This window comes from Mobula hypostoma, chromosome 13, assembly GCF_963921235.1.
Source record: "Mobula hypostoma chromosome 13, sMobHyp1.1, whole genome shotgun sequence".
Lineage (NCBI taxonomy): Eukaryota > Metazoa > Chordata > Chondrichthyes > Myliobatiformes > Myliobatidae > Mobula > Mobula hypostoma.
In genome coordinates this window covers 8,888,625-8,960,713 of record NC_086109.1, presented here as the reverse complement: position 1 = coordinate 8,960,713, position 72,089 = coordinate 8,888,625, and the positions used below count along the sequence as shown (strand labels likewise).

The window sequence follows — 72,089 nt, the reverse complement described above, 5'->3', positions numbered from 1 at the left end:
CAAAGACAGATAAAGCTGAAAAATCGCATTATGGCATTTTTTTTTAATTTTATGCCTCCAAAATCTTCAATACACTGTTTCATGTAGATGAACTTTGATCAAAGGATTCAAAGCAAACACTTACAGGTGCAGTAACAGCCATTCTAAAAAAAATACAGTTCCTGTGTAAAGCCACTTATGACATTCGGCACACAATGCAGCTGGGAGATAGGTCTGAATACTGATCAACGGCAGAGCTTGCATAGCAGATGGATTACCTACTAAATCCCTACGCTAATCAAAATTAAGAGGCAGTATTTTATCAGGCTAGACCGACCTCATGTTGGAATATCACAGCAGAAATGCAAGCATAGCCAGCTAGTTAAAAACATAAATATAATTCTTTTCATAGCTGGGGTTGAGTACATACTCTAAAATATTTATACCGCTCGGTATATAACACCTCAATATCACAACCTATGCCGGCTGGTGGTGTAGTGGCATCAGCACCGGACTCTGAGGTAAGTGGTCCTGGGTTCGAATCCAGCTGGCCCCCTTGCATGTTTCCCATCCACGCTGGGTTGAGCATTGAGTTAACAACACAGCCTCATTAAAAAAATAGACAAATGCTAAGGAAACGGCAAAACAGGCAGCCAACGCGCCACAAGGCACGAAAAGAAACAGTGATAATAACTGTTGCTCTGTCCGCCAGAGAAAGCAGGATCTCCCAGTGGCCACACATTTTAATTCCACATCCCATTCCCATTGACATGTCTATCCACGGCCTCCTCTACTGTAAAGATGAAGCCACACTCAGGTTGGAGGAACAACACCTTATATTCTGTCTGGGTAGCCTCCAACCTGATGGCATGAACATCGACTTCTCTAACTTCCGCTAGGCCCCACTTCCCCCTCGTACCCCATCTGTTACTTATTTTTATGCACACATTCTTTCTCTCACTCTCCTTTTTCTCCCTCTGTCCCTCTGAATATACCTCTTGCCCATCCTCTGGGTCCCCCCCCCCCGTCTCTCTTCCTGGACCTCCTGTCCCATGATCCTCTCGTATCCCCTTTTGCCTATCACCTGTCCAGCTCTTGGCTCTATCCCTCCCCCTCCTGTCTTCTCCTATCATTTTGGATCTCCCCCTCCCCCTCCAATTTTCAAATCCCTTACTCACTCTTCCTTCAGTTAGTCCTGACGAAGGGTCTCGGCCTGAAACGTCGACTGCACCTCTTCCTACAGATGCTGCCTGGCCTGCTGCGTTCACCAGCAACTTTGATGTGTGTTGCTTGAATTTCCAGCATCTGCAGAATTCCTGTTGTTTGAGTGATAATAACAACCAAGGACCATTGAACAAAGGTCTGAAATTCACAATTACACAATGGGCACTTTATAAGGTACACCGATATACCTGCTCATTAATGCAAATATCCATGATGTGGCAGCAACTCAGTGCATAAACGCATTCAGACATGGTCAACAGGTTCAGTTGTTGTTCAAACAAAATATCAGAATGGGGAAGAAATGTGATCTAAGTGACTTTGAGCACAGAACGATTGTTGGTGCCAGACGGGGTGGTTGGAGTATCTCAGAGACTGTTGTTCTCCTCTGATTTTATCACAAACACAAGAAAATCTACTGATGCTGGAAATCTAAAGCAACACACGGAAAATGCTGGAGAAACTCAGCAGGTCAGACAGCATCTATGGAAAAGAGTAAACTGTTGATGCTTCGGACCTGAAGAATGATTTCGGCCTGAAACATCGACTGTTTACTCTTTTCCATAGTTGTTGTCGGGCCTGCTGTGTTTCCCCAGCATTTTGTGTGTGCTTCTGGGATTTTTACGAAAGCAGTCTCTAAACCAGGGGTTCCCAACCTTTTTAATGCCATGGACTACTACCCTTAACCAAGGAGTCTGTGGGCCCCAGTTTGGGAACCCCTGCTCTAGAGTTTACAGAAAATGGTGTGAAAAACAAAAAAAAAAATCCAGCAAACAGCAGTTCTGTTAGTGAAAACGATGTGTTAACAAGAGGTCAGAGGACAATGGCCAGACTGGTTCATGCTGACAGGAAGGCGACAGTAACTCAAATAGCTACGCGTTACAACAGTGGTGTGCAGAAGAGCATCTCTGAATGAACAACATGTCAAACCTTGAAGTGGATGGGTTCAGCAGAAGACCGCCTTCCACCTTTGTAACTAATAAAGTGGCCACTGCGTACGCGTTCTAATTCTAGCTGAGGTTGAGTTTATATATATTACAACTCAATGCAATCTAAAGACCATTGAACAAAATAAAAGATGAATTCCCAATTATAGTTAACAAGGATTTACAACAGGGCAACCTTTGTCGATCCGCCATTGCACATAAAACCGCAAAACTAGATAGACACTGCACAGTTTGTTCCTTCATAGTAATCTACTATACTCTGAGTAGGGTCAAAAGCAGGTCATGAGTTTCCTAATGGTCATGCAACTAAAAATATAGAGGTGAGGGAACCAAATCACACACAGTGGCCAAGTGGCACAGTGGCAGACATCTCTTTGAGTTTTCTTTTGGAAACATGATATTGGGCTACACATTTCATAAAGAGTTGAGTCCAGGCAAATGCACAATCTCGTTGGTGAGATGTTTTAGAAGCACGACAGAAAGACTGAATTTCAGTACCAGTGGGTAATGTGCTGCTGAAGGTGGTGGTAGAGGGGGATACGTTAGGAACATTTAAGAATCTGACAGATAGGCATGCAGATAATAGAAAAGTGGAGAGCTGCATGGGAGGGAAGGGTTACATTGAACTTGGAGCAGATTAAAAAGTTAGCACAACATCATGGGCTGAATGGCCTTTATTATGCTGTACTGTTCTTGGATTATTTATTTATTATTGAGGTGCAGCGCAGAATACGTAGTCCCTTCCAGCCCTTTGAGCCACACCACCCAGCACACCCCCAATTTAATTCTAGCCTAATCATGGGGCAATTTACTGTACAGTGACCAGTTAACCTACTAACCGGTAAGTCTTTGGATTGGGGTGTGGGCAGAAACCAAAGAACCCGGAGGAAACCCACACAGTCACGGGGAGAATGTACAAACTCCTCAAAGGCAGCAGCGAGGTGAACCCAGGTCGCTGGTACTGTAAAGTGTTGTGCTAACCACTACGCTTCCATGCCGCCCTGATCAAGAAATGCAACAGGTTAGCAGGTCCTTTCGAACCAACAAGCATGTGCCGCTCAATTACAACCATGTGAGACTAACCTACTAACCCATACATCTTTGGAATATGGGAGGAAACTGGAGCAGCTGGAGGAAACCCATACATTCCCAGTGAGAACATACAAACATTTTATAAACAGCAGTGGGAACTGAACCCGGTTTCCCGGTGCTGTAACTGCATTACGCTACCATGCCGCCCCAGTGTCCTGTGTTCTGAAACCAGCTCATGGCACTACCTTCATCCAGGGAAAACACTGATCAAGGTTTTACCCAGGGGCTAACGATTAGAGGACTTTAGTACAGTAGTTTTGGGTTACAGCCCTCATAGGAGTGAGGTATTTCCCAGAAGCGTCACGCTTGAATAGTGCACGTGCTGCCCACGTACTAACTCTAGTCCATCAGTACTGGAACACACAAGAGGAATAGATGCTTGTTAAGAATACAGAGCGCTGTAAGTATACATGAAGCATACCACAAATGACTTGTGCCTTTAAAATAACAAGGAAGGAGAAATACATTCTTCCTGCTTTGGGTTTTAGTTAGCTAAATGCCAAATTTTCTTACACTCTGCCTGAACCCATAATACAATTTATATTATATTGCTGTCAAACAGAAAGGAGATGTTGTCAAGAATAAAAACAAAAAAAATGCAGATGCTAGAGATATACAATAGAAACAGAAAATTTTGCAAAATCAGCAGGTTCCGGTTAATTAGGTCGTTGGTTAATCGGGGCAGCCATTGTCTGGGACAACTCTTAAAGAACAAAAGCCAACCGAGAAATAGCCGGGATTCCCTTTGTTTATTTGGGACACAATGCTGCTCAATTGCCAAACAGTTTCTAACTAGCGCCAGTCGTATGCACGTCGTGTGGCTGTTAGACACTGCACCATTCTTAGAGTGAACAGTTTTTAAATAGCACCACTTGCGTGTGTCTGTGTTCAAAAGGCATTGACTTTGTCACTGATAGTTGTTGAGAAATAAGCAGTAAGACGCTTCAGATCGGAACTGTTTATGCTCAATGTTTTTGTTCAAGCATTCAGGCTTGGAGATGCAAGAAACAGCCGAGAGTAAAAACGAAACGATTTCACTACTTCAACAAGTTATGAACTACAAGGAATTTGAAGCTATTGACAAACATCTTGAATGTTACAATGAAAATTAAGATTTGGAGGATGCAATGGTTGAAAGCATTGTACAAAGGCAGTCCACTATCTGCACTAGGTGCGCTGATTTTGTTCATTTACAGTCAGTCAAATGCATACACTGGATTAATTCCTCAGTTGATAACTATTAGGAACTAATACACAGTGGGCATGTGGCCAAGTGGTTAAAGCATTGGACTAGCTACCTGAAGGTCATGAGTTCGAGACCCAGCTGAGGCAACGTGTTGTGTCCTTGAGCAAGGCACTTAATCACACATTGCTCTGCGACGACACTGGTGCCAAGCTGTATGGGTCCTAACGCCCCTCCCTTGGACAACATCAGTGGCGTGGAGAGGGGAGACTTGCAGCATGGGCAACTGCTGGTCTTCCATACAACCTTGCCCAGGCCTGCGCCCTGGAGAGTGAAGACTTTCCAGGCGCAGATCCATGGTCTCGCAAGACACAGTGTTATAATACTGAGGTGGTATTGTTCTGTATTTCATTTAAATACATAACTTGTTACTCAATTAAATAGTGTTTGTATTTTTTAAATACTTTTTAAACTATTTTCATGAAACTTTGGCTAATTGGGGCAGCAGCTTAATTGGGCCAAAAGATACTAACCTCAAAGTGTCCCAATTAACCAGAATCTACTGTATTAAGAACAGGCAGCCCCTAGGAAAGGGACATGGCTAATGTTTCTAGTAGAAGGCAATTGATATGAAATTTTGTTTCCCTCTCCCCAGATGCTATCTCAACTACTGAGTACTTCAAACAGGAATATGTTGTTCTTGAACATTTGCAAATATATTCCCTTCAACCATCAGTACTTGAACCAGCTAGCGCAACCTGAAAACTACAGTCTAGCAACACTATGATGTCGATCGCTTTGCACTAAAATGGACTTTGTTTTGTTCTAATTGTGTCGTTGGTTTAAAGGTTCTGTTTATGTTTTCCTTGTGAATTTTATGTCTCTTATGCTGCACTTGTGCAAGTGATAGTAAGACCACAAGACATTGGAGCAGAATTAGGCCATTCAGCCCAACTAGTATGACTTTCCCTTTTAAATAGATACGTCCTAAATTCACTGCAATCTACCAATTGTAATAATTACTGGTATGAAGCTTTCCAAACTAATGAAGATTCCTTGCATCACATATAATAAGTGAAAGATAGAATGACAAACCTTATGCATTTCCATAAGACATGGGAGTAGAATCAGGCTACTCTGCCATTTGATCATGGCTGATTTATTACTTCTCTTAACCCCATTCTCTTGCCTTCTCCTTGTAACCTTTAACACCCTTACTAATCAAGGACCTCTGCTTTAAATATACCCAATGACCTGGCCTCCACAACCGTCAGTGGTAATGAATTCCACAGATTCTTCACCCACTGGTCAAAGAAATTCCTCCTCATCTCCTTTCTAAATGGACGTCACTGTATTCTTATATTCTTCTATACAATTCTGTGCCATTTATTCCTGGACTCTCCCACTATAGGAAACATCCTCTCCATGTCCACTCTAACTAGGCCTTGCAATATTCAAAAGGTTTCAATGACAGCTTCATATAAAAAAGATACAGTCTATTTTCTCCTCTTCCCCAGATGGGGATTAACTTGAGGCAGGAATATTTCTACTGTATACAGTGACAAGGCTGTTACTTAACAGAGCAACACACAAGATACTGGAGGAACTCAGTGGGTCAGGCAGTACCTGAGGAGGGAAACGGGCAATCGATGTTTCAGGTCGAGATCCTTCACCTGGATGCAAACTGTCTTTTTCCAAACACAAGCAATATATTAAAGATAAGTATTAGCAAGTGGTCAGAGACAAGGCTGGGAATTCTTTGGGACTAACCTGTAGATATTGAGGGAGCATTTCCTCTGCAAGGTCATGTCGGGGCTGGAGTGCAACCAGAACAAGGCCACTCGTACTAATTTGAGAATTACATAAATATTTTCGATGAAAGATATGTAAATAATCTTTTTCTTAAAAAAAGACTATCAGAGTGTCAGGAGGGTGGCTACCCTTTGCTTTTTCAAATGCTAAATGCCAGGCTCGCCAAGTGCACCCACGTCTGATGAATAAATTAAATTATTGTTTGGGAACAAATCTTATTGCAAGGAATTTACAGCGCTTACTTACTTGCTGTTCAAGTTCTCAAGGCCAAAGATTAAGTCACATTTATGACAGTCACGTGTGCCCCAAAGATCATATTTTAAAATTGCAATCACTTCCAAAATTGAATCGAAACCAGAATCAAGTTTAATATCGCTGGCTTCGGTCATGAAATCTGTTGTTTTGCAGCAGCAGTACATTGCAATACATAATAATAAAATGATAAATTATAAGTATATATTAAAAATTAAGTTAAATAAATAGTGGAAAATAATAGCAAAAAAAGTGATATATCGAGGGATTTAAGACCAAACGGGAAAGCGAACTGCGAAAGTTTAAAACCTTATTTCTTTTTTGCACATAGATTGACTGACTGCATCGCGGCCCGGTATGGAAACATCTATGCCCTTAAACGGAAAATCCTACAAAAAGTAGTGGATATGGCCCAGTCCATCATGGGTAAGGGCCTCCCTGCCACTGAGCATATCTACATGGGGCGCTGTCGCAAGAAAGAAGCATCCATCGTCAAGGATCCCCACCATTCAAGACATGCTCCCTTCTCGCTATTACCATCAGGAAGAAGGTACAGGAAGGAGCCTCCGGACTCACACCACCAGGTTCAGGAACAGCTATTACCCCTCAACCATCAGGCTCTTGAACCAGTGGGGATAACGTCACTAAACATCACTTGCCCCATCACTAAACCATGGATTCTTCATCTCATGTTCTTGATATTTATTGCATATTTATTTATAACTATTTCTTGTCTTTTATATTTGCAGTTTGTTGTCTTCTGCACTCTGGTTGTTTGTCCATCCTGTTGGGCGCAGTCTTTCATTGATTCTATTGTGTTTCTTAGATTTACTCTGATTGCCCACAAGGAAATGAATCTCAGGGTTGTATATGATGACATAATGAACTTTGATAATCAATTTACTTTGAACTTTCAAAATCTGTCAGTAAATTGCAGTGATCCAATTACCAAGAATCTGTACTTCATGTTTATAACATTTGCACAGCAAGTCTGAACTTTTCTGTTGAAGTTCAAGAACACGTATAAATTTGTTTTTTTTTTAAGAGCAATGTTTGTTCTGTGCCCCGTGGCGGGCACGGTATTATCGTAGCTGGCCCGGACTCATTAGGATTGTGACCTTTGTACTAGAGCTCATCAAGAAGCAATTTACAATTAAATGCCAAGAAATTCTGCAACAGTTAAACTGTCAAAAAGAATTTTAATATATAATTTTTGAAGAGTGGATTTTCTTTGCAACCATGTGCAAATGATTTGTACACAACTGCTGACAAAGAGGCTAGTGGAAGTTCTGCCAAAATTAATTTGTTAACCCTGCCTTCTCCCCACCCATAAACGAGAGATTCTGCAGATGCTGGAAATCTTCAACACACACAAACTGCGAGAAGAACTCGGCAGGTCAGGCAGCATCTATGGAGAGGAATAAAAAGCTGACACTTTGGGCTCAACCCTTCATTGGGAGTGGAAACAAAGGGGGCAGAAGCCAGAATAAGAAGGAGAGAGAAAGAAGTACAAGCTAGCAAATTATGTGAAGCCCGGTGAAGGGGGAAGGTGGATTGGTAAGGGAGGGGGGGGTGCTGAAATATGAAGTTGGGAGGGGATAGGTGGAAGAGTTAAAGGGCTGAAGAACTCAGCAGGTTAAGCAGCATCTATGGAGGTGAGTAAACAGTCAACAATTCAGGATAAGACCATAAGACATAGGAGCAGAATGAGGCCATTTGGCCCATCGAATCTGCTCCACCATTCCATCATGGCTGATCCATTTCCCTCTCAGCCCCAATTGCCCGCCTTCCCTTCTCCCCATATCCCTTCATGCCCTGACTAATCAAGAATCTATCAACCTCTGCCTTAAACATAACCAATGACTTGGCCTCCACAGCCACGTGTGGCAATGAATTCCACCTTTCAGAGCAAGACCTTTCAGGACCAAGTCTGGTGAAGCTGCGTAGATGCTGCCTGACCTTCTGAGTTCAGCCAGCCTGCTATGCCCTGCTCTGGATTTCCAGCATCTGCAGAATCTCTCTGAAGAAAGAGGAATCTGACAGGAGAGGACAGTGGACCATGGGTGAAATGGCTTCGTGTTTTTTTTTGTGTCACACAACTCAGAATAAGACTCCTTCAGACCATCCTGTTCATGTTGATCATTCAGAACCCAACTATACTCATCCCCTTTACTTGGTCCATAGCCTTTGAATAATGCAGTCTGTATAAAACAGGAATTTCAACCGTGCATGGTAAGACATTTCCTCATGTTCCATTCTCAGGGACTCCTCCAATGGTGGATACAGCCCAGTCCATCACAGGCCAAGCTCTCCCCACCACCATTGAGCACATTTACAATGAGAACTGCATGCTGCTGCCATCAGGAAGGAGGTATAGGAGGAGGCTTAGCTCCCACAGCACCAGCTTCAGAAACAATACAAAGTTGTAAATTCAAAATCTGTATACTATATACAACCTTGGGATTCGTCTCCTTACGGGCTGCCACAAGACAAAGAAAACCAACAGGAAAATAAACGTCAAACATCCAATGTGCAGTGAAAAAAACGAATTGTGCAACCAATAAAAGTAAGCAAACATGAAAGTGAGCTCTCGGACACAAAGCCAGTCATCACCGAGGCCTTTTCAGGAGCCTGGTGGTTACAGGCCACCGCCTCAGTTTACCACAGAGATGAGTAAACCTTAGGGAACAGCGAGCTGGAACCCACCGGCCCATCCCGCTCCTCCTGCCCCAACGCCCTGACCTGAGCAATTACTATCCCTCAACCATCAGGCTCCTGAACCAGCGGGACAACTTCGCCCACCACAACACTGAACACAACCTGTGGACTCATTTCAAAGACTCTGCAACTCATGTTCTCGGTGTTATTTTATTTATCTTTTTTTTTGTAATTGCTCAATCTGTCTTCTTTTGCATATTGGTTGTTTTGTCAGTCTCTGTGTGCAGTGTTTCATTGATTCTATTGTATTTTTTGTGAATGCCTGCAAGAAAACGAATCTCAGGGTAGGACTTTGATCTTTGAACGAACGATAAGGCAGCTATTTACACTCAGCATCAGGCTACATTCCATTAATATAGCAAGGTAGTTTCAACAAAACGAACATAGAAAGTGTGGTCAATAAACATAGCCAGCGCCAGACTTGAATATCCCCAGTGAGAGTTGAAACAGTTCTGGATAACTTGTCAATGTCACTTGCCTTGTGCATGCAATGCGACAAGTTTCACCGTGTTTTCTTGGTCAGCCTTCAAGCATCGCGCAGAATTAAATAGCTGCCAAGAGCTCCAAATGTCACTTTAACAGTTGCTTTTACATTCACTGCAATTCACAGGTTCACGGCTCACAAAATCTCGTCTCTGGGTCAGACAGCAAAGATAATGAGTCTATTGTGCGCTCAACGAAACACACACAAAAAAACGTGGATCTCATTTAAATCTTCTTTTCAAGTTGCATATAGGTGGAAAAATGTGAACCAAATCTAACGCAAAATAAGCCACATCAGTTTTTTTTAAAAAGCGTTTAGTTCTAACTAGTATGTTTCACGTCACGAACTACTAGCCTGGGAGGACCAATACCACAGAGAGTTCAGCTCATGTGCAGGATTTGCCTTCACTCATTCCTCAACCACTAAATCTCCTGATAAGAAAAAGCTGTTCTGGTTATACACAAGTGCGGTTGTTTTTTCTCTCTGCTGCCCAGCTGCAGCACATACCCCCCAGTGATCTGAAGTGACCTTGCACCCTTTGTCCGGTGGACTGCCCCATTAATCAGCCATTTAACGACGGATAGTCACACAACAAAGGCCTCAGAATGTGTTAATAGTCCATTCATGAAAGGTGAGAATAAGCTGACGTGCCATCTTATTTCAATAGCACATATGGTTATGGCCGCAGGATTTTCTTAATGTGTCATCTGTCAGCTACCCAAACAGTTCAAAAATAATAATTAGTGCATTGGATTTTACACGCTAGTCAATTTAAGGCAGCTCTTTCTTTTCTGAATGTCTGACTGCAACAATCCCTTAGGGGAACCCACCATTTGAAACTATTTCGAAAGGTAGGTTTAGCACGCCCTTAATCCTGTAAGTGTCTGCTGGCTCTTTTCAATCTCTGGAACGATATCAAGCTGATCGCAGCACTCACTCCACATCTGATTCTGTTCAAAATGACAACTCCACATCAATGACCTCAAACCCAGACATTTCAAGTGTCGATCAAGGATGAAGGGTCAGCTTTATTCACCATATATATTTACGTGGACCAGAAGTTTGTTATGGTATGTTGGTCAAGGTGCAACATGCAACAAAAACAATATACAACTTCAAAGTTCAAAGTACATTTATTATCGAAGTATGAATTATACAACCTTGAGTTTCATTTCCTTACAGGCAGCCACAAAACCCGACAGAATCCTTTTAAAAAAGACTAACAAACACCCAATGAGCAGAGAGAGAGAAAAAAAACACAAATTGTGCAAACAATAAGAGTAAGCAACAGCATTCAGAACAAAAGTGACACAAAGCCCAGAGCAGCTGGAGCACGCCCTTAGCCTCAGAATACAGAATTATATAAAACAACACTGAAGTTAAAGTACTGCCACAAGAAAGCAGCATCTACCATCAACGACCCCCACTATCCACACCATGCTCTCTTCTCATTGGGAAAGAGGTAACAGAGCCTCGGCTCCCACACCACCGGTTCAGGAACAGTTATTACCTTACAACCATCAGGCTCCTGAACCAGAGGGGATAACTTCACTCACCACAACTCTGAACTGGTCACTGAACGCAACTATCAAGGATTCTACAACTCATGTTCTCAATATTATGAAGTTATTCATTTATTTATTAATTGATTTTTGTGTTTGCACATTGGTTGCTTGTCAGTCTTTTTCACTGATTCTATATACTTAATCGAGATACTGTGCAGAATAGACCTCTCCGGCCCCCGTGCTGCCCCTGATTTAATCCTAGCCCAAACACTGGACAATTTACAACGACCAATTAACCTACCAACCAGTAAGTCTTTGGACTGTGGGAGGAAACCAGAGCACTCGGAGGAAAACCAAGCATTCCAAAGGGAGCACATACAGACTCTTCACAGATGAGATTGGAATTACACTACAAACTCCGATACCCTGAGCTGTAATAACGTCCATGCACCCAATTATTCTATTTCTATTTCTTTGTTTTACTGTGAACGCCTGCAAGAAAATTGAACCTCAGGGTAGCATTTGGTAACATATACTACCAAATGTTGGTGATTGACCATCGTGTCTGACAATGGTGTGAGCAGAATTATCTGCAGCTTAATGTGAAAAAGACTAAGGAGCTGGTGGTAGACCTGAGGAGACCTAAGGTACTGGTGACCCCTGTTTCCATCCAGGGGGTCAGTGTGGACATGGTGGAGGATTACAAATACCTGGGGATACGAATTGACAATAAACAGAACTGGTCAAAGAACACTGAGGCCATCTACAAGAAGGGTCAGAGCCGTCTCTATTTCCTGAGGAGACTGAGGTCCTTTAACATCAGCCGGACGATGCTGAGGATGTTCTATGAGTCTGTGGTGGCCAGTGCAATCATGTTTGCTGTTGTGTGCTGGGGCAGCAGGCTGAGGGTAGCAGACACCAACAGAATCAACAAACTCATTCGTAAGGCCAGTAATGTTGTGGGGATGGAACTGGACTCTCTGATGGTGGTGTCTGAAAAGAGAATGCTGTCCAAGTTGCATGCCATCTTGGACAATGTCTCCCATCCACTACATAATGTACTGGTTGGGCACAGGAGTACATTCAGCCAGAGACTCATTCCACCGAGATGCAACACAGAGCATCATAGGAAGTCATTCCTGCCTGTGGCCATCAAACTTTACAACTCCTCCCTTGGAGGGTCAGACACCCTGAGCCAATAGGCTGGTCCTGGACTTATTTCCTGGCATAATTTACATATTACTATTTAACTATTTATGGTTTTATTACTATTTAATTATTTATGGTGCAACTGTAATGAAAACCAATTTCCCCCGGGATCAATAAAGTATGACTATGACTGTGAAAGGAAACGTGTGTGACAGTGTACACAGCATTATAAAAAGTGATTTAAAGTGTTTATAGTGACGGGTTGTAGAAAGAGGACGACTATCTAAAAATGGTGATCAGGTTAGCTGCCTGGGAGAAGAAACTTTTAAAAAGGCGTGGTACAATCGCTTTATTCATGACTATTTACTTTTGATCAATAACAAAGCCTTATCAGTTCTTTCAAGTGAAGAAAGCGACCAGAAAACACTAATGGTTGTCAAACTTTTAGCTGAATAGTGGGGAAAAACTACCAAAGTTAAAGGGCGTTTCAAGTTTGCCAAAGTTGGTTTTCAAGAAAATGAAATATTTCATTCCGCATCAAAATCATGCAGCAAAGGAGACTGTCAGAATACGCAAAACTTCAACCCCAGCCACAAACACACACAGAGGCCCCACATTTCTCTTAACACAGGCTAGAAAAATATTAAGAACCATTTCTTATACACTGTCACGTTGATTTTGACGCTGAACAAGTGGAGTTAGATATGCAAACTTGAAAACAAATTTCAGAATAGAAGGACATGCTGGCTTCAAGGAAACAAAAGGGAGAACAGAAGACAAATATGGAACCCTCGTGTGGGAATCAGATGGGCCGTACCTCAGCATTCACCACTCTTCGCCTTACAAAACACAAGCACAGATACATTGAAGATGCACACATCAGAGGCATAATCAAGAGAACTAAGATCATTATCTTCAAAAGAATATTTCAGTGCATTGTTTTAACGAATAGGAGACACGGGCATCAACATTTTAAACAGCAAATGAACCACTTCAGGAAAAAAAACCCTAAATTCCCTCTGAAGTTATAATTGAGTTGATGTCTATGACTGCAGAGTAGCCCATATTTACATCAGGAATGCTGCCTAACCTGCTGTGAATCCAGCTTTTTCTGCTATTTATTTTACTTCGGAGATGATGTCCTGCTGTAGTTGTTCAGGATTCCAGCATAAATCCTTGCTTAAGCCAACCTCGGAGCGATCCCACTGAAGCTCGATTCTCCACCCTGAGTGGACAGGCAGCTGCATACACGTCTTCCCGATGCAAATCACCGCTTCCCTGATTTTCTTTCCATCCATGCACGCATGCTGCCATTTTCAGCGAACGTTACTGCTCCGGCTTTATTGCTGCGTCGATCAGTTTATTCTCTGCACCGCAGGTTCATTTAGAAACGCGGCTGCTGGCTGTGGGATGAACTGGGCCACACATAGAAAGAAATGCGCCAGTATTGAAGGCTGCTGTTATTTTGAAAAGAAAAGCCCATCGTTAGAAGAGCGAGTGGTCAACTTCAGCAACCATCAGCAATGGTTAAAAGAAAGAGGCCTAGGGGGAAATCAATAGCATAAAAGGCCGGGGGGGGGGAGGGAGGTATGGAGGGGAGAGAAGCTGACAGACAGAATAAATATTAATTTCAGATGGGACCCTTTCTTTAGTTTACATCTCAAAAGAAAACATTCCATTTTTTAAAAATTCAATTGTCAAAGAACAGTGTGATTAGCTTTTTGTTTTAAAGGAGAAACAAATGTTCAGTAGGTTTATCTGCAGGAATTTTCCTTAAAAAGAAAGCACACCCCCCCCCCCATCTCCACAAGTTATTCCCTTCATCTTTCAACCACTTTGTCCTGTTTCTTTACTAAAGCAGGAAACAGCAGGGGTGGAAGGAGGGGCGTGAGCAGTCAAAGCTAATCGAGTGAGGTCTTGCAGTTTAGTCATGTCTCAGAACCACAGCAGAGGCTGACTCTGTTGGAAGGGCAAGCAAGGTGCGTTTATAGTTTCAGTTCGCTTTCTTTTCACAAAAGGAAAAATACTTTGTGCCAGCCCACCATCCCTTCAAACCTGCTTGGAGAAGTCATATCAAATCGAAGTAAATTCATTAACAAAGTATGCACACAATCCTGAGATTCATTTTCTTGCGGGCATTCATAGTAGATACAAAGAAGCACTATAGAATCCATGAAAAAGTGCACGTGACAGAGATAGACAAATAACCAATGTGTAAAAGACAACAAATTGTGCAAACACAAACTAAACAATAAATAATCCAGTATCCAGGACACCTTCAAGGAGCAGTGCCTCAAAAAGGCTGCGTCCATCATAAAGGACCCCCACCACCCAGGACGTGCCTTCTTCTCATTGCTACCATCAGGAAAGAGTTGCAGGAGCCTGAAGGCACACACTCAGTGATTCAGGAACAGGTCCTTCTCTTCCGCCATCAGATTTCCGAATGGACATTGAACCCGTGAACACTACCTCAGAACTTCTTTATTTCTGCTTTTGCATGACTTATTTAATAATTTAACATATACACACACACACTTCTTACTGTAATTTACAGTTTGTTGCATTGTACTGCTGCCACATAACAACAAATTTCACAACATATACCAGTGATATTAAACCTGATTCTGAAATACTGTTGAGAACATGAGTAGTAGTGCCCTTGAAAACCGGAATCAGTTCAGTGTTGAAGTGAGTGAGTTTCCTATTTATAATCAGTGACAATCCCCCTAGTAAAAAACACCTTACAATTCTATTACAGAGTGTATCAACCAAGAAAGTAAACACTCTACTCATGCCAGAGAGAAGAAACGGGAAAGATTCCTTCTTCTCCATCCCTTTACCTATCACTTCCCAGCTTCTTACTTCACCCACCCAGCTTCACCTATCACCTACTAGCTTGTACTCCTTCCCCTCCCCCAGCTTCTTATTCTGGCATCTTCCTTCTTCCTTTCCAGTCCTGATGAAGGGTCTTGGCCCGAATCATCGACTGTTTATTCATTTGCATAGATGCTGCCCGGCCTGCTGACTTCCTCCAGCATTTTGTGTGTGGTGCTCTGGATTTCCAGCATCTGCAGAATCTCCTGTGTTTACATTAATTAAGTTGTTGCTGACTGCTTAAATTACCTGCAGAAAAAAAAGTCGTAACAAAGACTTCCCTTTCATTTTCAAAATTCTTCCCCTTCAGTGATATTAAATCTGATACTGATCCAGAGGCTTAACCAAGTTTACCAAATAAGTCCTATTGACTTTAGAGAGTCCAATTCCCCTGGAAGTCAGAGGCAATCTTTAGCCCCTCGTCACCCAAATGGAGGACCGTTAGCTCAATCCTTACACAGATTAGCAATTCAACACGGAAATCTTCCTGCTCAAATGGATATACATCTCCTAGTGTGGTTAAGATTGACCATCTAATTCATATCTCAACATTAAAGGGCTGAGAGGAAAATTGGATCAGCCATGATGAAATGGCAGAGCAGACTCGATGGGCCAAATGGCCTAATTCTGCTCCTATATCTTACAGTCTTAAATAAGCACCTTTAATGCTGAAGCCACAGTGTGAAAATGACTAAGGAGACACAAGAGACTGTAGATGCTGGAACCTGGAACAACAAAGAGCTAGAGGTACTCGCTGAATACCTCCAGTGCTCTATGATAGAAAATGACTCCCACCCCCCTCCCATCAAGCAGCAGCATTTCTGGACATCATTCTGGTTTATGAAGGCCCCACAAAAAGGCAAGATCTTCATTTTCTCTTGAAATAGTTCTTCAAACATGTCATATTTCATTCTATATCTTCTCTCTCATCACACAAAATGCTGGAGGAACTCAGCAGGTCAGGCAGCATAAACGGAGGGGAATAAACAGCAGACATTTCGGGCCAAGACTTTCATCCGCTCCTGAAGAAGGATCTCAGTCCAAAACGCGGACTGTTTATCCCTCTCCATAGACGCTGCCTGACTGGCTGAGTTCCACCATCATTCTGTGTGTGTTGCTCTAGACCTCCAGCATCCAGAGAATCTCTAGTGTTTTCTCTCCTCCTGCAGATGTTAGAATCTGGAGACAAAAACCAGCTTCCGGAGGAACTCAGTGGATCAGACAGCATCTGAGGAGGAAAATGTACAGTCGGCGACCCTTAAGTAGCATCCTATGCCCTTATAGTGGAGAATTATTGGACAAACTCTGATTGTTTTCTCTGGAACGGTGGAGACTGAGGGGAGACCCAAAAGAATTTTATAAAATATGAAAGCCACCGATATAGACTATCAGTCAAAACTGCTAAAACTATAGAGTATGCAGTGCCCTACGCTCTATAGTTTGTTCAAAATTCAGCACCTCTTATTATTCTCTGCTATTTTCAACAGATTCAATATCTTCTAGTATTCCAATGTTACCTTCCAGATCTCCTACTCCAATGTGTCCATCTCTGTCTATCTGCATCCTCTGTTACCCTTCTCTAAATGCCCATTCAATCTCCTCCAGTTTTTATTCCACAGTGTAGTTCTTGATGCCCTCCAGTGAACTGTCATTTTAATATTGCAGAGGTTTTCTCCGAAGAGTGGTGCAATTTATTGGTAATTCTAAGCCATCAAAACACTCCAGCTATTCACTCACTGCCGCACTAGAATTCGCCAGAGGCTGCAGAGTTCTAACATCAAAACAAAAAGCATAACATGCTGCAGAAAAGCCGGCCAGCACTCCTAACACGTCACAGAGATGTATTCGAGAACCAACATCTTGATGCAATTTCAAGATCAGAAAATGAGAGGCACCATCATTCAAACTAGAAACTTGAGATACACCACAACAATCCAAGGACTAACAAGGAATGAAATCATACAAAGGGCCTCAGATTCAAACCCTCTACCCTCAATCCCATCAATGCTCAGTAACCTGGTGTACACTGGGTGTTACCTATGGCTCTGACACGTGTGAAATAAAGCTAATCTTTAATAATCACTAAATCTTTAGAAAAAAAGTGAACTCAAGGAAGCAGAGTGAAGGAAGTGACGTGAAAAGGAAGGCCATCAGTACCCAGTCGAACTCAATCCCACCTAACTCCTACATGTAAGTAGTTGGAGTCGTTGCTCCAAAGGAGAAAGGAGCGACCAGCAGCCTTATCGCTGCAATGGTCACTAAATTCTCCGAACCCACCACCTTGGGATTTTCCTAGGTCACTGTGAACAACGGGGATGGCAAGGCAGCCTAGTGGCCAGCACAATACTTTACAGTACCAGTGACTCAGATTCAATTCCCACCACTGCCTGACAGTTCTCCCAGTGACCGCGTGGGTCTCCTCCCAATCCAAAGACGCACCCGTTAGTAGGTTAATTGGTTGTTGTAAATTGTCCCGTGATTAGGGTTGAATTAAATTGCGGGATTGCTGGTTACTGTGGCTCGAAGGGCCAGAAGGGCCTGTTTCATGTTGTATCTCCATAAATAAATAAATTACACAGGGCTAATTAAAATATTGCATGCATTTAACAGAAAGGAAGATGTGCTAGCGATGGAGTCAAAGTAAATTTATTATCAGAGCACATATATGTCACGATATACTACCCTGAGATTCACGTTCTTCAGGCATACTAAGTCCAATAATGGAATAATAACCATAACAGAATCAATGAAATTCGGTATAAAGTCCTTCAGAAGCTCTGGGGGTGCCTTTTCTATGAGCAATGTGACAGCATTTTCATACGCAGCAAGGTCCTACACACAATGGCACAGTGGTCCGAGAATTGTTTCTCAGTGATGCCGAGTGAGAATTAGGAACTGTGAGGAATTTGAGAATTCCTGCCACAATCTGTAAGGACAGTTCGTGCACTCTCTCTGTGACCATGTTCGTTCTCTCCAGGTGCTGCAGTTTCTTCCCACGTTCTAAATACGTAAGGGTTAGGATTAATAAATTGTGGGCATGCTACGTTGGTACTGGAAGCATGGCGACCCTTGCAGTCCATTTCCAGCACTTCCTCAGACTGTATTGGTCATTGACAAAAAACGTCACATTTCACTGTACATGACAAATTAATCTAATCTTTAATCTTTAGAATAATTCCCGATCATTTGCAAAAGAGATTCATCGGTTCTTTTGTCTATATTCAAGACAGTAGGTAAGCTTAACACCTCATCTGACAAGGTAGCATGTTCCAGGAACCGTGTGGGGGAAAGAAAACTTGCCTCAAATCTTCTTTAAACTCTCCCCTCTCACCTTAAACTTATGCCTTCTAGTATTTGGCGTCTCCACCCTGGGCAAAAGATGATCTACCTTATCCGAGTCTCCCACAGCTTTATACACTTCTGCCAGTTCCCCGTTCAGCCACGGACACTGCAGAGAAAACAACTTCATCCAATATCAGCTCATAGCTATTACTCTCCAATCTGAGCAGTAATCTGGTGAAAAGATTACAGATTCTCCTTATTTACCATCAAAACATACAGTGAAATGCATCACTTGTGCCAATGACCAACACAGTCCGAGGATGTCTGGTGCCAACATGGTATGCCCACGACTCACTAACACTAACCCATACATCTTTGGAATAAGGGAGGAAACCAGAGCACCCAGAGGGAACCTACATGGTCACGGGAAGAACGTACAAGCTCCTTACAGACAGTGGCGGGAATTGAACCCTAATCAGTTAGTGTTACGCTAACTGCTTGGCTACTGTGCCACCGTCAAATTCTAATACACTGAAGTCCCAAGCTGAAGTCTCTAAAGATGGATTTCAAACTGTTAACCTTCTGAGTGGAAGCCAGAGCTGAGCCACAACTCCGATTCTACTCTGTTAACGTAGAATCCCAGTGAAAACTGACTGCCATGTACTCGGTGGCCACTTTATTAAGTATCACCTGTACCTAATAAAGTGGCCACTGAGTGTATGCCCATGGTCTTCTGCTGCTGTAGCCCATCCACTTCCAGGTTCGACATGTGCATTCAGAGATGCTCTTTTGCACACCACAGTAGTAACACATGGCTATTTAAATTACTGTCACCCTCCTGTCAGCTTGAAACAGTCTGGCAACTTTCCTCTGACCAATCTCATTAACAAGGTGCTTTCGCCCACAGAAATGCCAGTCACTTGATTTTTTTCCCCCTTGCGCAATTCTCTGTAGCGTCTATAGCGACTGCTGTACATGAAAATCCCAGGAAATCCACAGTTTCTGAGATTCTCAAACCACCCCATCTGGCACCAATAACCATTCCACAGTCAGTCACTGAGCTCATATTTCTTCCCCATTCTGATGATTGGACTGAACAACAAATGAACCTCTTGATCATGTCTGCATGCTTTAATGCATGGGATTGCTGCATGATCGGCTGATTAGATATGTGTATTAACAAGCAGGTTTACCTAATAAGGTGGCTACTGCTGGAGCTCTGGCTTCCACTCAGAAGATTCATATGATGTTCTCACATATTAAACGGCAAAAACAAAAAAAATGGAATTCATCTGCAACTGAATAGAATTTTAAAAAGCCAGTTGTGTGGGTGTCAGTTATCAAAGTTGGTGCTGCTTTAAGAAGAGCAACTGAATGAAATGTGCAGGTGATGTTTTTTGTATTGTCTGCAAGGACTATAACAAATAAAAGAAACTATGTTATGTAATTGCATTGTGAGGAAAGAATTTTGAAATGAAAGGAACTATTTAGCAATAGTGAATCCGGTTAATTGGGTCACTGGTTAATCAGGGCAGCCACATATGGGACAACTCTTAAAAAACAAAAACTAATTGAGAATATAGCCGGGACTCCCTTCATTTGTTTGGGATATAATGTTGTTTATTTGGGGTAGGAGATTGCTGTCAGTTTCTAACTAGTGTCAGATGAGTCCACATCTGCACGTTAGACACTACACTGTGCTTCGAGCAAACAGTTTTTAAATAGTGTCAGCTGCATGTGCTTGTATTCAAAAAGAAGTGATTTTTGTCACTGGTAGTTGTCCAGAGATAAGCAGTATGACAATTCAGGACTATTTTGCTGACTGCGGTTTCCAGCATTCAGATTTGGAGATACCAGAAATGGCCAGGAGTGAAAATTAAACCATTTCACTACTTCAAAGAGTTAGAAACTACAAAGAATTTGAAGCTATTGACAATCATCTTGAAAGTTACAATGAAAATGCAGAGGATGCAATTGCCGATAGCATTGTACGAAGGCAGTCCATTACCTGTATTAGGTATTGTCCCTGATTTTATTCATTTCCAGTCAATCAACAGAACACAGCTGCATACACTGGATGAGTTGCTCTATCGATAACTATTAGGAGTAAAATACACAGTTTTATAGTACTGTAGTAATATTGATAGTATTCTAATTTGTTCTGTATTTAAATTAAATACATAATCTATTGCTCGGTTAAACAGTAGTTTATCTTTTTATACCTTTTTAACTATTTCCACGAAACTCTGGCTGATTGAGGAAACTGCTTAGTTGGACCAAAATGTCCTGCTCCCGATGTGTCCCAATTAACTGAAATTCACTGTGTATCACAGGCTTATTAGAATAATTTTGTATCTTTGTGCATTTAGACAGTAACAAGCTTGCTCATTTGTATAATGCGACAAAAGCACTCAGTGTGCTTCAGAATTCATGAAAGGAGGAATAAGGGTCCAGGTCCTCCCCACCTTCATTAAGTCAGGGCATTAGGTAGAAAAACCTGGAGAGGTACTGTGCTCAGTTTTGGTCTCTCTGCTAATAGGCAAGGCATTACTAACTGAAGGAAAGAATTGCAAGGATGTTGCCGGGACAAGAGGGACTGAGTTACCGAGAGCGGTTAGACAGGTGAGGACTTTACTGCTTACCGCGTAGGAGACTGAGAGATGATTTTATAGAGGTGTATAACATTATGAGCGGCGTAGACAGGGTGAATATATAATATTTTCCTCAAGATGGGATATCAACAACTAGATGGCACAGGTTTAAAGAAGAGGGGAAAGATTAAATAGGAACTTGAGGGGTAACTTTTTTTTTAAATACAAAGGGTGGTATCTATGTGGAATCAACTGCCAGAGGAAGTGGTTGAGTTGGGTACAATACCAACTTCTAAAAGACTGAGGCAGGTACACAAAAAGGAAAAGTTTAGAAGGTTATGGGCCAAACATGGGCAAAAGGGACAAGTTTGGATGGGACACCTTGGTCCACATAGATCGGCTGAACCAACAGGCCTGTTTGGGTGGCTATATAACTCTGACTTCCGAACAGCCCACACATATACCAGTGGGATGAATCTACCATGTAGGAACTTTGACTGGCTTGATTTCTGACAAGAACGGTTCAGGTTACGGGCAGTTAACTGGAACAGAACCCAGGAAAATCCTAGAGTGAACCTGTACTGTCAAAGAAGCATGCAAAAGACCTGAGCCTGAGGCCCTGTCAGCTGAAGATTCTGTATCTTTTAGAATTGATCTTAAAAGTTTCTTGCTTGTTTTTAAAGCTCTGAATGTTCAGAAACTGAAGTACATCACAGAATGGCTTTTGTTTCACAATCCTGCTCAAGTTCTCGGGAATTCTTCAGTCAATTTAAACTATCTCCCTCAAAAGATACTTGTCAGGGCAGCTTTTTTTGAACTACACTCCTAAACTGTGGAATTTCAATATCTAAAACTAGAAGGGTTGCAGACTCAGTTGACACTTTTAAACACCAGCTTAAAACCTACTTATTTAACCTTGCTTTTTGCCTTTTATTTTCAAGTTAATTATATTTTGTCTTTTATTTTCATTTTATTTATATCTTGACTTTTATTTTCATGTTTGCACTTTAGCCCATTGTAAAGCAATTTGAATGACAATGTCTGTAGGAAAAGTGATCTATCAATAAGTTATTATTATTAAGAGTGGCCAGTACGTTCAGGATTGATGACGGTGAAAGTTGGAGGACAGCGATGCTGGATCGGTATTCAGTAGGTAGAAAGAAGCTCAAGGTCCTGTAGAAAGGGTTGTAACATGGAGGCATTGATTACGAGGAGCCAGTGTGAACAGAGGGGTCAAAAGGCCTAATTCTGCTCCTAGACCTTACGGACTTATGGAAACTGAGTGTGGGAGGTGGCAGTCTGATGGGTTTTTGACGTGAAGTATAACTATTTCTCACTCACTGGTGTCTTTATTTAACCATAGAGCGCAGAGTTGGCCCTTCCAGTACGTCGAGTCACCCCGTCCCAGCAAATCCATGACCCCAATTAACCCTAATGTGACCATGGGACAACTTACAATGACCAATTAATCTACCTGGTACGCCTTTGGACTGTGGGAGGAAACCGGAGCACCCAGGGAAACCCCATGCTTTCCACGGGGAGGACGTACAGAGACTTCCTTACAGAACGGTACCAGAACTGAACTCTGAAACGCCCCGAGCTGTAACAGCATCGCACTAACTGCTACTAACAGGGCTTATTTTGGGATAAAAGGAGAAGAGAACGATGGAGGCCTTTTAGAACGGGATCAAAGGATCAAAAAAAGGCTAGAGCAGCAAAGAATATATAGTAGTTCCATTCAAATACAATCCAGGTAGTCCCACTTCCCTTTCAGATATTTACACAGCTCTCCTTTGAATGTTGCTAGTATATATAAGATGATAAGAGGCATTGATACAGTGGACAGCCAGTGACCTTTCCCCAGAGCGGAAATGGCTAATACAGAAAGGGTATCATTTTAAGATGACGGGATGAAACTATTGGGGGGGGGTCAGAGGTAGATTCTTATTACACAGAGTGGTGGGTGCGTGGAACACACCACTGGGGTGGTGTAGAGGCAAATACATTAGGGACATTTAAGAAACTCTTAGATAAGCATGTTACATTGGCGCCAGAACATGTGGCACTTGCAGACTGGCCACATCACATTGTTAGGGTGTGCTGGTCGTTAACACAAATAACACATTTCACTGCGTGTTTCGATGTACGTGTGATAAATAAATGAACCTGAGTCTCACTGAAAGAAAACGGAGGGATATGCAGGAGCGAAGCGTTAGATTGATCTTGGGGTGGATTAAGAAAATAATCGGCACCACATCATGGGCTGAAGGGCCTGTACTCTGCTCTACCACTCCACAGTATGTTCTTTGTTACAATTAAAATCTGCCTTCAGACAATCAACTCTCCACTGTCTTACATTTGGTTTCTTTGCCAATCACATTCAAGGTCCGCATGTTCTTGACACCAGCTCCCATGCCAAATGGAACAGTTTCCTTCAACCTTTGTGTATCGCCCCATAATTTTAACTACTTTAATCAAAGTTTCTCACAGTCTCATCCATCCCAAGTAATCAATGCAATATTTCCAGCAGATCTACATTCCTTAAAGTCACTTGCACAAGCCCTCTCCAAAGCTTTTACATCTCTCTTAAAACGTAGGGCTGAGAACTGGACTCTAAATTCCATTTGCGGCCAAATCAAGTGATTTTTTTTTTCTTTGAAGATTCATTGTAACTTGGTCACCTTGTTACAGGAGAGACAGGGTGCAAGAGATTCTGCACAGATGCTCAAAATCCAGAGCAACACACACAAGATTCTGGAAGAACTCAGCAGGTCAGGCAGCGTCTATGGAAGGGAATAAACAGTCGATGTTTCAGGCCAGGACCTGGGTCCTGATGGAGATGCTCAATCTGATTTGTATAACCATTACACAAGGCAAGTTTCTTCGCTGGTCCATGTGGCAAAACCAATACCTGCTTCTAAATAAAAAAACTGGAGGCAATCAGTGGGTCAGGCACCATCTCTGGAGGGAAATGGACAGTCAACATTTCCAGCCCCTCCTCCATCTGCCTGTCATTACCCCCTCCCCATCTGGATCCATCTATCTCGCCTGATCCTTTCTCCCCATATTTATCAACCCTATGTCTTTCAGTCTACCCAAATTGGCAACCGTCCATTTTTCTCCACAGATGCTGCCTGACACGCTGAGTTCCTATAGCATTTTCGCTTGTGGTTATATTTCTCATGTCTGCTCCCCAAAGACCAGAAAAACGCACCTTCATAATGCCTACCTGCTATCAAAGGACATATACTATACAGAAAGGTGCTGGAAAAGAGCCAGTTAAATATGATCCCACCCACCCTGCTCATGGACTGTGAGTCCCACTCCCAGCAGGGAGGAGGCTACGTAGTATCCACACCAGGACCACCAGACTCAAAAACAGTTGCTTTCCCCAAGCAGTAAGGAAAACACCTCCACCCACAAACCCACCCCACCACATCCCCAACCACCACTACTTTATCGTTTCCTGTCAGTCACCTTATGTACAGCCACTCCTGTGCCTAGCGTCACTTCATGGACATACAGTCAATGAATATAAGCTAGCTTATGTATTTAAATTATTGTATTCTTTATCTTATCGTGTTTCTTTTTGTGCTGTAACGATTATTTAGTTCTCCTATACACTTGTGTACTGGAAATGACATTAAATAATCTTGAATAATTTGCAAACAAAAAGCTCAGCGCATTCAAGAATTCCACAGCAAGGTGATCAGTATGCATAGTTTCTCCCTGACATTTTGCACTTTCAGAACTTGCACCTCTGATATAACCACGGACCTCGATGTGGAATATGTTGGCAAATTGCAAAAGAACACCATTCAATGCTAAAAAATAGAGAATGTACCCTCCAAGGTACATTTCACCCTCAAAGGTGGCGGGTTACAGCCACCTGCTTTTTTTTAAACCAGATCAGTGGGCGCAGCCATTCCACCAAGTCCACGAAAAGCAGAACGCAAAGGGAAAAAAATATCTACATCTGTCAACGATTACGGCAGAAAATTCAAAGGATGGTACACTGGCGTCATAAATCACAACTTCCATCGCCCAGAAACAATGCCGAAAAGGTAGCGTGGGACAGTTCACACGTTGTACACACATGGGGAACCCTTTTGTAGCGATGAAGCCACCAAGATCCCATACCTCGCCACCACACACACACACACACACACACACACACAAAGTTTACAAAAAAAAACATTCGCTTCTGACCTGTCCATCCTGGTTTTGCCCGCGGAGGATCCGACACGAGTAAAAGCAGCTACGATTTACACGCGCGTTGCGATTTAAACAAATTCACCGTTTGAAAAGCGGCAACAACAACAACAAAAAGACCATGCGACGCGAGCGCAGGAGCCATCATGAGAGCAACACGACAGACAGGCAACACTTCATCCAATCCGCCGAGATGGGATCGGCGCAACGACACCCGAGGGAGGGAGGGAGGGGGAAGAAAGGGAGCTTTGCCTTACGTTGCTTGCCCAGGGGGAGGGGGAGCACGTCGAGGCGCAAATCTGGATTTTCCACCGGACTGAAAGTTGAAGTCACTGAGATAAATCTGCACTCATTGAAGGCAGCGGGATTACTGCCGGACGGCGGCGGCATCATAATCGCCATGTCACACCCCGGGGCAGACGGAGGGAGGGAGTGGGGCTGAGGGGAGATCATAGCAGGGTGGGAGGGGGGGAGATCAAAGAGGGGCGGGGAAATCAGAGGTGGCGGTGAATCAGAGCGGGAGCAGAGAGGGGAAGAAATCAGAGGGAGGAATCAGAGAAGGGGAGAATCGGGGGGAAATCAGAGAGGGGCGGATCAGAGAGAGCGGAATCAGAGGGGGGGTTGAGAGAAGGGGGATCAGAGGGGGAATCAGAGAGAGGGGAATCAGAGGTGGGGGGGTTCAGAGAAGGAGGATCAGGGGAGATCAGAGGGGGGGAATCAGAGAGTGGTGAAATCACAATAGGAGAAATCAGAGTGGGAAATCTGGGGAGGGGATCAGAGTGGGAAATCTGGGGGGATCACAGCGGGAAATCTGGGGAGCGATCAGAGCGGGGAATCTGGGTAGGGAATCAGAGTGGGAAATCTGGGGGGGATCAGAGTGGGAGAATCTGATGTTTCAGAGTGGAGGAATCTGGGGGAGTTCCGAGTGGGGGAATCTGGGGATCTGAAGGAGAATTAGAGCGAGGAGGTGGAATCGGGAGGGATCAGTGATGGGAATCAGAGGGATCAGGGAGAGGGGAATCAAGGAGAGAGAATCAGTAGAGGAGGGTGACCAGGGAGAAAGGAGATGGAGACGGACGAAAGTGGACAGGGTGGAATGGGAGGAGGAGTGAGGATTTCAGAATGAGTGGGTGTTGAGTGTTGGGGATGGGGACTGAAGAGTGAAGGGGGTTGAGGGTTGGGTTTAAGGGATGAGTACCTTCCCCCGGGTCCCACAGGTCCCTGCCTCCCTCCTTTAATGAAGCACTGAGCGGCGCCCCGGCCCCACTAAGTCACTCACCCACCAGCCTGCCGCTGCCACAGCGGGCCGCCCTGCCGTCACTGACCGGCCTCGGGCACTCCAGGCCCGGCCGGGCCCCGCCGCCTCCATCCACCCCCAGAACAATGGGCCGCCGCAGGAAGTGGCGGGGCGGCGCCATTGCTGCCGTGACGTCAGCGGTCAGGGTTCAGCGGGCAGGCACGTGACAAGCGGATCGGTGTGGGTCGCCACTCGCTGTACGGACGTGCTCTCTGCTCACGGGGATACGAACACACGCACACGGTAGCTCTGCACAAGGAAATGTGCACACACTCACTGCACATGGGTGTGAGCGCACACGCCACTCTGTGCTGGTCACTGTCAACGACGTCCCCTCTGTTTCTTTTCCAGCCACACGCTCCAACCGTTGCTCTGAGCAGGAAATTTTCACACGGCCTGAAAACTGCACGGCACTTTAATAAAACATTATAAAAAAGAACATTCCAGCTGCGTGGCAACAAAGGCTATGTGCGCTGGAGCATTTCAGCTACTGCATGGCCACACATCTTAAAGGGAACACTGACTGGTACAGTAAACTCGAACTATAAAGAGAGCACTTGAGAAGTTTTCATCTAAACAGTTGGACACATCAAGTAGTTCCCTAAGGATATTTTTTTCCAAAATATGTCTTTCAATAGCAAACTTGATTCATATTCCATAGGCCAAATTATCCAAGTGGGAGATTTCTTTTTCACTATATATATATATATATACTCACAGACACAAACACGTGTGGGTATTACTGCAACATATAGTCATTTTATTAATTTAGTGAGATACAGTGCGGAACAGGCTCTCCCAGTCCTTTGAACCATGCCTCCCAGCAATCCCCCGATTTAACCTAATAATGGGACTATTTACAATGACCAAATAACCTACCATCTGGTAGGTTTTGGATTGTGGAAGGAAACCAAAGCACCAAAGAAACCCACATGGTCACGGGGAGAACGTGACGCTCCTTGCAGGCAGTGGCGGGAGTCAAACCCAAGTTATCTGTCCTGCAAAGCATTGTGCTTTCCGTGCCGTCCTACTGAGCTGTACTGCTGCTGCAAAACAACAAATTTCAAGACGCATATCAGTGATAATAAGCCTGATTCTGATTATTGTTTCAAAGTTCCAGGTTAACACATTTTTAACTTGTGGTACACAAAGTTGAGATGCAGTAAAATAAGAAACAGCCTCTCTGTACCATTCACCATCACTGGCAGGGCCTCACAACATTGAAGAGATAAGTGAACAGTCCATCTGATTGAAATTGGTTTATTATTGTCACATGTACTGAGATACAGTGAGTAGCTTGTCTTGCATACTGTCCATACAACTAAATCTTTACACGGTGCATTAAGCAAGAACAATGTAAAGCAATAACCTTGAAGAAATAAACAAAACCTCCGTCTGGTATGGGGAGGGGGTGTGGTTTGGCTACTGCACAGGATCGAGGTAAGCTACAGAGAGTTGTAAAATTAGCCTGCTCCATCATGAGCACTAGCCTTCAGAGTATCCAGGATATCTTCAAGGAGCGGTGGCTGAAAAAGGCAGCATCTATCATTAAGGACCCCACCACCCAGGACATGCCCTCTTCTCATTGTTACCATCAGGTAGGAGGTACAGAAGCCTGAAGGCACACACTCAATTATTCAGGAACAGCTTCTTCCCCTCTACCATCCAATTCCTGAATGGACATTGAAACTATGAACACTACCTCACTATTCTTTTCATTTCTATTTTTGCACTATTTAATTATTTAATTTAGAGTAATTCACATTTTTCTGTTATTATGTATTTCATTGTACTGCTGCTGCAAAGACAACAAATTTTACAACGTATCTTGGTGATATAAAACCTGATTTGACTCTGAATGAAGTGTAACAACTACAGAGGAAGTGCAGTGCAGGCAGACAATAAAGTGTAAGATCATAACGGGGTAGATGGTGAGATCAAGAGTCCAACTTACTAGGGATCTATTCAATAGTCATATAACAGCGGAGCAAAAGCTGTGAGTGTAGTGGTACATTTTTCAGGCTTTTGTACCTTCCACCCATTGGGAGAGGGGAGAAGAGAGAATGTCTCGGGTCGGTGGCATCTTTGATTACACTAAACAACAAATTCTTTTGGAAATGTTGCTTTCTAGGAATTTTTTTTTTTTGGTTTCTGATAGACCGCTTGAAGCTGAACACAAATATAATTTCAGACCACTTGTATCCCACAGGAATTGGGAGAAAGAGGAAACTAGGTGTTACTGAATATAATATGTTTAATTGCATAACAGTGCTGACGCTTTGCAATAGTTCAATTAAGCTAAAAATGTTTTGTTGATGATTTTCATTTGTACTCAGTGTCTGAGGCTTCTCGCTTAAGTGTCCAACACTAATCAGCCGGCATTGACGGATTCCAGTTGCCCTGATACTGTTTCTCCATGACCGCAATGTCCTGGTGAAACCTTTCACCATGCTCGTCACTGACAGCACCTAGATTTGCAGGGAAGAAGTCCAAATGGGAATGCAGAAAATGAACCTTTAGTGATATGTCGCATGAAACATGTTGTCAATCAGCTGCACATAGTTTAGTGCTTTGTAAAATTTTCAACAACATCCTTGCATGCCTTCCATGTGATTTCCTCCAGTCCCGCTAGAAGCTGCCTATCATTGATGACCTGTTTGATTTGTGGATCAACAGAAATGCCTTCCTTAATCTTGGCATCAGCTATTCTGACTTGAATTTGAATTGAAACAACAAATATACAAACGTTTGTAGTTTTTTTTAGATGGTGCATAATAGGAACATTTCTTAGTGATTTTCATGATCAGCAGCCCAAAATCAATAAGAGGCACCCAAAAGAATTCAGGAAGCAAAATCTTTGTTGTCCAGTGTCATGTTGACTGCTTTCACGAGGCAGCAATAGGTGTAGGCAGTGTCCATGGAGGGGAGGCCAGCTTGTGTAATGTGATGTACTGAGCTGTGTCCATGACTCTCTGCAATTTCTCACAGTTATATGCAGAGCAGTTGCCATAATGCATCCAGACAGAATGCTTCCTCTGTTACTGATGTTGACTAAGATATAATTCTTGTGGAGGACACAACTGATACTCTTTGCACAATCCCATGACATCCATCACTCCAGAACAGTGAGCAGATTGTCAATTTAATACCTGATCCCGAAGGAACAGCTCTGACACTTCAGGGCAGCACTAAAGCAACAACATGCCAGAGCCCGTCACATGGGGCCTCAACCCAGAAACCTGCAACAGAAATGAAAGCATTAGACAGCAGGAGCAAGAGCAAACACTGCCGACAGACAGTGTGGTGGTGGGAGAGAGGGGAGAGGCTGAGTAGGGAGACAGAGAGAGAGCGAGGGGTGTGAGAGATAGCAAGGGGAGAAAAGGAGGGGAAGGTTATGAAATGGGATGGTTGAGAGGGAGGAGTGTGAGGGGGTGTGAGAGGGGGGGAGGAAGGGAGAGAGAGGGGGAAGGAAGAGAGGGGGAAAGGAGAGAGGGGGAAGGGAGAGAGGGGGACAGGGGAGAGAGGGGGACAGGGGAGAGAGGGGGGAGAGAGAGGGGAAGGGAGAGAGAGGGGAAGGGAGAGAGAGGGGAAGGGATAGAGAGGGGGAAGGGGAGAGATTGGGAGAGAGAGGTGGAGGGTGTGAGAGAGGGGTGGAGGGTGTGATGAGGGTTGGGAGAGGAGAGACAGTGGTGGAGAGGGGAAGGGAGAGAGAGGGGAAGGGGAGAAAGAGGGGGAGTGGGACAGAGGCAGAAGAGGAGAGAGAGGTGGAGGGGAGAGAGAGTGGGGTAGGGGAGAGAGCGATAGGGGAGAGAGAGGATTGGGGAGAGAGAGAGGATAGGGGAGAGAGAGAGGATGGGGAGAGAGAGAGAGGATGGGGAGAGAGAGAGGGGGAGGAGAAAGAGAGGGGGAGGGGAGAATGAGGTAGAGGGGAGGGGCAGAGAGAGGGGAAGGGAGATGGGGAGGGAGAAAGAGGGAGGGAGAGAGAAGGGAGAGGAGGGGGAAGGGGAGTGAGAGGGGTGGGGGGAGAAGGGACAGGGGAGAAAGCGGTAGAGGAAGTGTGTGGGAGGGGTGGGAGAGAGAGAAAGAGAAAGATATAGGAGGGAAAAGAGCATATAGTCTGGAAATGGGAGGTTAAAAGACTGAATTTGTTACTTCTCTGAAGTGGTTAACCTAAATGTCACTGAGCCCTTTAGCAGTTCTTCCGTCATTCACTGGAGTCAGAAGTATTTAAGGTCTAACTTCAGAATTATGGTAACATTTTGTGAACCAGACCTGTTCCTTTAACAACCATTGTATAATACCTACTTTGGGTCACCGGCCCACATCGGCACATTGAGTCATGTTAGTTTCTGAGACAAGATTTCCTCATTATTTACAATTTTTTAATTCTGGATTACAAGAACAGATTAAAACATGATTTTTTTCATTAAAGACTAATAATTCCTATTTTAAGCGATCTATACTCTTGTAATTGTTACAGGATTTAAAATTAATCCTACTTTAAAGTCCCGTTCACCTTGAAACAAAACTCTTCGATAGATAGACATTAAATGTGTTTGATAATTGTGTTTCAAATTGAGTGATTTAGCCGGCTTGCCGGACATCAGTCAAAAATTACAGTGGATTCCGGTTAATTGGGCCATCGGTTAATCGGGACAGCTGGTTATTTGGGCTAACTCTTAAAGAACAAAAACTAATCGATAGAATAGCTGGGGTTCCCTTCCTTTATTTGGGACACTTTCGCTTAATTAGGGCAGGTGACTTGCCGGACAGCTTCAAACGAGAGCCAGTCGCCTGCGCTTTTGCGTCCTTAGAGCGAAGAGTTTTTAAAATAGCATCAGTTGCGAGTGTTTGTGTTCAAAAAGCAGTGATTTTTTGCGAGAAATGAGCAGTAGGACAATTCAGAACTCTTGTTCACTGCGGTTTCAGGCATTCAGTCTCGGAAATGTCAGGAACGGGGTTTATCTGTTTGCAATGGGACGGCGGCCACACACTGGCACATCGCTTCGACAGGCAGTTAAACCAGGTGAGAGTAGCCGGCGGCCTCATACCCCGGTTACCTAGGGACGTATGCGGAATCAGCTCCGCGGATGAGAGTAACAGTGAGATCCCACGGCCAGGAAGGAGGATCTGCAACGCTCGGTGGAGAGCCAAGGGCGTGGCGTGAGAGAGAGGTCTCGGTCATCTGCTGCATCCCAGGAAGACACCAGTTGTGATGTCTACTCGTCCCACTGAACCGAACTTTCCACTCTCCTGCACAGGTTTCCTGTCAACGTCGGATGCGATGGACAACCGCCAGTAGGATTGGTAGTGTTCGAATTTGTTCTATATTTCATTTAAATACATAATTTGTTACTCCTGACGAAGGGTCTCGGCCTGAAACGTCGACCGTACCTCTTCCTAGAGATGCTGCCTGGCCTGCTGCGTTCACCAGCAACTTTGAAGTATGTTGCTATAATTTGTTACTAAGTTGTATTATTAATATTTTGTAACTATTTCCATGAAACTTCGGCTAATTGGGACAGCCGCTTATTTGGGCCATAATCTACATGTCCTGGTGTTTCCCAAATAGCCAAAATCCACTGTACTTTCTCTCCACCACCACTTTCTTTAAAGTTCTCTCACACTAGGGTGCTGATATAAAACTCCTACCACTGATAGTGTTCAGTTCTCGTGTGTCTTGAGTGACTTTCAGGCTAATTTATTGAACACAGATTGTCCAAGCCGCAGACCCACCATCCTTAAGTCAGGCATTAGTTTAGCATCAGAAGACGGAGTGAAATGTATCGTTTGTGCTATCGACCAACACAGTCCGAGGATGCGCTGGGGCTGGGGGGGGGGGGGCAGCCTGCGAGCGCCGCCATGCCTCTGGCACCAACATAACGTGCGTCTTTGGAATGTGGGAGGAAATTCGCCACAGTCACAGGGGAATGTATACACTTCTCATAGACAGCAGCGGGAATCGAATGGGCGATCACTGGAGCTGTAAAACATTCCGCTAGCCACTATGCTACCATGCCGAAAGACCGTGCTAATTGACTCCACTCTTCTTTCCTTGTGGCCTGTAAAGATTTTCTTGCCCAATCTACACAGAGCATAACACGCAGTACGGGTTCTCCAGCCCACAATGTTGTACTGACCTTTTAACCTACTTTGAGATCAATCTGACTCCCCCTTCCACACAGCCCTCCATTTTTCTACCAACTCTTATCTAGGAGTTTCTTAAATGTCCCTAACGTATCTGCCTCTACCGCCACCCTTGGCAGTGCATTCCACACACCCAACGCTCTGTGTGAAAACTTACTTCCGATATCCCCTCTCCTATACTGTCCTTTCCTCCAATCACCTTAAAATTGTGCCCCCTTGTGTTAGCTGTTTCCGCTCTGGGAAAAAACCTCTGGCTGTCCATTCTACCTACACCTCTCATCATCATGTACAATCTATTAAATCACCTCTCATCCTCTTTCACTCTGAAGGGAAAAGCCCTAACTCTCGTAAGACATGCTCTCTAATCCAGGCAGCATCATGGTGAATCCTCTCTGTAAACTGTCTACATTCTTCCTATAATGAGGTGACTAGAACTGAAGAAATAATTTCTTTTGAAGGATCTTTTCATCACACTTTTAGGCACTACATTACAAATGAGACATTCCATTGAGTCGGTTCGCCTATTCTTCACTCCAGTTCCTCGACCATAAATGCACTACAATCAAAACTGATCCTGCTCTTGCATTTAGGTTTACCCTCAGGATAGTAACGAGACAGACGGAGAGCACAGGAGACTACAGATGCTCACAATCAGACTGCCCCCCTTATTGTTAGGGCAGCACGGTAGCGTAGTGGTTAGTGACTCGGGTTCAATTCCCACCGCTGTATGTTCTCCCCGTGACTGCGTGGGTTTCCTCCGGGTGCTCCGGTTTCCTCCCACAGTCCAAAGGACGGTTGAAAGGTTAACAGGTCGTTGTAAACTATCGGGTTAAAAGGCTGGAGTTACTGCGCGGCGCAGCTCGAAGAGCCGGAAGGGCCTATTCCGCGTCGTATCGCAATAAATAAATGAAATAAATCTGCTACACCACCCACCTGATGCCCTCTTCACCATCAAAAAAGATGTTACCAGGAAGACCCACACGCAACGATCCAGTAACAGCTTCTTCCCCGCCACCATCAGATTTATGAACGTGTCATGTAACCCGTGAACACTACCTTGTTATTCCCTTTCTTAGCAGTTTATTCTGTAACGTAATAATTTTATGTCTTTGCACTTGTAGTGCTGCCGCAAAACAAATTTCACGACACATAAGTCAGTGATAATAAACCTGATTCTGAAGCTGGAATCTGGGGCAAGACAAACTACTTGAGGAACTCAGGGAATCAGGCAGCACCTCTGGAGGGAAATGAACCGCCAATGATGCAAATTCATTCCTCTCCACAGATGCTACCGGACCCCTCCCTCCCTCCCCCTTCACCACCACCACCGAGCTCCTCCGGCAGTTTTTTTTTGTGCTAAGAACGAGAAAATGTCCCTTGATAATATTCTTTCACCTGGTCCAGGACACTGAGGTTAAACTTTGGCTTTGGCATTTCAATCTATTTACCACCTGACCCAATGCAATGTCCTGATGTAGTCTCGTCAACTCTTTATTCCTCTCCATAGACGCTGCCTGACTTGCTGAGTTCCTCCAGCATTGTGTGTGTGTGTGTGTGTGTGTGTGTGTGTTGCTCCGGATGTCCAGCATCTGCAGAATCTCTTGTGCAAGGAACATCTTTTTTTAAGCCAAAAAAAAGGTAAATGTTTTCTATAAAGACTACAGTACTCTTACACGAGCTTTAAGACCTTTTTTCCCTTCAGAACCAAAATTTCACAATAAACTTGACCCAGGTGCAAGAGGCAAATCCGAACGCACAATGCAAGCCTCATCTGTAACTCGCAATGCACTTTGATATCTGTCACTTGTAAAAATAAACAGTTCCATATGTTCAACCTTGCTCTTAATAACTCCCTGATGTTGACAGATCATTTTAATGCGACAATTGGTAATAATTAAATAAGACCAGGTAAAAGTTTAAGTAATGTGCCTTTAAAATATACTACATGTCAGAAATGACACCTAGTTAAGTAGAATCCATTGACCTTGGCATATATTACATTGCCGGTGAAGAACGAGCGAAAACTAATTTGCTCGGTTCATCATCTCTGAGAGCTGAACGAGGCGTGTCTCAAGGACTTGGCAAAAGATTAAATGCTCTTCAGTTTATAAATCACAGGCAGCCTGGCCACTCGCACAAAGCATGTGGTACAGAAAACAACAGTTAGTCACTTGCCAACAATTAATGAGGTGGTTTTGATCCAGTTCCCTTTTATGCTTGTAGTAGGCATTATTCAACCTGTACTTCCCGGCAATGGCGCATGAACTGTATGCAGTTTCCGAACTGTCCTATGCCCTAAATCTTGTCACTCAGAAGATAAAGACAAAGAACATGTTCGTAATTTGTTTTAGAAGTCACGCAGCCCTGAAAACAGGCCATTCCGCCCATCAAGTCCATGCCAATCATGGGGCCCATCTAAGCTTGGTCCATGGCCCTCTAAACCATTTTTTAAAAAATGCTACGGCCCCTAGTTTGGGAACCCCTACTCTAAACCTTTCCCATACTTATCCAAATGTCGACGCCGACGTCCGGGGGGGGGGGGGGGGGGGTGAATCGGAAGTCGTGAAACCGAGGCCTGTTGGTGGGAGCCGAGCCTGCAAATCTCCGCAAGTCCTCTGGGGAACTTGAAGCTCGATTCCGCTGGAGACTGGTGGGTGGGGGAACGGAGCTCGTTTTGCTATTGTTCTGTTGCTCGTTGTATTCTGTTGTTTCAGAGCATCGCGGGCACGCCGTGCTGGTGGCGACACTTACAGGCTGCCCCCAGCACACCCCTTGTTAACGGAAACAACGCATTTCACTGTATGTTTCGATGTACACATGATATATATTTAAAAAAAAGTGAACCTAGAATTCGTTATTGCACCTGCCTGGGCTACTTTTTCTGGCAATTTATTCCTTATACCTACCACTTTTACCACATGTTACGCAGGTCCCTTTTAAATCTTTCCCCCTTTCACCCTAAACCTATGCCTTCTACCCTTAGACTCCCATTCCCTCGTTAAAAGCCTGTGTGGTTTCACCCTGTCTCTGACAGTGCAAAGAATAAGGTCCTACCCTGCCCCATAAACCTTCAGTATCAGAAACAGGTATAATAGTACCGTGCAAAACTCTAAGACACACGCATATATAGTTAGGGTGGCTAAGACATTTGCACAGTACCGTGTTTGTCAACGTGGAGCGGAGAGCGAGTTTGTAAACCTGACGGGAGCAAAGTATGTTGGGAATGGCGAGGGTGGAGCGCAGCGGGAAGGTGTCCTACAGGTGTCAGAGAAGGAATGCCGGGGCGGGGAGTGGCACAGGTGCAGACTCACCCATCCCTGAGACACTAAAACAATTGGTTTAATTATCATTACAGAATGTCTCTCTGGTGCTTTAGCTCCCTTCCCCTCTTCCTGCCTAAAGCGTGCAAATTAAAAAACAATAATAATACTGAGATACATCGTAGAGAGCTTGAAAACGAGTCTGTAGATTGTGGAATCAATTCAGTTGAGGGGAGTGAACCAGATTTCTTTCGTGCTCCTAGACAAGCCCACTGCTCTCACACACTCATTTCACTGTTGGCAATTGTGCTCTCAGTGCTTACTACTTCATTGAATCCCGAGTTCTTTCAGCTGCAAGGCCATTCTTAATGCTCATCTTCGATCAAAGCTTTGGGTCATCCATCCTGTTCTCTTCTTGCTACTACCATTGGGAGGAAGTACAGAAGCCTTAGGTCCCACCCAACCAGGTTCATCAACTGTTATCACTTCGGCGTGGATAACTTCACTGGCCTCAACTCCGAAATGATTCCACAACCTACAGACTCATTTTCAGGAACTCTACAACTCATGATATTTTATCTTATTACTACATCAATATAATACACAGCCACCTGTGGCAACACATTTAGGATTAAATCTCCAACGATTTATCACAAGACAATTTACAATGACCAATTAACCTACCCACCAGTACGTCTTTGGACTGTGAAAGGAGTATCCCGAGAAAATCCAGTCACAGGGAGACAGAACAAACTCCTTACAGACAGTGGTGGGAATTAAATCACCTGTATATAAGTGCAAATGAATCTCAAATTGGTAGATGGTGAAATACAGTTGTATGCACTTTTGACAATACACTTACTTTGACTTTGGTAACCCAGTCATATTTCGCCAACTCCCTTGACTGAAGAACATCATTGTGCAAGTGATAATAAAAGAAGATAAGGTTACTGAAGTTTCAAATGTGCACCTTTCAGCAGAGCCGTTTTCTCCATGTAACCGGAAGGATTGAGCATTTAGTCTTCATTTCGAATCCCCAGCACGCCCAGAGATTTCTGCAGGCCAGCTGTGTTATCCATTCGTTTGATTAGGTAAATCAATCTCACCATTACAACGCAAATAAATTATGTGAAACCCAGCAGTACTTAATAAATCTAACAACCGGATGATAAAAGTCATTGATAACAGCGTATAGCCAGCGCTGTTTTCCCAGGCTCCTTCAGTGTCATCAAGAGGACATGGCCACAATCATCATGAGGAAACAGTGGATGGATTGGACACGTGATGAGAAGATAGGCCAACTCCACCATTAAGACAGCACCTCATTGGACCCTCTGAAGGGTGGAGGAAACATGGGAGACCAAAGACAACTACCATAGAGGTAGAAATAAAGACCCTGAGCCATAACAGAGATGGTGGCCAAGGACAGACAGAGAAGGAGAATCTTCATTGCTGCCCTAAACACCAGCAGTGTAAAGGGCAGTAAGTGTTTTCGCAGGGTGGAAATGGCTAAGACAAGGGAGCACAATTTTAAGGTGATTGGAGAAAAGTATAGGAAGGAATGTCAGAGATAGGTGTGTGAAATGTGTTGTCAGGGGTGATGATCGAGGCAGATATATTAGGGATATTTAAGAGATTTAGCCTGTGCCTACCAATTACCATGTAACCAATTAACCTACTAACCTGTACGCCTTTAGAATACGGGATGAAATCGGAGCATTTTCCCATATTCCACAATGGGACAGGTACATAGGCAACATTGAAGAGACTCTCCGGGAGGCACATGGACGATAGAAAAATGGAGGGTTAGTGGGGCAGGAAGGGCAAGATTGATCTTGGAATAGTTTAAAAGGTCAGCACAGCATTGTAGACTGAGGGGCCTGTGCTATACTGTCTATGCTCTACTGTAAAATGGTGGCTATGTGGGAGGGAAGGGTTAGCTTCATCTTCCAGTAGATTAAAAGGTTGGCACAGCATTGTGGACCGAAGGGCCTGTATTATGCTAGTGTTTTACGTTCTATGTTCTAATTCTACCTCAGTATGCCTTAGCACAAAACTAGCAAGAAACCTCTGGGTTAGGGCACACAGTAAACTTTATGCTCAAGTCTTACAGGATATTTGAATCATTTAAATTTGAGATGGCACAAGCTCTTTCTATACATTATAATTACCTTACCCTCAGACACAATACTCTACGGGCAGCACGATAGTGTGGCGGTTAGCGCATCACTTTACAGTGCCAGCAATCACAGATCAGGGTTCCATTCCTGCTGCTACCCATAAGGAGTTTGTACGTTTTCCCCATGACTGCATGGGTTTCCTCGAGGTGCTCCGGTTTCCTCCCACATTCTAGGCACACCGTTAGGGTTAGTGAGTCGGGGGCATGCTACATTGGTGCTGGAAGCATAGCGCTACTAGTGGTCTGCCCCCAGCACATCCTCAGCTTGAGTTGGCCATTGATGCAAATGACACATTTCGCCGTATATTTCGATGTACATTAACAAATAAAACTAATCTTAAATCTTTACTATTTTTCAAAAACTCGTACAAACTATTAATGCTACACACGTCCATCAGGCTTTGAATCACTTAACAGGAAAAGTTGTATTGAATTTAAAGCACATAGATTAAATTTCATCATTATTCCTGTCAGAAAAATTTTCAATTTTCAGCCACTCTAGTAAAATACGAAACCATCAAATTCTTTAATTAAAAAAAAATTAATTGATCAGATCCAACAAAAAAAATCCAAAATATGTAAAATAAAGTCACAGCTTTGACTCCACTTACTGTCTTATACAGGTGACACTTCCATACAACGCTGCTGAACATGCCTCGGCAAGGTGTTTGGTCAAAAGAAGGCAACCATTTGGCCCAATGAGTCCACAGTAGCTCAGAGCAATCCCATCACCCGCTAGTTATCTCTGAAACTTCTTCTCCCCACATTCCCATCAGGTTGCCTCACCATGCCCAGGTTCGGCTACTCACACACTAAGGGTAATTCTGTAATTAACCTGCACGCCTTTGGGACTTTGCAGGGAACCTGAGCACCCAGAGAAAACCTTCATGGCCACAGGGAGAACATGGAAACTCCACAGAGACAGCAGTAGTCAGGACTGAACCTGGGTCACTGTACCTCTGATGCAGAAATTCCACTAACTGTGCTGTCCACTGATATCTGTAATCTAATCAGGAGTCACTTCACTGAGATGAGCAATGGGAGCACAGGCTACATTTGAGTGTTTTCTAAAATATTGAGCCCTAGCACACATAAGGTGGCTGCATTACTGAACCAGGTAGTATTTTCATGTAAAATCTTAAAAAGTAACTCCCCCTAGGCGGTGAGAGTCAATCAGTGCACCGATGTAAAAAAAAACTCCCTAGTAAAGGCTATTCAACCCTGCTTTATAGATAATTTACTAAAAATAACTATCTGCACAGAAGGCGAAAAATTTTGTTATAAAAACAGAAAATTGTCAGAGATAGCATCAACAGAGCATTAACATTTAAGCTCAGTACGTTTCAAAGAACTCTCTTCAATGATGCATCAAACCACCTAAATGCTCTCCTGTCGCTCAGCAGTTCCAACACTTCGTTTTTATTCCAGCGTCTCCAACATTTTTCTTCTCAGAGTTATTCAGTTAAGAGGCTTTCCCCACTATTTTCAGCCTTCTCTGCTATTTAGCATCACCATTTCACACACCATCCACAGCTAGACAAGATTTCTGAATTAGCCAATCTAAAAACGATCCCTGAATTTAATTAATTAGGATAATGAATCAAGCCCACTTCTTGTCTGCGACCCTGTGAGCGGGTGACTCCATCCAGCCTTCCTGGTAGAGCTAAATTGGAGAAAGTAGTGCTGTAAGCTCATGTCATTGGTCACTGGCTTCTTCATGTCACGCCATGGCTACTTTTAATTGAGCAATGCTGCTCTATTTATTTCACAGGCAGGCTAGTCAGTGTGTGTAGAGGAGAATTAAGAAGAAATAAGGGTCAACATTGCAGAAAACTTCTGGCCATTGGAAACCAGGTGCGAGGCTACCTACCAGCAGAGATGGAAAGAAATAAACTATTTTGCCCCATTCTTCTCACAAGAAGAAAAGCATTGCAAAATTGTTGTGGTATCTTGAGTGATACCAAATGCTCCTCATTGAAAGGATTAACTTATCAGATTCAATGAAAAAGTAGTTTAGATTTGTCAGTGCAAAGCAGCCTATCTCATTCCTGATACAGGAGCCTGCTGCTGTTTCCGAATTTTATTGAACAGCTCCATGTACTGAACGGCTGTGTCTGTGGGTGTATAAATGCCATCGTGCTTTGTTGAGAATACAGACGGGATTCCAGGGGTATGGTTTCCCATGAAACTCTGCATGAATTCCATCATGAGATTCCAGCAGTCACTTGACACTATGCAGGGACAGTACTCTACCTGGAATGATAAAAAAAATCTCATTTACTTAACTGCAAATTATATTTACAGTACAGGTTCTTCATCATTACTAAAAGGTACCTGTTAGATTTATACAGCATCCTTCTTGATGTCTCAAAGAATTTCACAAAGTCAAGATCATATTAAGAGGAATAGATAGAGTGGACAGCCAGCGCCTCTTCCCCAGGGCACCACTGCTCAATACAAGACCACATAGCTTTAAGGTAAGGGGTGGGAAGTTCAAGGGGGATGTTAGAGGAAGGTTTTTTTACTCAGAGAGTGGTTGGTGTGTGGAATGCACTGCCTGAGTCAGTGGTGCAGGCAGATACACTAGTGAAGTTTAAGAGACTACTAGACAGGTATATGGAGGAATTTAAGGTGGGGAGGGTTATATGGGAGGCAGGGTTTAAGGGTCAGCACAACATTGTGAGCCGAAGGGCCTGTACTGTTCTATGTTCTACACACACAAGTACGTGTATGTATAGGTGTAGATAGTCAGAGACTTTTCTCCCCCAGGGAAGAAATGGCTACTACTACAAGGGGACATAACTTTAAGGTTATTGGAGGATGTCAGAGGTAGGTTTGTTTGTGCTTTTTTTTCCACACACAGAGTGGTGAGTGTGTGGAACACCTTGTCCAGGGTGGTGGTAAAGGAAGATATGTTAGTGGCATTTAAGAAACTCTTAGATAGACAGATGGATGTTAGAAAAATGTAGGGCTATATAGAAGGGAAGAGATTAATTACACATTCTTTAGTTTGATCTCAGGGTAGGTTAACAGCTTGGCATAATATTGCAGGTTGGAGAGCCTTTATTGTGCTTTGGTGCTCTATGATCTTGATTCAAGCATTTGACCTAATCTTTTTACAATTCTTTCCACCTTTCGCATGTTTTTGAAATTAATTACACATTTTTGGTACAGTTTTTCTCCAACTTTTAATAGAATAAAATCTGTTTGTACTTGGTGTGTATTATTTGAAAGTCCCAAGACAACTGACAGAAAGAGAGGAATTGTTTCTCTTCAGCAGAGTGTGTTAATCTACTGGTTTGAAGATAACTGGATAGATTCAACTCTGCCATGGATGATCCCAACCTCGGCTGTGAAAGGAGGAGGAATGGGCATGAGGCTAGCAACCGCCTGTAAAAACTTGGTGCTGTAGAAACACCAACAGAAACTCCAAAGACCTCATCCCTGGGAAAGGGAAGATCTTCACCTAGAAGGTGTACAAAACCATGTGATGAAAGCCTCTAGTCCATGGAAGACACAGGGCTAATCAACCTTCTATCAACCTGGACCAGCACCAGACTGGCCCGGGACAGAGACTCTGACCAGCTGTTGTCACTGGCCCATACCCCTGTAGGGGTGATGGGCTAAACTAACTGTATAAATTCAATTTGCTGGGTGACGATTTAATCAACAGACAACAGTGCAATTTAGTGAGGATGCTAAATGTACCAGTCAACTTTGATGTACAATTTGCACCAAGCAGTTTTTAGCTTTGATTGGACCAATCTACCAGTTGTGGAATGATAAAACAGACTCTACTTCTCCAAAGTATAAATATTATAAAGAACCCAATGAACTAATTGTGAACTTCACGAAGAATAAGACGAGGGAACACACACCAGTCCTCAGGGGGAGCAGAAACACAAAAAACCTACAGCACAATACAGGCCCTTCGGCCCACAATGCTGTGCCGAACAGGTACTGTACTCACTTTAGAAATGACCTTGGGTTACCCATAGCCCTCTATTTTTCTAAGCTCCATGTACCTATCCAGGAGTCTCTTAAAAGACCCGATTGTATCCGCCTCCACCACCGTCGCCAGCAGCCCATTCCATGCACTCACCACTCTCTGCGTAAAAAACCTACCTGACATCTCCTCTGTACCTACTTCCAAGCACCTTAAAACTGTGCCCTCTCATGTTAGTCATTTCAGCCCTGGGAAAAAGCCTCTGACTATCTACACGATCAATGCCCCTCATCATCTTATACACCTCTATCAGGTCACCTCTCATCCTCCGTCACTCCAAGGAGAAAAGGCCAAGTTCACTCAAGCTATTCTCATAAGGCATGCTCCCCAATCCAGGCAACATCCTTGTAAATCTCCTCTGCATCCTTTCTATAGTTTCCACATCCTTCCTGTAATGAGGTGACCAGAACTGAGCACAGTACTCCAAGTGGGGTCTGACCAGGGTCCTATAAAGCTGTAACATTACCTCTTGGCTCTTGAACTCAATTCCATGGTTGACAAAGGCCAATGCACCATATGCCTTCTTAACCATACAGTCAACCTGTGAAGCAGCTTTAAGTGTCCTATGGACTCGGACCCCAAGAACCCTCTGATCCTCCACACTGCTAAGAGTCTTACCATTAATACTACATTCTGCCATCATATTTGACCTACCAAAATGAACCACTTCACACTTATCTAGGTTGAACTCCAACTGCCACTTCTCAGCCCAGTTTTGCATCCTATCAATGTCCCGCTGTAACCTCTGACAGCCCTGCACAATATCCACAACACTCCCAATCTTTGTATCATCAGCAAACTTACTAACCCATCTCTCCACTTCCTCATTCAGGTCATTTATAAAAATCACGAGGAGTAGGGGTCCCAGAACAGATGGATGAGCCACACCACTGGCCACCAACCGCCATGCAGAATATGACCTGTCTACAACCACTCTTTGCCTTCTGTGGGCAAGCCAATTCTGGATCCACAAAGCATGGTCCCCTTGGATCCCATGCCTCCTTACTTTCTCAATAAGCCTTGCTTGGGGTACCTTATCAAATGCCTCGCTGAAATCCATTTTCACTACATCTATTGCTCTACTTTCATCAATGTGTTTAGTCACAACCTCAAAAAATTCAATCCGGTTCATAAGGCATGACCTGCCTTTGGCAAAGCCAAGCTGACTATTCCTAATCATATTATGCCTCTCCAAATGTTCATAAATCCTGCCTCTCAGGATCTTCTCCATGAACTTACCAACCACTGAAGTAAGACTATATTTTATTGGGAGTTTGAGGAGGTTTGGTATGTCACCAAAGACACTCATAGATTTCTACAGATATACCACGGAAAGCATTCTAACTGGTTGCATCACTGTCTAGTATGGTGGGGGAGGGAGGAACTACACAGGATCAAAATAAACTGCAGTGAGCTGTGAACTTAGTCAGCTCCATCATGGGCACTAGCCTCGCCAGCATCAAGGACTTCTCTAAGGAGCGATGCCTTAAAAATGCGATATCCATTGTTAAGGACCCCCATTACCCAGGATATGCCTTGTTCTCATTGCCACCATCAGGGAGGAGGTACAGGAGGCTAAAGACACATACTCAACAAGTCAGGAACAGCTTCCTCCCCTCTAGCATCCGATTTCTGAATGGCCATTGAACTCATGAACACTACTTAACTACTTTTTTAAATTTCTATTTTCACTACCTATTTAACTATTTTATATATAAGTACTGTAATTTACAGGTTTTTTCTCTATTATTATGTATTGCACTGTACAACTAATGCAAAGACAAGAAATTTTTTAGCATAGGCCGGTAATATTAAGTTTGTACATTTGTACATTTCAGTTTATTGATTGCTTTTGACCCATTCTCAGCAAATCATTTCAAACTCAGGCAGTTTAAATCTAAATGCAATGCATTCACATTATTGTGAGACATAAAGGTGGTATTAATAGATTATATCTGCAAGCAAGTAGTTTTACATGGTCAGAATTTGTCTCTTCAAGCTGTCAATGATGTTGCCATTGTCCACTGCTATTGTTTAAGATGTATGCAAACAGTTCATGAAATTTCAGCCAGTAAAATAGTACTATCCACTTCAGAATCAGGTTTATCATCACTGGCATGTGACATGAAATTTGTTAATTTAGAAGCAGCAGTTCAATGCAATACATGATATAGATAAAATAATAATAAATGAAATAAAAATAATAAGTAAATCAATTATAGTACACGTATACTGAATAGATTAAAAAAGTACAAAAAACAGAAATACTGATTTCTGTTTAAACCTGATTCTGATTTTAATTAGAAACAGTGTCACAAATATCTAAAAAGGAATACAGCATAATCATCAGTAACCTAAATAGAGATGATTTAATGGATTTACCTCAACAGTTATGCCACGGACACTGGGTCCCATGGTAACTGTCCCAACCTTTATCAGAAAGTCACCATACTGATAGCGAGGCCCTCGGCTTTCAATCTTGTTACTCTTGGCATTCTGGAAAAACCCCTTCAGCTTGACCATGAGCGTGTCGAAGTTTGTGTCGGCAACCAGGTAGGGCCCGTTTTCAAAAAGCGCAAAGCAGCTAAGAGGATACTCAGTGTTGTGCATAACGTACATGAACTTCGCAGGCTGCCCTGATGAAAGATAGATTCAATATTGTTTATTGTCGTTCTTCAGCACGAGTGTATAGAACAGTGCAACTGAGGAACAAGCCCTTCAGCCCACGTTTTGCCTATAGAACCTGCGGTTAGGCAAGGGTTAAGGACAACATCCAGGCAAGATTGAGGAAGCGGTGTGTAGTCAAACCCAGACAAGGAAGAGCTTTGAAGTGAAACTGCCGGAGCCAACCTTGCTCATTGCAGACAGACAGGTGGGAATGACTGTGGCACTGTGTAATGAACCTAGAAGAACATAGATTCCCTTAACACACTTTACACAGTGGGGCAGAGGCAGATGAGATAAGGACAACAGAAGGATGTAAATTACACCTCACAACTAAAGGATAATTGCTTTACTAACTTCAAAATATTGTTGGTTGTCAGCTTGAAGCTTTGATTGACTTTTAACACTTTTATTGTAAATGGCAATTGATCTTGCAAGTAAGGAATTCAAACATACATAATTTACCAAATGGCCAATATCCGTAACTGATAAAGATAATTCTGTATAGAAATAGCAGTTGTCTATGCTGGCTTCACAACAGTATGGTGACAGAGGCCATGCTGTTGTCCTTGTGCACAAGTAAAATAAAAGTATCACTCACAACATGCTGGAGGAACTCAGCAGGTTGGACAGCATCTGTGGAAATGATCAGTCAACGTTTCGGGCCGGAACCCTTTGTCAGGACTCTAGGGGGAAGGGGCAGAGGCCCTGTAAAGAAGGTGGGGGGAGGGTGGGAAGGAGAAGGCTGGTAGGTTCCAGGTGAAAAACCAGTAAGGGGAAAGATAAAGGGCTAGGGGAGGGGAAGCAGGGAAGGGATAGGCAGGAAAGGTGAAGAAGGAATAGGGGAAAGTACAATGGGTAGTAGAAGGAGGCAGAACCATGAAGGAGGTGATAGGCAGCTGGGGGAGGGGGCAGAGTGAAACTGGGATGGGGGAAGGGAGTGGGAGGGGACAACCGGAAGTTGGAGAATTCAATATTCATACCAAGGGGCCAAATAAATTATTTTTACCAAATAAAAGTATGTTTGAGTTGTAAGTAAGTGTGTAAGTGTGTGTGTGTGTGTACGTACATGCATGCATGCTCTCCGGATACAGTTATTTTATTATCAATGACGACCTACCAAATCAATTAAAATAGTAATAAGATGGCCAACTAAACTAATCCTTTATGACTACACAATATCCATATACCTCCATTTTCCTCACAGTCATGTACCTACTTAATTGTCTCTTGGAAGTTCCTAATGTATCTGCCTCTACCACCACCCCAGGCAGCCCCCACTTCCTGCGCAAAAAACATGCCCCTCACACCTGCTTTAAAATTGCCCCCTTTCACCCTAAATGCATGCCCTCAGGTATTAGACATTTCAGCTTTGGGAAACAGATACCATCTGTCTATGCCTCTCATAATCTTATAAGCCTCTATCAGATCTCCCTTCAGCCTCTGCCCATCCAAAGGGAAATAATCTCAAGTCTGTCCAACTTCTCATGCTCTCTAATCCAGGCAGCATCCTGGTAAACCCCTGCTGCACCCTCTCCAAGGCCTCAACATCCTTCCTATACTAGGTGACCAGAACCTTATACAATACTCCAGATGTGGCCTAACTAGAGCTTTAAAAAGCCGTAATGTAACTTTGACTTTCGAACTCAGTGTCCTGACTAATAAAGACAAGCATGCCTTATTTCCCTCCTAACCATTCTATCAACCTCTGTAGCCACTTCCAGCGAGTTATGAATTTGGACTGCAATGTCCCGCTGCTCATTAACATTTTTTTCGTAACAGTGTACCGTCTCTTTACATTTTACCTACCCAGGTGCAACACTTCATATTTGGTTGGGTTAAACTCCATCTGCCATTTCTACCACCTATCTGCAACTGATCTATACTCTGCTGTATTCTTTGCCAGTCTTCTACGCTATCCACAACACCACCAATCGTTGTATCATCTGCAAACTTACTAACATACCATCTACATTTTCATACAGGTTTACATATATCATAAGCAGGAAGGAATCCCAGTACAGATCCCTACAGAACACCACTATTCACAGACCTCCATCTAGAATAAATCCCTTTGACAACCACCCTGTCTTCTATAGGCAAGCCAGTTCTGAATCCAAATAGCCAATTCACCATCGATCCCTGCACCTTAATCTTTCAGATGAGAAACAGAGAGATTGTTATTCCAGATCAGATACAGCATAAAAAGAAAGACACAATAAGGATAAAATATATATAAATATAAAAGCAATTCTATAAAACATAACGTACAGTAACTGTTTTGTGGCCGTATATACATAAATTAGCTTATATGGACTGAATGTATGTACATAAAGTGAGGCTTTAGGTTTATAAAGCTGCCAGGAGAGAGGCATTGGAGCCAATGTGCTCCACTGGGGCAGCGTGGCGCCACATCCAGAATTGATGCTGCACCCCCCAGTGTTCGTTTGGCAGAAGCAAAGCTCTGTTGTGGTCAACTGCAGATTTCTGTGGCATCGATGGCCTTATCCATCGCGTGGCTGTATCTTACTGATACCTTAATATGCTTGCTATTTTGTACTTGCTATGTGTGCCTTGTGCTGTTGTGTGACTGTTAGTACTGAGTTTTGTATCTTGGCCCCAGAGTAATGTTGCCTCGTTTGGCTACATGAGTATTCATGTATGGCTGAATGACAATTAAAACTTGAACTGAATTGAAGAAATAGTAGGTTAGTGACTACGCCAGTGCAGGTATGAGATGTGGACTGTAAACATAAAGTGGCAGTGCATGGGGGGGTCGGGGGGATGAAGGGTGCTGAGGGGCTGAGGACAGGAAGATGGATCTCATTAGAAGGAATGGTCGCAGGATGCACGAAGGGTTAAACCCTCTTTGTACTTTCAACCCCATAGAGGTCACATTCAATCCAGCCACCGCTTCTAATAAAGACGCAGTAAATTGCCCACCATTGCACACACAGAATCTGAGTCTTCGCGTAGCGGGGCACTGTCGTCAGATATTTATTGACCCACTTAGTCTCCTTTGAAGGCATATGTTCAAGCTGGCTTCAGGTTCCATTAGAAATGATCACCGCTGGTACCTCGACCAGATGGTCGTTCTTTGTAATCGCATTTCAACATTCTATCAGCTCTCCAGTTATATCACACCAAGTGACGCAGTGTCCCACTGCACATTTTCCATTGAATAAGTCAAAAACATCAGGATAATTCCCCCGTTCTGCTCAGGAACTCTGGCCAAATGCTGACATTTCTCCCTACTATGATTTCTGGCTGAACTTCACTTGTATTGAAGGGTGAGAGGATGCAGTGAACTGGAAACTTAGATAAGACAAAAATACACAACAGGAGAATTCTTCTGCAGAATACTTCAGTAAACATATATTTAAGATGTGACTAAGTATTGGTGAATCAGACTTCAAAGGACAAAGAGCAAAATGTCCAAACAGGAAGAGAATTCTACCACCTAGAGGGAAGATCAAAGCCTAGCTTTAACAAGTCACCTCCTAGGACATGCAATAGTGAGCAGTGTGTAGCTTCACATATGGCACACACATGTATACTATTTCAGGACAGGAGCAGGCATATTCTCTCTCTCCAGGATGGGGATATTTGAGGCAATTTCAGTGACCCTATTTGGAACACTGAAACAGGAGTTACACAAGCCTTCCCATCATTCAGCTGGATGCAATGAGGTTGCAGCTGATTTATTTATGATAATTATCTATCCATCTTGGATATGCATAAAAGCAGTCACTCGCAGTTTTATTTTATCCTGACACAGTATAGAACAGGCCCTTCCGACCTTACGAGCTGCACTGCCCAGTAATCCCCTGATTTAACGGTAGCCCAACCACGGGACAAGTTACAATGACCAATTAACCTACCAACTGGTACATGTTTGGACTGTGGGAGGAAACCAGAATACCTGGACGAAACCCATGCAGTCACGGGGAGAAACGTACCAGCTGCTAACAGACAGCGGCGGGAATTGAACCCAGGTTGCTGGTACTATAAAGTGTTGTGCTAACCACTACCACTACACTACCTTCCTGTCTCCACTTATTGAGAAAGAAAGTGCCAGATTTTGTGTGTGAAGAATTGCTTCCTGAAACTAACTATAAATGGCGGGTTCTAATTTTACTGTTTGGGCACCACATTCTACAATCCTCTTATCAGAGGGGACAGCTCCTCTCTATCTCACCATTAGATCTCTTAATCATCTTAAGCACTTAAATTAGGTCATCTCTTAATCCTATATAGTAAAGAGAATTCAGGCCTGTCTATGCAACATGCTCCTAATTTACATAGAAACATAGAAAATAGGTGCAGGAGTAGGCCATTCGGCCCTTCGAGCCTGCACCGCCATTTATTATGATCATGACTGATCATCCAACTCAGAACCCCGCCCCAGCCTTCCCACCATATTCCCTGACCCCCGTAGCCACAAGGGCCATATCTAACTCCCTCTTAAATATAGCCAATGAACTGGCCTCAACTGTTTCCTGTGGCAGAGAATTCCACAGATTCACCACTCTCTGTGTGAAGAAGTTTTTCCTAATCTCGGTCCTAAAAGGCTTCCCCTCTATCCTCAAACTGTGGCCCCTCGTTCTGGACTTCCCCAACATCGGGAACAATCTTCCTGCATCTAGCCTGTCCAATCCCTTTAGGATCTTATACGTTTCAATCAGATCCCCTCTCAATCTTCTAAATTCCAACGAGTACAAGCCCAGTTCATCCAGTCTTTCTTCATATGAAAGTCCTGCCATCCCAGGAATCAATCTGGTGAACCTTCTTTGTACTCCCTCTAAGGCAAGGATGTCTTTCCTCAGATTAGGGGACCAAAACTGCACACAATACTCCAGGTGTGGTCTCACCAAGGCCTTGTACAACTGCAGTAGTACCTCCCTGCTCCTGTACTCTAATCCTCTCGCTATAAATGCCAGCATACCATTCGCCTTTTTCACCGCCTGCTGTACCTGCATGCCCACTTTCAATGACTGGTGTATAATGACACCCAGGTCTCGTTGCACCTCCCCTTTTCCTAATCGGCCACCATTCAGATAATAATCTGTTTTCCTATTTTTGCCACCAAAGTGGATAACTTCACATTTATCCACATTAAATTGCATCTGCCATGAATTTGCCCACTCACCCAACCTATCCAAGTCACCCTGCATCCTCTTAGCATCCTCCTCACAGCTAACACTGCCACCTTAAGGATTAATTTAATCCTTAAAGTGTTGGAATCTGCAATGCATCCATTCTGACAGTAAGATACCCATTCCAAGATACAATACCCCCCAAATGAACACCATTCTCAACACTGTATGTAAAGGCTAATGAAAGCTTTGTAATCCTGTTACACAACTGATATCCTATTGTATTTAACTCCCTGAAATAAGAGTGTCCATTAGCTTTTTAAATAACTCTCAACATTGCAACAAGCAATTGCTATCACCGTACAAAACAAAAGTGTGTTAAATTTACACAATAATATGAATTTTGAGTATTCCAACTGGTTGCATGCATCACAGGTTGAAACACCTAAGCCCAGGAATAGAAAGGACTGTGGATACAGCCCATCACAAGCTCTCCATCCCTGAGCACCTTTACATGGAGCACTGCCACAAGAAAGCAGAATCCATCATCAAGGACCCCACCATCCAGGCCATGCTCTCTTCTGGTTACTACCATTCGGCAGGAAGCCTTAGGTTCCATACCTCCAGGTTCAAGAACAGTTATTACCTTGCTACAGGGATTCCCAATCTGCGGTCCATGAACTCCTTGCTTAATGTATTGGTCCATGGCATAAAAAAGGGTGTGAACCTCTGCCTTACAACCAAGTTCCTGAACTGGTGTGAAAAAACTTCACTCACCTCAACTCTGAACTGATTTCACAACCTACAGACTCGTTTTCAAGGACTCTACTCACGTTCTCAGTATTATTTATTTTTCATTTACACGGTTTGTCTTTTTTGCACATTGGTTGTTTGTCAGCCTTTATGTACAGTTTTTAAAATAAATGTCTTTTTTTTCCTGTATACGTTTGCAAGAAAATGAATTTCATTTGGTGGTACATTTGTACTTTGATAATAAATTTACTTTGAACTTTTTCCAGGATCTGTAACATGATTCTCATCACTAACGTCAGAAGGTATATTCAAAATTCAAAGTAAGTTTACTATCAAAGTACTCGAATGTTAGCTTATACTACCCTGAGATTCACTTTCTTGTGGGCATTCACAGTAAATAAAAAGAAACACAACAGAACCAATGAAAAACCACACATGACAGAGATAGATGAACCAGCGTACAAAAAAAAGTGCAAATATAAAAAGAAAGAAATAATAGTAATAAATAAGCAATAAATATCAAGAACACAAGTTGCAGTCCTTAAAAGTGAGTCCATAGTCAAAAGTGATTCCTACCATCAGGAGGAGGAGGTACAGAGGCCTGAGGACCCATACTCAAGGAGCAGCCTCTTCCCCACTGCTATCGGATTTCTGAATGGTCCATGAACACTCTCTCACTATTCCTCTATTTATTTGGTATTGCGACTGGCAGTAATTTTGTATGCCTTGTGCTGTACTGCTGCTACGAGGCCACTCAGCTGATTCAGCCAGTGTGTGAGTTGGATGTTTTATATTCTAAGTGACCGAAACTTCATTGACTTTATAAATACTCCCAGTTTGGTATTGCTGAACAGCTGCCATTGACCACATCATTTGCAGAATAGGGTGGAAAGGAAAACATATCCAAACCCTGGCCCAGCTCCCGGTCTCCTCTAGTTTGCTTGAGATCAGGGCGGCAAGGTCAAAATTATTCTTTTGTTTTATCCTTCAACTCTGTAAACATCACACATTAACAGGAGACTAAAGAAACTTGGCATGACCCCTTTGATCCTCATGAACTTTTATCGATGCACCATAGAAAGCATCCTGTCTGGAAGTCTCACAGCTTGGTACAGCAACCTCTCAGCCCAGAGTTGTGGGCACAACTCAGCACATCAGAGAATCCAGCCTCCCCTACATGGACTCTATCTTCACCTCGCTTCTTCGGTAAAGCAGCCACTATAATCAACCCTGGACATTCTCTTCTCCCCCAAACAGGGTTGAAACAATTTCAGCCTCAGCAAAATGACAGAATGGACTCAATGGGCTGAATGGCCTAATACTGCACCCACATCTTATCGTCATTTAGTTTTCACTTGAAACGCTAGCTCTATTGCTCTTTCCATAGATACAGCCAAACTCGATAACTTCCAGCATCTTTTTTTATTCTACCCACTGCTATTCCGCGATAGTTACCTGGGATGGTCACAGTCGGTCCTGCATGATAAGTTTCACAGTCCACACAAAATGTGCCCTGCTTCACAGCACCTAGCATTTCCAACTTCTTCGTGAGCATCTCCACCGCTTGCTGGACGCTCTTCCCCTCAACTGCGGGGATCTGAGAAACACTGAGAAAGAGAATCAGCAAATTAGTAAAACCAAACCAGAGTCATGGATGTGGAGTTCAACTTCCTGAAGGGAACTGCCCTGACCCTTCATCTCCAATGTAAGAAGCTGCAGAGGGTCACACAGAAACACAGAAAACCTACAGCACAATACAGGCCCTTCGGCCCACAATGCTGTGCCAAACATGTATTTACTTAGAAATTACCTAAGGTAACCCGTAGCCCTCTCTTTTTCTAAGCTCGATGTACCTATCCAGGAGTCTCTTAAAAGACCCTATCGTATCTGCCTCCACCACCGTTGCTGGCAGCCCATTCCAAGCACTCACCACTCGCTGCGTAAAAAACTCACCCATGACATCAACTCTGTACCTACTTCCAAGCACCTTAAAACTGTGCCCTCTCGTGTTAGCCATTTGAATCCTGGGAAAAAGCCTCTGACTATCCACACGATCAATGCCTCTCATCATCTTATACACCTCTATCAGGTCACCTCTCATCATCTTATACACAGGCTGAGGTTGTACTCAGCCAGCCCCATCATGAGCACAAACCTCCCCACCATCAACGCCATTTTTAAGAGAAGTCATCTCCAGAAGGTGGCATCCATTATGAAGGGCCCTCACCACCCAGGCCATGCCGTCTTATCATTCCTACCAACAGGGAGGTGGTATGGGAGACTGAAGACCGACACTCAACATTTCAGGAACAGCTTCTTCCCTTCCGCCATCAGATTTCTAAACAGTCCATGAACCTATTATTCCCTTGTTATGCAGTATCTATTTTTTGTGACTTACAGTAATTTAATGTCTTTGCACTCTATTGCTTCCGCAAATAAACAAATTACAGGTCCTGTAAGACAGTGATGATAAGTCTGATGCCAGTGTTGGTTCTGGGTGGGATGGGCTTTGGATGTTTGTAGGTGACATGTGTTGAAGAACCCTCGCACAATGTGACAGTCAGCAAGTTGTACTCATTCTACTCACCACCTTCTCTTCAGCTCACAGGTTCTCTGCCAGACCCTCGACTTCAGCAAGAAAGCTGCTATCCCTCCTCTTTCTTGAGACAGGGTGGAATGTATTGAGTTTGTGGTCAATTAGCCCCTGGATCTCCCAGTTACCCCCATCAAACCAGTCAATTCTTCTCAGAGAAGCCAAGAGTCTTTTCACGTGTTTCTGGCCAATATGTGATTTGAGATAACTGATATAGGTGATTTGTGGCTGACTTCTGAAAGGGGCTAGTTCATTGATTATTACCTGGTCTTGTATCATAAATACCATTCAGCTCCTCTTGTTTACTTTACCATACCATATGTCTTCCCCTAAACTCACCTTTACACTTCACCGCTTCATTCTTTATAAACTTAAAGGGTGGGGCGGTAACATAGTAGTTAGCACAACAGTTTACAGTACCAGTGACCCAGGTTCAATTCCCACCACTGCTTGTAAGCAGCTTGTAAGTTCTTCCCATGACAGCTTCCGTTTCCTCCCACATTCCAAAGACGTACTGGTTGGTAAGATAATTGGTCGCTGTAAATTGTCCCTTGATTAAGTTTGGATTAAATTGGGGGATTGCTGGTCGGCACAGCTCAAAAGGCCAGAAGGGCCTGTTCCACACTCTATGTCAATACAAAATGTCAAACCAGTATCCAAAGTCATTCATCTATCATCGTCAATTATAAACTCTAACCTCATGGTTTTACAGCTTCAGAAGTTAGATATTTGAATTTTACAGGCACACAAAGACTGAGGAGCGGCCATTGTACAAAAGACAAACTTCCAATACAAATATAAATAAATGATAGCAAGAACACGAGATGTAGAGATCTTGAAAGTGAGTCCATAGGTTGTGTTCAGAGTTGAGGTGAGTGAAGTTATCTGCCTGATAACTGTTCCTTAAGGCTCCTGTACCTCCAGCCCGATGGCAGCAGCGAGAAAGGAGCATGGCCTGGATGGCAGGTCCAACTAAGATCAATCTAACCACAATCCTCCCACACAGCCCTCCAATTTTCTATCACTGATGTACCTATCTAAGGGTTTCTTAAATGTCCCAATTTATCTGCCTCATTGTGGGATTTTTTGATAAACAGTGATATAATCTGCAATAAAGTACTTTACATCTCTGCAACCTGTTAGCTAACAATCCTCCATGGTTTTAACTCTTTATGCTAACTACAGTAACTTGTGAAGGTCTTCAGCACCTACCTCTTGCTAGTGTGCCTAAGACGTTTGCACAGTACTGTATATTAGTTAAAACAGGAGAGTAGTTGGGAAACAAAAATAAGAGAACTTAGCTTTGTATTACTCTATAATATTAGTGTTCTTTGGTAATTTTAATGTGCAAATCTTAGGCACCCTAGTTATATATGTGTGTGCCTAAAACTTCTGCATAACTTCAATTCAGTTGTAATTAGTACAAAGTACATATATGCCACCATATACATTGCTGACATTAATTTTCTTGCATGCATTCACAGCACAACAAAGAAATACAACAGAACCAATGAAAAACTACTCACAAAGACTGACAAGCAACCAAAAGAATAATAATAAATAAATAATATTGAGTACATGAGATGTAGAATCCTCCAAAGTGTGTTCAGTTCAGAGTTGGGTGAGTGAAGTTATACCCTCTGGTCTAGGAGCCTGATGATTCCTGAACCTGGTGGTGTGGGACCTGAGGATCCTGCACCCCCTGCCTGATGCAGTAGTAAGAGAGCACAGTCTGGACGGTGGATCCAGCTATAATCAATCAAATCTAACTCTTCCCTGCAACGCAGCCCTCCATTTTACAGCATGTGCCTATATCGGTCTCTTAATTGTCCCCAATTTATCTGCCTCGATGTGGGAGTGGGCTCAAGTTTCCTCCCACATTGCCAAGACGTTCAGGTTAGTAGGTTAATTGGGAGGCGCGGGCCTGTTACCATGCTGCATTTTAAAATAAAATCATTCTCCTCCAATTCCATCCCACGACTCGGGCTGAGTCCTGCCGGTGACTGTCCCTTATCGTCAAATCGAGTGCCTCCTCACCAGGTGACCCCCATCCTGCGTCGCCGACCTCCGCTCAGATCCGGACCACCTCACACCGGACCGGGCGCCCTCCTTCCGTCCGAGGCCGCCGAACCTGCCGCCGTGAGGCCAGGCCGGGCCGTGTCCGTTTCGGTCACAGCGCCCCCTCCAACCGGGAGGAGTAACTGCTTCTCCAGCCAAACCCGCCGCCGTGAGGCGAGGCCGTGTCCGTTTCGGTCACAGCGCCCCCTCCAACCGGGAGGAGTAACTGCTTCTCCAGCCAAACCCGCCGCCGTGAGGCGAGGCCGTGTCCGTTTCGGTCACAGCACCCCCTCCAACCGGGAGGAGTAACTGCTTCTCCAGCCAAACCCGCCGTGAGGCCAGACCAAAATCTCTATCGGTTACAGCGCCGCCACGGGCCAGGAGGACTAACCACTTCTTCAACCAAACCCGCTGCAGCCTCCAGCTGCAGTGCCCCTACGGGCGCGGAGCACCACGCGCTTCTCCATTCAAGTTAGTCGTCCGGTAATCAGAGATACAAGGATGCATTGTTGGCTTGAAATATAACATTAAACATTTACACGTTAGTCCTTAACATCTATGACAAGGGAAACTATCCTGCCATCCAGGCTATGCTCTCTTCTCGCTGCTACCATTGGGCAGGAGGTACAAGAGCCTTGGGTCCCACACCATCAGGTTCAGGAACCTTCACCTATCGGACTCCTGATGGCATGGATAACTTTAGTTGCTTCAGCACTGAACTGATTCCACAACCTATAGACTCACTTTCAAGGACTCTACAACTCATATTCTCCCGACTATTAACCTATTACCTTTTTTTTGTATTTGCTCAGTCTGTCTTGTTTTGCACATTGGATGTTTGTCAACCTGTGTGAGTAGTTTTTCATTCTATTGTATTTCTTAGTTCTACTGTGAATGCCTGCAAGAAAATGAATCTCAGGGTAGTATATGGTCTCGTATGTGTAGGATTTTGTGAATAAAAGCTGCGAGGGTCATTTTATATACTTAACAAAAACCACTATACTTAACAAAAACCACAGCCCCCTTCTTCCATTACAAACAAGCCAAAAACAGTTGTCTTACACTGACGTCATTACATCAGGCAATGTCTTTTAAAGTGAACACAACAACTCAATAATGGTGTTTGTGAAATATATAGAAGAGTTTCTGTTATGAAAAATATGTGTCATCTGTTGCCCATTACATATGTGCTTTGATAATAAATTTACTTCAAACTTTGTTACAGCGTCAGGAAGGTGGGCTGGGTGGGGTCAGATGTCTGGGAAATGGAGGAGATGTGGATGAGGGCAGCATCGTTGGCAGAGGAAGGGAAAACCCCATTCTCTGAGAAGGGGGACATGTCAGATGATTGGAATGAAAAGCTTCGTTCTGGAAACAGATGTGGCGAAGATGAAGGGGATGAGGAAAAGGAATAGGATTTTTTACGAGTGGCTGGGAAGGAAGAGGGATCGTCGTGATAGCTGAGAAAGTCAGCGGATTCATAAAAGATTTCAGGAGACAGTCTTTCTTGAATTGAATTGATTTTATTACATACATCCTTCATATACATGAGGAGTAAAAATCTTCACGTCATGACTCCATCTGAATGTGCAATGTGCAATTTATGGTAATTTGTAATAAATGGTATATACAATAGGACAGTCAATATAACATAGAAATACAGTTGTGTCTGTATGAGTTAATCAGTCTGATGGCCTGGTGGAGTAACCTGTCCCAGAGCCTGTTGGTCCTGGCTTTTATGCTGTGATACCACTTCCTGGATGGTAGCAGCTGGAACAGTTTGTGGTTGGGGTGACTCAGGTCTCCAGTGATCCTTCGTGCCCTTTTTACACACCTGTCTCTGTAAATGTTCTGAATAGTGTGAAGTTCACATCTACAGTTACGTTGGGCTGTCCACACCACTCTCTGCAGAGACCTGCGGTTGAGGGAAGTACAGTTCCCATACCAGGCAGTGATGCAGCCAGTCAGATACTCTCAATTGTGCCCCTGTAGAAAGTTCTTAAATTTGGGGGGCCCACACCGAACTTCTTCAACCATCTGAGGTGAAAGAGGCATTGATGTGCCTTTTTCACCACAGAAAGGGGAGAGAAGTGTCTGGGAAGGACCAAGTAAATTTGAGGGCAGAGTGGAAGATTGAGGCAAAGTTGATGAAAATAACAAATTTGGCATGTGTACATGAAGCAGCATTAATGTAATTGTCAATATAGCTGAGGAAAATTTGGGAAGTGTTACCAGGGTAGGCTTGAAACATAGGCTGTTCCACATAGCCAGTGAAATGGCAGGCACAGCTAGGGCCTATGTGAGTTCCCACAAGGCTGGAGAAAGTGGGTGAATCTAAAAGAGGAATTGTTGAGGGTGAGGAAGAGTTCCACCAGATGGAGGAAGGTGGTGGTGAAGGGGAACTGGTTCGAAAGTGGTAAGCTTTTAAGATCTTCCTGATGGGGGTACAAGTGTATAGGCACGGGACGTCCACTATGAAAATAAGGTGACCAGGAATTGAAAGTGATTGAAGAAATGGAGAGCATGGATGTAGGTGGGAAGGGACTGAGCATGGAATTAAGATGGAATGAGCACTCTGCAGGTCAGGCAGAATTTGTGGAAGTTAACATTTAACATTTTGGGTTCTGGAGATTTTGCAAAAGAAGAAAAACAAGTTAGAGACACAAGAGACAGCTGACGCTGGAATCTAGAACAACAAACACACTGCTGGAGGAACAGCATTTGTGGTGGGAATGGAATCCTAAAGATATGCTCTCTTCTCGTTGCAGCCATTGGGCAGGAGGTACAGGAAGCTTTTGTCCCACACTATCAGGTATTAGCCCTCAACCATCAGCCTCCTGAACTAACAATGAACACACCTGTGGACTCACTTTCAAGGACTCTACAACTCTACAAAATAATATTCAAAATGTTTATTATTTATTTATTAATTTCTTATGATGTTTTCTTTTTTATTTGCACAGTTTGTCTTCTACACGGTTGTTCTACCGTCTTTGCTTGTGAGGTGTGTAGTTTTCACTGATTTGTTTATATCTACTGCGAATGCCTGTAAGAAAATGAATCTCAGGCTAGTACATCGTGACATATACGTACTTTGATAATAAATTTATTTTGAACTTTGATCCACTGATTGCTCTTCATCTCAGTGCGGTGAAGATGTAGAACAGAAAGCGATGTAAATGCTTGGCAATTCGGAGAGCATTTGCGGAGACAAGAAATACATCGGAAGTGCGAGTCGTACTTGCACGGCCAGCGGATACATTTGGCGCATGCGCGGACCCCGGATCACGTGAATGGCTCGCGGCCGCGGCGTCACCGAGCCGATACGTTCCGCGCAGGCGCGATGTGGTGGTCCCACGTGGGCTGGTGAGTTGCCGGGCTGCTCGGGTCCCCGGGCTGGGATCACAGTGATGCCGAAAGCCAAGCTGGGCAAGGGCGGCCAGGCCCCCCGGAGCCTGGGCCTGGCCGAGCAGATTCTGCAGGGAGACGCGGTGAAGCCGCTCGGCCGCCAGAAGGAGCGGCACCGCAGGCAGGAGGCCCGGGCCCGGGACGAGGAGGAGTATGTGGACGCCCGGTTGAGCCGCAGGATCCTGGAGCAGGCCCGAGCGCAACAGGAGGAGTTGGAGGCCGAGCACGGCGGCGGCGACGACCCGGGCCGCACCACAAAAACTACCGTGTTAGGTGAGTGTTTTGAGTCCGGGGCGGGGGCGAGAGCGAGAAAGCACACACACAAAATGCTGAAGGAACGCGGCAGGTCAGGCAGCATCCATGGAGATAATAAACCAGCCAGATGAAACGTCAACCATTTATTCACTTCTGTAGGTGCTGCCTGACCTACTGAGTTCCTCCAGCACCGTGTGTGTGTGTGTGTGTGTGTGTGTGTGTGTGTGTGTGTGTGTTCAAGATTTGCAGCATCTGCAGAGTTGTGTCACTATGGGAAGGATGTCTTAAAACGAAGAGGGCGTTAAAACCGATTTATAAGGATGTTATCAGGACTGAAGAGATTGGGATTTAAGGAGAGACCGGACTGCTTCCCTGGAGTGTAGGAGGATGAGATCACCTCACAGAGATCTGTAAATTCGTGAAGGGAAAAGACATTTTCAGAGGATTGGGAGTCAACATCTGGACGGAACACACAAAATGCTGGAGGAACTCAGCAGGGTTAAAGAGACGACCCCCCCCCACCCCAAAGGGTCTTGGCCCGAAAACGTCAACTGCACTTTTTTTCTATAGATGCTGCCTGGCCTGCTGAGTTCCTTCAGCATTCTGTGTGTGTTGTTCTGGGTTTCCAGTATCTACAGGTTTTCTTTTGTTTGCAACATCTGGATGGGATAGGCTTAAATTTGGGGAGGAAAGGGTCCTGAGGAAAACACGGAGCGATGCATATATTGAATGAGCTGCCTGAAGAAGTGTTTGAGGCAGGTACATTGAGGTATTTGGGGAGCTATATTAATGGGGGAGGTTTAGAGCAGGAGTTCCCAACCTTGCTTAATGGTATAGGTCTGTGGCATATAAAGGTTTAGGAACCTCTGGCTTAGAATTATATGAGCCAAATGGGATCATTTTAGACAGGCTTGTTGGTTGTCATGGATGAAACCAAAAGGCCTGTATCTACACTGACTGCAAGGGGCTTTGAGTTGGCACATTCCAGCTGGACTGTGGCCTCGAGCCCAAGGGTTAGCAGCGCAGGAAGCCCAACACTAGCAGTGGAAAGGGTCTGACTGCCTCACCAACTCCACACTCGATCCCAACCGCTGGCAAAGTCCGCAGGCCCCTTGTCAGCCTCACCTCCCCCCCAGAGCCCGGCCAGCAGAAACTCATCCGTGATCCCCGAGGGGCCCCCTCAGGAAGAAGGTTCCATTTTGACAAGCTGGCAGTTTAGTCTGTGACAGCGTTCCCATCTCCATTAGAGAGTGTCATAGAGCCCAGAAAAAAGCCCTCCAGCCCATCTAATCCTGTTTATTTGCTGCCTGGTCCCAACTAATTGTCAGGTCAGCTTTTTTTTGAACTACGCTCCTAAACTATGGAGCTCAAAACCTGTGAGGAATGCAGACTCAGTTGGCAACTTTAAAGGCCAGCTCAAAACCATTTATTTAACTTTGCTTTTACCTAACATAATTTTGTCTTTTATCTTCATGTTTGCACTGTAAAGCACTTTGAGCAGCATCATCTTTACAAAAGTGCTTTGTAAGTTGTTATATATTGAATTGAATTGACTTTATTTCTTACATCCTTCACATACATGAGTAAAAATCTTTACGTTACGCCTCCATCTAAATGTGCAATGTGCAATCATAGTAATTTATAATAAATAGAACAGTCAATGTAACATAGACTACACTCAAATCAGAGTGAGTTCATCAGTCTGATGGCCTGGTGGAAGAAGCTGTCCGGGAGCCTGTTGGTCCTGGCTTTTATGCTGCAGTACTGTTTCCCGGATGGTAGCAGCTGGAATAGATTGTGGTTGGGATGACTTGGGTCCCCAATGATCCTTCGGGCCCTTTTTACACACCTGTCTCTGTATATGTCGTGAATCATGGGAAGTTCACAACTACAGATGTGCTGGGCTGTCTGCACCACTCTCTGCAGAGTCCTGCGATTGAGGGAAGTACAGTTCCCACACCAGGCAGTGATGCAGCCAGTCAGGATGCTCTCAATTGTGCCCCTTATAGAAAGTTCTTAGGATTTGGGGGCCCATTCCAAACTTCCTCAATCATCTGAGGTGAAAGAGGTGCTGTTGTGCCTTTTTCACCACACAGCGTGTGTGTACAGATCACATGAGGTCCTTGGAGATGTGGATGCAGAGGAACCTAAAGCTGTTTACCCTCTCATAGGGGGAGAATGCAGATTGTGGCTGAACGGGAAAATGGATCAGCCATGATGAAATGGTGGAGCAGACTCGATGGGCCAAATGGCCTAATTCTGCTCTTGTAATCTTATGGCCCTATAAATATGTGGTTATAAACTACCTGCTCCTGGGCCAAAGCCCTCCATACCCCTCTCGTTCATCTATAACTGCAGAAGGAAGGAATCCTCCAGCAGGTTGTTTCAGATTCACGCTGGAGATCACAAGCTGATCCTGATAAAGGTGGGATATGTTAAACTGAGGGCAGAGCATGTGAAAGGTGTTGGGACAACAGGTTAAAACTCAGACCCACGGGGTAAGGTTGCTCACACTGCATTTGTTTTTTTTATCTTTTCACAGGCTCAGGTTCGAAGGGTAAAGATTCGGACTCCGAATCGGACGATGAGTGGCCGACGCTGGAGAGTGCGGCTGCGATTGCGAAGGAGGGCTACGGCGAGGAAGTAGTCGTGAACCCGGAGGATGAAAAGGCGATAGATACGTTCATGAACAAGAACCCTCCGCTGAGGTAACGTCAGGTAGTTCCTGAGGAGGATTGATGCAAACAGGCTTTCAGAAAACCTTTACTTCTGCTTTGCCGACATCCGTAAAGAGGGATTTGACAGCTCCCTGTGTAAAAAGTTGATGGGTGTAGAGCGGGGATCTGACAGGCAATGATTTTCCAAGCACAGGGTGGTGGGCATATTTTAAAGAGAGATTAGCTTTCTTGTCAGGAGTGCATCAAAATATACGCTGAAGTGTATCGTTTGTGTCAGCGACCAGCACAGTCCAAGCTTGTGCTGGGGACAGCCTGCAAATGTTGCCACACTTTCAGCGCGAAAGTAGCATGCCCATGTTAACTTTGTTTACGTCTATTTGGAATGTGGGAGGAAACTGCAGCGCTCGGGGGCGGGGGGAGAAACACGAGTGATCACGGGGAGAATGTACAAAGCTCCTCACAACAGCGTAGGCAGATGGCTGAAAGGAAAATGGGGAGGGGGTGTTGTTATGGGCTGTGTCTGAGGATAGGGTTAGCTCGATCATGATGTAGGTTTATACAGGTCAGCACAAAATTGTGGGCCAAAGGGCCTGTACTGGTCTACGTTCACAGCAACACAGTGCACAACGTGCCGGCCACAAGGTTGTCTAACTTGTTTAAAAGATTTGGTGGTGTTGAAGTAGTCGGTGTTTATCGCCTTCGGGTTGAGGGCTCTGGCTAGCTCGTTCCCGTTGACGAGCGTGGAGTTGTGTACCGGGCCAGACCTGGGTAAAGACAGCGCACTCTTGTCTAGCAGGGCAGATGAAGGTCTGCTTTTGCTCGTTGCTCATGTAGCTCTCTCGTTTTGCACTGAAGGCGCACTCTGGCTGACATTATCATGGAGAAGATCACGGAGAAGCAGACGGAAGTGGAGACGGTCATGTCGGAAATCTCTGGCCGACCGATGCCGCAGCTGGACCCCAGGGTCCTGGAGGTGTACAAGGGTGTCCGTGAGGTAAGGATTAGCTTCATTTGTCACGTTTATGATGGGTCGCTCGTGTCGATGGCCAGTCCAGTCCGAGGATGTGCTGGAGGCAGCTCGCAAGTGTCTACAACTTGCTACAGGTAAGCTTAACCCTTGCGTTGTTGGGATGTGGGAGGTTACCGGAGCCCCCAGAGGAAACCCACGCGATCGTGGGGAGACCATATCAACTCCTTACAGACAGCAGCAGGAATTGAACCCGAATCTCGCAGCTGGCTCTGTAGTAGCATTACCTTAACTGCTACACAACCGTCCTGCCGCTGTCATGAGGCATTTGGAAGAGGAAGGCATTTTCTTTGGGTGACTTGCGGAGCTGCTAATTTCTGCAATTTTCGTTAAAAGTGCTGCTCCTGTAAAATACCTCGGAACCTCCGCTCCTCCAGGATGGCGCTGGTGAACCGTGGCGACGTTCAGCAGGCTACGTACAAAACTTCTTAACAAACGATTGTGATAATCTCAACAGTGAGTTACATTCACTGACCATAAAGGAAAATTGGGTTTGTTTATTATGACATATGCCTCAGAACACATAAAAATTCAAAGGTGATAGCTGTACTCAGACCTGGTAAAGCTTTACATTTTGCTTTCCGAAAGGTACTGTGCAAGTATCGGAGTGGGAAACTTCCAAAAGCCTTCAAGATTGTGCCAGCGTTGTCAAACTGGGAGCAGATTCTGTACATCACGGAGCCAGAGAGCTGGACGGCGGCTGCCATGTACCAGGCCACCAGGTGAGAGGCTGGCATTCCTGTAATGTTGGAGGGCCAGAGTGTTTCTGCTCTTCCTGGCAGGTATACTGGGCTCCTGTGCTGCTGCTGGATTAAACGATACAAGGGGACATTTGGCCCATTATTCCCATGCTGTTTTCCTAGCGCCCCTCCCTCCCAGTGAATCAAAGTCAGGTTTATTATCACTGACCTATGTCGTGAAATTTGTTGTTTCATGCTGGCAGTACAGTGCCCTCTCATTGCTGCAAATAGTAACTTTGCTGTGTACTCTTCCTAACCCACTTCTCTCCCTCACAACTTGCAGGATCTTTGCTGCCAACCTGAAGGCCAAGATGGCCCAGAGGTTCTACAACCTGGTGCTTTTGCCTCGTGTGAGAGACGACATTGTCGAGTACAAACGCCTTAACTTCCACCTTTACATGTCCTTGAAGAGAGCGCTGTTCAAACCTGCAGCCTGGTTTAAGGGTAAGCTTCCTCTATGCTGAGGGCAGGTGACTGATCTCTTGTCCTGTAGTTGTAGATTTAGATTCAAGTTTATTTATCACATGTACAGTCGGTGAAATGTGACGGTTGCGTTGACAGCCAACGCTCCTGAGGATGTGTGGGGGGGGGGGGCTGCCTGCAGCTGTCTTTACCCATTCCGGCGCCAACGTGGCAAGTCCACAAAGTTTGGCAGAACACAGTGGCAAAGCAACATTGTTTAGAGATACAGAATGATAATAAGCGCTTCCGGCCCAACAAGCCAATTACCCCCATGTGACCAATTAGCCTGTATGTCTTTGGAATGTGGGAGGAAACCAGAGCACCTGGAGGAAATGTACAAACTCCTTACGGACAGCAGCAGGAACTGAGCCCTGGTTGCTGGTGTTGTAATGTTTTCTACACTAACCACCACGCTACCGTGACATTCCAGAATGCCAGCGCCCATCGCGGAGATCAAACCCACGACCCTGGCATTAAGGCTCCTGTGCTTTACCGACTGAGTTAGCCAGCCTTTGGTAATCAAAAAAAAAAGAGCTCTGAAACCTTTTCCAAGTTATTCCACACCATCATAGAAATTCTCAGCGTGTAATGAGGCCCTTTGGGGATTAGTGTGGAAACAGGTCATTCGGCTCAACTTTTCCATGCTAACCAAGATTCCTATCTAAATTTATCTCATTCGCCGGTGTTTGGACCACATCCACCTAACTGAGGGGTTCCCACCTTGGCCATGGGCCACTTGCTTAATGGTACAGGTCTATGGTGTTGGCACGTGGCCAAGTGGTTAAGGTGTCGGTCTAGTGATCTGAAGGTCGTTAGTTCGAGCCTCAGCTGTTGTGTCCTTGAGCCAGGCACTTAACCACACATTGGGAACCTCTTCTCTAATCCTTTCCCATCCATGTACCTGTCCAAATACCTTCTGAATGTTGTTAGTGTCCTTGCCTCAACCATTTCCTCTGGATCATGTACTGACCGGACTGCCCGCGGGGGTGGTAAAAGTAGCCTCTCGGGTGTCTATTCAGTCTCTACCCTCTTGGCCTCAACCTGCGCCCTTGTTGGATCCCGATGCTTTTGCAATCTAAAGGTTCTTAGGAAGTTAAGAATGAGGCATCAGACTTCTTGCTTACAATTGTTTTATTAAGTGTTACAAGAACAAAGGAAACGAGGGGAGATGGGTGGTGAGAGAGAATGGGAAAGCGTGGGGGGGGGGGAAGCAGAGAAAGAGAGCCTAAGGGAAAAGAGATAAGAGAACAAAGGTGGTCTGATCTTACACCAGACCACTGTAACCACTGGAAAACGCTTTAAACAATTACTGGTGATGACAAAAATAAAATCAATTGCCATCATCATTATGTGTTGTGTCATATGATGTGGGTGATCGTGGTCTCATGACCTTGGCAAATTCTTCTACAGAAGCCATTGCCTTCTTCTGGGCAGTGTCTTTACAAGATGGGTGACCCCAGCCATTTTCAATACTCTTTAGAGATTGTCTGCCTGGCGTCAGTGGTTACATAACCAGGACTTGTGATCTGCACCAGCTGCTCATACGACCATCCACCACCTGCTCCCGTGGCTTCATGTGACCCTGATCGGGGGTCTAAGCAGGTGCTACACCTCGCCCAAGGGTGACCTGCAGGCCAGCAGAGGGAAGAAGCGCCTGACACCTCCTTTAGTAGAGACTTATCTCCATCCTGTCACCCAAAAAGACGATGTTAAAACTACAAGAAAAATATTAATTATACAGCCCAATCCAACACTCCCTACTCTAATCATCTGATTGTTCAGTGAGTTTTCTCCAGGTGCTCCGGTTTCCTCCTACAATGCGAAGATGTAGGTTAATTGGTCATTGTAAATTGTCCCGTGAGTTGGCTGGGTTAAATCGGGGGTTGCTGGTTGGCAGGGCTCAAAGGGCCTTCTACGTCCTGTATCTCAATAAATAAAAGAATTTCCAAAAAGCACAGGGAAAAAAACATGACACAGTAACCCTACCGAACAGGGAATCATTTGGAGGAGACACACGGGGAGAACGTGCAAACTCCTTACAGGCAGTGGCAGGATTTAAACCCGGGTCGCCTGTACTGTGAAGTGTTGTACTGACCACTATGCTACCGTGCTGTCTCAGTTAGGATCTCATTTGGCACTGTGAGCTTGGCCATTCCTTGCAAGCACAGCAATCCATTTCAATATCGTTCATATATTAATATCTGTGTCGATACCAACCCCAAAATGGGCATCTCAGTAGTGTAGTGGTCAGCACCAGCGATCGGGGTTCAATTCCCACTGCTGTCAGAAGTTTGTACATGCTTCGCATTACCGCGTGCGCTTCCACCGCGTGCTTCGGTTTCCTCCCGCATTCCAAAGATGCCCGATTAGGGTTAATGAGCTATGTTGGCACTGGAAGTGTAGCGACACTTGCAGACTGCTGCCAGCACATCTTTGAAATGGATGTCAAAGTGGATGGTCAGAGACACAAGCGATGCATTTTACTGTGTGTTTTAATATTATGTGCAACCTAAAGCTAATCTTTATCTTTAAATATTCCCACACTCTCCCCGGAGCCCCTAGTTGCTTGTGTGCCCAGAAATCGCTCCTCTTCAATGGTGGATTTACAAGCTAATGTTCAAAATACACATGTATTGCCATATACAACCCTGAGATTAATTTTCTTGAGAACATATCCATAATATAGTAATAACCATAATAGAATCAATGAAAGATCATACTAACTTGGGTGTTTTACTACTGTGCAAGATGCAAACTGCAAATACAAAAAGAAAGAAATAATAGATAATAAATATTGAGAACATGAGATGAAGAGTCATTGAAAGTGAATCCATTGGTTGTGGAATCAGTCGGTGATGGGGCAAGTGAAGTTATCCCCTCAGGTCAACAGCCTGATGGTTGAGGGGTAATAACTATTCCTGAACCTGGTGATGCAAGTCCTGAGGCTCCTGTACCACCTTCCTAATGGTAGCAGCGAGAAGAAAGTGCATCCTGCATGGCGGGGGTCCGTGATGATGGATGCTGCTTTCTTGCGACAGAGTTTCATGTAGATGTGCTCAATGGTGGGGGGGTGGGGGGTACTTTACCATGATGGACCACTACTTTTTGTAAGCTAAGTCACCGGACTGTGTTAAATGGATCCGAACTCTGCTTCGCGGCAGTACGCTAAATAAAAATGTAATATTGAGAATGTTCTTCCCCACGTGTATTGAGAGGCTTCTTTGTAAATGTAATGCTTTATTCTGCACTGATTCAGATTTAATTATTACATGTATATCAAAAATGTACAGTGAAACGTGTAATTTGTGTTAACAACCAACACACACCAAAGATGTGCTGCTGGGGGCAGCCTGCAAATGTCGCCATGCGTTGTGACGCCAATATCGCTTGCCCACCACAGTCAACAGTCCTTCCTCCCCTTGTACAGCTTCGATACACTAATGATCTGTGTGGATGGCATGTAAAACAAAGTTTTTCACAGTACCAACAACGAACTTGGAACTGGATTTCGGTTGTGTATGGTGACATATGGTTACTTTGGTAATAAGTTTACTTTGAACTTCCATAAAATGATTTTAGGAAGCTGAGTTGCACTCCCTGTGTCCGTTGTGGGTGGGTCAATGGTTAATTCTGTCCTGTAATTTCTGAATTTAATTGTGCAAGTAACAACGGCATTCAATTCCAACAAATATTAATTTTCCCTTCTCTCTCCAAAGGTATTCTACTTCCTCTGTGTGAATCTGGTACATGCACATTAAGAGAAGCTATCATTATTGGCAGTATTCTGACCAAGTGCTCTATCCCAGTCCTTCATACCAGGTAACGGCTGTTTGTTCTGGGGTACAGGGCGGGCAGTGGAAGGGGAGCATGTCTCCAGGGCAGGAGTTCCCAAACTAGGGTCCATAGACCCCTTGCTTAATTGCATTGGTCCATGGCATAACAAAAATGTTGGGAACCCCTGCTGTAGGGTGGGAGAACCTTGGTGATGTTTGCCTACCCTAAGGCCGTTAGCTGATGTCTCCCACTGCTGCATTCTGTTGTACTTGTGTCGTGGCACCCTGTTCGAAAAGGAGCTCGCTGCTGCCACCTTGAGGAGAATGAGAAATAAGCCAGAATTGACTCTTGTATGTGTGTACTTTTGTTCTACCCTTTAAATGCCTTCTTTGTCATCATCTTGGTTTCAGAAATAGCTGTTTTATATTTAGGGCGCTATACAAATCTGAGTAGTTACTCTGACAGTGAGTGTAGAACGTGGAATTGGAACAGGCCATTCAGCCCACAATGTTGCAGTGATCTTGATTCCTGTTTATATTAAATGTCCTTCAGTGTATCATCAGTATCCGTCCATTCCGTTCATATTCATGTGTCTCAGCCTCCAGACTCTGCCTGCTTTCTCTGCTATCTCTGGTAACTCAATCCAGGCACCTACTGCTCTGTCCGGTTTAAAAAAAAATCCCTGTCACTTCAGCTTTAAACCACCCCCCCACCACCCTTATAACCTTAAAAGCGTGTCCTCTGATGTTTGACATTTCCATCCTTTGGAAAAGATTCTGACCATTTACCCGATACAGTGGATCCAGTTAATTTTGGCCCAATTAGGCAGCTTCTTGTTAGCTATAGTTAAAAGGGTATAAAAAAAAATGGGTAACAAATTATGTATTTAATTGAAATACAGAACAAGTTGGAACACTACCAATAGTACTACAGTACTATAACACTGTACTAGTTCCTAACAGTTATTGACGGAGGAATTCACCCAGTGTACACAATGAACAAAATCAGTGTGGACACCTAGTGCAGGTAATGGACTGCCCTCCTACAATGTTAGCAACAGTTGCATTCTCCAAATCTTCATTTTCATTGTCTCATTCAAGATGATTGTTGATACCTTCAACTTCTTTGTAGTTCCTAACTTATTGAAATAGTGAAATGGTTTAATTTTCATGCCCTACCATTTCTGGCATCTCCAAGCCTGGATGCTTGAAAGCGTAGAGAGGAAAACAGTTCGGAATTGTCTTACTGCTTATTTCTCGCCAACTTTCAGTGACAAAAATCACTGCTTTTTGAACAGAAGCATGTGCGACTGATGCTATTTAAAAACTGCACAAAGCACAGTATAGGTTTAACGGCAACTCAAGTGCATGTCATTGACGTTAGTTGGAACCTATTCGGCAACAATCTGCCCCAGTTAAGTGTCATAGTGTCCCAACTAAACAGAGAGAATCCTGGCAATTTTCTCAATTAGTGTTTGTTCTTTAAGATTAACTGATGGCCCTATTAACTGGTATCCATTGCATATGCTTCTCATAATCTTAAAAATCTAAATCGGGTCTTCCACTCAAAGTTACAGGAATGGCAAATGTGAAAAGGACTGATAGGTGGCGCTAACAGCACTTGGATAGGTACAAGGAGGGGTAGGGCTTATTGGGATATGGGTTGAACAGGGGAAATTGGGACTAATTGGGTTGGCACCATGGTCAGCATGGGCTTGTGGGGCTGAAGGGCCTGTTATGCTCCATGATTTTGATTGAGTCCATGCCAGGGGCCAGATCATATCTGGCTGGGAACGTTATAATGTTCAGTTCCAAAAGGGCTCATTGCTGCCACCTCGAGGTGAATGAGGATTGAGCAAGGTTGCCACTGAGGACAACACACAAAATGCTGGAGGATCTCTGCGAGTCGGGTGGTGTCGGGGGCGGGGGAGAGGGAATAAACTGTTGACATTTCAGGACAAGACCCTTCATCATGATGCAACAAGATTCCTCCAGCATTTTGTGTGTGTGTGTGTGTGTGTGTTGCTCAAGATTTCCAGCATCTGTAGCATCTTTTGTGTCTCCAGTTGCCGCTGTGAGCAAAGTCCAGGGATATGGGCGAAAACCATGAGTGAGGCATTAGATTGATCTTGGGGTGAATTAAAGAAGATCATGGGTAGAAGGATCTGTAATGTACTGTTCTGCGTTTGTTCTTAGGTTTACGCTTGGGTCTTTAGAAATCATCCAAGAGAAACAACTAAATAAAGCTAAAAAGGCAATAATATATGCATAATACTAAAAATGTATGATGCATAATGTGTACATATGCATAACACTAAAAATACAATGTTTAGTCTGATGGACAATCGTATTAATTTCAGTCATTGATATGATCTCATCAGAGTCACTTTATTAGCAGTATATGAACTATACCAGAATTGATTGTGGTTCAGCGCCAAGCATAAAACAAGACAATTCCATAACAGACAACAGAACAGCAGCCAATAATTCACAAGGCAATAGGGCAAGCAGCTATAAGCAATCAACAATTAGCAGAACAGTCAGATTCTCAAATGTCAATAATCAAACTTAAATATATGTGAACATATGAACAGACTCAGTTGTCAAAAGAACAAAGAGCAGGAAAGGCCACGTAACGGATGTTGTGCAGGGACAGTGAGGGAATTATACCTGAGTGAGTTTTGATGAGAAGCTGTATCGTTACAGGAAAGAAGCTTTGGAGATGATTTGTAGTCCTGCTGGTGATGGACCGGTAGCGGCTCCCTGATGGTAATTTGGTGAATAGGTGACTGCTCGGGAGGGTGGAGTCAGCAGTAATCTTTCCAGCTCTTTTCTTCACTGTGGCAATGAACGGGTCTTTTAATGTTGGTAGCTGACAGCCAATGATCTTCTCCACTAAGTGAACTACTCACTGCAACCTGGACACGGAGAGAGAGGAGGTGGCAGGAAACTAGACAGTGATAGAGGTGGTCTTAATGCTCTCAGTAATGCGGGCATATACATTTTCTGATTCGTTGTTCAGATGTTTATTGACCTTCATCATCTTTCTTGCCCTGACAGTGCTGCGATGCTGAAGATCGCGGAGATGGAATACAACGGAGCGAACAGCATCTTCCTGCGATTGATGATTGACAAGAAGTACGCCCTTCCTTTCCGGGTGATTGACGCGCTGGTTTTCCACTTCCTGCGGTTCCAGACGGATAAGAGGACCCTGCCCGTGCTGTGGCACCAGTGTCTGCTCACCTTTGCCCAGCGCTACAAGGAGGACTTGTCCTCTGAGCAGAAGGACTCCTTAGTGGAGCTGCTGAGGATTCACCATCATCCAAGCATCTCTCCGGAGATCCGCCGTGAACTGGTCAACTCCAAGTCGAGGGACGTGGAAGTGGGAATGGCCTTGGACTGATTTGTTTTCACTTCCTGCTGGCTTTGTTTTCTTGGCTGAATAAACATCTGGATTTGAAGTGATTTTAATCTCGCCAACTAGCCTGGATTTCTACTTGATGTGGAGATACTTTTTGTCTTGTTATTAATTAACAAGTTTTTATATTGACTTAATCCTCGTGAAACTCAAGAACCAACTTTATTCACCATATACGTTAACATATTAATTGAATTCTGCTTACTTGGGAGACATTGGGATTAGTACATTTTGGCCCAATTAAGCGGCCACCCCAAATAGCCAAAGGTTCATGGAAATAGTTAAGGTATAAAAAGAAAGACAAACAACCGTTTAACTGAGCAACATATTATGACTCTCACCTGGAGGTTCGCTGTGTGAACAATGACTTGTATTTCCCAGTTACAGATTCTGTGTGGCTCCAGTTTAGTCAGGCGCAATGTGTCACATCATCACAGAGTACGTCAAGGGTAGACCAAGTTTAAAAATACTTTAAAGGTCAAAGTAAATTTATTATCTAAGTACATATATGTCACCATATATAACCCTGAGATGTGTTTTCTTGTGGGCTTACTCAGTAAATGTACAGAATAATAACCATAACAGACCATCCAACTTGGGCATTCAACCAGAGTGCAGAAGACAACAAACTGTGCAAATACAAAAAGAAAGTAAGAATAATAATAAATAAACAAGCAATAAATTTCAAGAATATGAGATGAAGAGTCTTTAAAAGTGAGTCTGTTAGTTGTGAGAACATTTTAATGATGGGGCAAGTGAAGTTATCCCCTTTCGCTCAAGAGCTTGATGGCTGAGGTGTGGTAACTGCTCTGGAACCTGGGTGCTGAGTGATCCTGATGATGAATGCTGATTCCCTGCGGCAGCATTTCATGTAGATGTGCTCAATGGTGCAGAGGGCTTTATCCACTTTTTTTTTGTAGGGTTTTCCATTCAAGGGCATTGGTGTTTCCATACCAGGCTGTGATGCAGCCAGT

The 72,089-nt window shown here is 44.1% G+C and overlaps 3 protein-coding genes across 7 annotated transcripts in view; 1 reads left to right on the top strand and 2 right to left on the bottom strand.

Moving 5' to 3' along the window:
• The window catches only part of usp49 (ubiquitin specific peptidase 49), a 106,522-nt gene extending 79,808 nt beyond the window's left edge, over positions 1 to 26,714 (bottom strand). For 2 of the 4 annotated variants that reach the window (XM_063065229.1, XM_063065233.1), the window contains exon 1: positions 26,581 to 26,714. The gene's annotated coding sequence lies outside the window, so the exon portion shown is untranslated. Of the gene's footprint in view, positions 1 to 20,506; positions 20,596 to 25,298; positions 25,453 to 26,580 lie in introns of those variants that run through there. The other 2 variants (XM_063065232.1, XM_063065231.1) reach the window with 2 other exon arrangements.
• Positions 26,715 to 36,466: 9,752 nt separating this feature from the next.
• med20 (mediator complex subunit 20) lies at positions 36,467 to 55,484 on the bottom strand. 2 transcript variants are annotated; one of them, XM_063066423.1, is made up of 4 exons: positions 55,334 to 55,484; positions 52,159 to 52,310; positions 44,573 to 44,826; positions 36,472 to 40,437 (listed from the first exon to the last, which is right to left on the bottom strand). In XM_063066423.1, exons 1-4 carry the CDS (start codon positions 55,345 to 55,347, stop codon positions 40,222 to 40,224), a joined length of 636 nt encoding a protein of 211 aa, XP_062922493.1. In that variant the 5' UTR covers positions 55,348 to 55,484; the 3' UTR covers positions 36,472 to 40,221. The 2 variants fall into 2 exon arrangements, with proteins under 2 accessions (XP_062922494.1, XP_062922493.1); XM_063066424.1 differs by lacking the exon at positions 52,159 to 52,310 and having other exon boundaries at positions 36,467 to 40,437; positions 55,334 to 55,461.
• Positions 55,485 to 58,680: 3,196 nt separating this feature from the next.
• Positions 58,681 to 71,808, top strand: bysl (bystin-like). The gene is made up of 7 exons (XM_063065228.1): positions 58,681 to 59,035; positions 61,560 to 61,725; positions 62,551 to 62,689; positions 63,311 to 63,444; positions 63,746 to 63,906; positions 67,641 to 67,743; positions 70,758 to 71,808. The coding sequence occupies exons 1-7, from the start codon at positions 58,765 to 58,767 to the stop codon at positions 71,098 to 71,100; spliced, it is 1,317 nt and encodes a 438-aa protein (XP_062921298.1). The 5' UTR covers positions 58,681 to 58,764; the 3' UTR covers positions 71,101 to 71,808.
• The last annotated feature ends 281 nt before the right edge of the window (positions 71,809 to 72,089 follow it).

Excerpts from the sequence above, each read along its gene's own strand:
- med20 (XM_063066423.1), bottom strand. Across the intron at positions 44,827-52,158 it reads ACCGACTGTGACCATCCCAG|GGCAGCCTGCGAAGTTCATG; the intron begins GTAACTATCGCG and ends ATCTTTCATCAG. Across the intron at positions 40,438-44,572 it reads TCCGTGGCATAACTGTTGAG|GTAGAGTACTGTCCCTGCAT; the intron begins GTAAATCCATTA and ends TTATCATTCCAG.
- bysl (XM_063065228.1), top strand. The coding sequence starts at position 58,765 with ATGCCGAAAGCCAAGCTGGGCAAGGGCGGCCAGGCCCCCCGGAGCCTG. Across the intron at positions 59,036-61,559 it reads CACAAAAACTACCGTGTTAG|GCTCAGGTTCGAAGGGTAAA; the intron begins GTGAGTGTTTTG and ends ATCTTTTCACAG. Across the intron at positions 63,907-67,640 it reads ACCTGCAGCCTGGTTTAAGG|GTATTCTACTTCCTCTGTGT; the intron begins GTAAGCTTCCTC and ends CTCTCTCCAAAG.